This window comes from Setaria italica, chromosome I (assembly GCF_000263155.2).
Source record: "Setaria italica strain Yugu1 chromosome I, Setaria_italica_v2.0, whole genome shotgun sequence".
In the NCBI taxonomy this organism is placed as follows: Eukaryota; Viridiplantae; Streptophyta; class Magnoliopsida; order Poales; family Poaceae; genus Setaria; species Setaria italica.
This window is the reverse complement of record NC_028450.1, coordinates 19,841,973-19,914,061: the sequence shown is the minus strand read 5'-3', so window position 1 is coordinate 19,914,061 and position 72,089 is coordinate 19,841,973. Positions and strand designations below refer to the sequence as shown.

Genomic DNA, 72,089 nt, shown 5'->3' with positions numbered 1-72,089 from the left:
AGGTGACCATTTCCCAAATTTATTTTCTTTAGTATCTATTGGCAACACCGTTTTCCAAACTAACTCCCCTTCTTGAAAACTTTTAGGCACCAGCTTCATATTGTAATATTTATCAACTCGAACCCTATCTGCTTCAATTCATTCCAATGCAATCAGACGACAATGAACCAAGTCTTCCAACTCATCTTTCATCAAACCATAATATTCATTGGCCGATAGCTGTTCTTGATTAACAATCCTTCTTGATCCAGCCTTGATTTCCCAAGATGATACCGCTTCATGCCCGTAGACCAACTGATAAGGCGAAACTTTAATAGCTCCATGATAAGCCATCCGATATGCCCATAATGCGTCATTCAAAGTTGTGTGCCACTTTCTAGGAGTTTCGTCAATCTTGCGCTTTATTAACTTGATCATACTTTTATTGGAAGCTTCTGCCTGACCATTGGATTGAGCATATAAGGCAAAGAATTTAACAGGTTGGTCCCCAATACATTAGCAAATTCCCCAATTTCTCCGAACATAAACATTGATCCTTGATCAGTTGTAATAGTTTGAGGAATGCCAAACCGATGGCTAATATGCTCCTTAATAAAATCTATAACATTACTCGAACTCGCATTCTTTAAAGGAATTGGTTCCACCCATTTTGTGAAATAATCAGTAGCCACAATTATAAATTTGTGACCTTTACTTGACGATTGGTAAATCTGGCTGATCAGATCAATTCCCATCCCCTAAATGGTGAAGGTTTGATAGTTGGATTCATAGCCGACGCTGGTGCCCTCTGAACATTTCCAAATTGTTGACATTCTCGGCAACCCTTGTAATATTTGAAGCAATCTTCCAACATCATCAGTGAATACAATCCAGTTCTCAATATTATCCATCGCATTTTATGAGCTGATTGATGGGAACAACAAATTCCCCCATGTATTCATCCACTATAGACTTGGCTTCTTCTTAACTTAAGCATTTCAAAAGTACTCCATCAATCATCCGATAATACAAGGATTCATCAAGCAATACGTATTTGGTAGCCTTGTACCGTAACTTCTTGGTAACCTTTTGGGAAGGATTTTTTAAATAATCAATTATCTCTTTCCTCCAATCACCAGCTTGATCATTTGTAACATCCATAATTTGTTTTGCTAGTCGATATCCAAACGCCATCTGAGCTAGCCGATTTGCATCTCCATTCTGCTCTCGAGGGATGTGGTGTAATGATACACTCCCAAACTCTCCAATAATTGTTTACAATAATTGAAGTATTCTTGCAACAAATCATCTTTGCATTCATAAATCCCCAACAATTGATTAATAACCAACAGTGAATCGCCAAAAATCTCAACAACATTAGCTCTTGATTCTCTCAATACATGGAGTCCTTTAAGTATCGCCTTGTACTGAATCTGATTGTTGGTCATGCCCTTCTTAAACGAAAAGGCAAACTCAAATGTTGCCCCTCGAGGCGATACAATATATAAGCCGACACCACATCCTTTTGTCACATGTGTTGGGATACGAGGTAGGCTACACTAGCGCAAATCAAAATTTCTACCGCGTATAACCAGGAACAACTGTCGTATAAGGATCACGGGATTACCACTCGACGCACTACTGGTGCGGAAGATGTAGATATGCGTCGATGCAGAGAAGACGATCACTTAGTCATACGTAGTCGATCAACGTAGCCGTACGTAGTCGATCACGTCCAGCAGCTCCTCAGCAGCTCGTCCACGCGCAGCAAGATCGCCTCCGGTACCGCGGCTCGTCGTGGCTCGTCGGCGGCTCGTCGATGGCTCGTCCAAGTGCTACAGGCGCAACACCTCCAAGGTATCCACACGTGCAGGGAGGAAGCGTCGCAAGCCGGATTGCTAGATCCGCGAGTTGCAACAGGCGAGGGCGTGGGAGGCGCGGCAGGTGTGTTTCGCAAAAAGGTGTAAACCCTAGGGCGCCCCCACCCCTCTATTTATAGAGGTTCCTGATGGGCCTCTGGATCCGAGGCCCATTAGTACTTCTAAACCTAATCCAACTCGGATCAGATCCGAATTGGGCTTCCAGCCCCTTAAGTGTGTGACCCTATGGGTTCGGATACGCATAGACATGGCCCGAGTACTCCTACTTGGCCCAATAGTCGGTAGCGGCCTCTAGCAAGACGTGCCAACTCCTATACGTACACGAAGATCATATCAGACGAACCATCACAACATAATATACATGCTATTCCCTTTGCCTCACAATATTTGGTCTAGCTTCAAGCCGACCGCTCTTTCTCGATCCTGTGATTCGGAATCCCTTTGTAGGTTAACTCTTAACCGTACGTAGCATGGCCATGCATTTTCGGATCCGATCACTCGAGGGGCCCAGAGATATCACTCTCAATCAGAGAGGGGCAAATCCCATCTTGATTGACCATGTCTCATAGCATGCTTCTTGACAAACCCGAAAACTACCTTTATAACTACCCTGTTACGGCGTAGCGTTTGATAGCCCCTAAGTAGGTCGATCCACATCTAGAATACATGCGACAATCTCAGGTCTAAGGACAAAGCGTATATGTTATTTAAAGAGAGAACTACTTCTCGTGTTGGGTCAGTCCTAGCACATGTCTCCACATGTGTCCACATTATTAGTTCAACATCTCCATGTCCATGACTTGTGAAACATAGTCATCAACTAATACATGTGCTAGTCTAATATTCATGTGTGTCCTCACATGAACTCCGACTAGGGACAACTTTAGAATAACCATACAAGTAAAGAGTTTCACATACAATTCACATAATTGCAAATCAATTCAAGTAGCCTTCAATGGATATTCAATGAACACAACATACAAATCATGGATACAAATAGAATATCATCATCTCTATGATTGCCTCTACGGCATACCTCCAACAGTCTCCCACTTGCACTAGAGTCAATCTAGAAGGTACCTAATACCCATAGCTCTTACATGCGCATCATGCTTAGCCTGCGGGAGTGGTTTTGTCAACGGATCAGAAATGTTCAGATCCGTGTGTATTTTGCATATCTTGATCTCACCCCGGTTAACGAAGTCTCGAATGAGATGAAATCGCCGCATTACGTGTTTGTTCTTCTGGTGGTTCCTTGGCTCCTTTGCTTGCGCAATTGCCCCATTGTTATCACAGTAGAGATTCAATGGGCTGGACGCATTCGGGAACACACCAAGCTCAATGAGGAAATTCCTTATCCAAACACCTTCCTTCGCGGCTTCCGAAGCCGCGATGTACTCGGCTTCTGTCGTAGAATCGGCCACCGTCTCCTGCTTGGAACTCTTCCAACTAACAGCACCACCATTTAGCGTGAACACAAATCCTGATTGTGACTTTGAATCATCTCTGTCGGTTTGGAAACTAGCATCGGTGTAACCTGTTACAACGAGCTCCTCCTGACCTCCATAGACGAGGAACATATCTTTAGTCCTTCTCAAGTACTTAAGAATGTTTTTCACCGCTGTCCAGTGACTCTCACCTGGATCAGATTGGTGCCTGCTTGTCATACTTAGCGCATATGAAACATCTGGGCGAGTACTTATCATTGCATACATGATAGATCCAATAGCCGAGGCATGTGGCACTCTACTCATGCGATCCCGCTCATCAGCAGTCGAAGGACACTGAGTCTTGCTGAGATGTATGCCATGTGACATAGGCAAGAACCCTTTCTTTGCCTCTTCCATGCTGAACCGCTTCAACACTTTGTCAATGTAAGTATCTTGGCTTAAACCTATAAGCCTTCTCGATCTATCTCTATAGATCTTAATGCCCAGAATATATGCTGCTTCCCCTAAGTCCTTCATCGAAAAACTATTTTTCAGTGAAGTCTTTACGGACTCAAGCATAGGAATGTTATTTCCAATCAGTAATATGTCATCCACATATAAGATTAGAAATACTACAGAGCTCCCACTAACCTTCTTGTAAACACAAGACTCTTCTTCGTTCTTGGTGAAGTCAAACCCTTTGACCACCTCATCAAAACGAATGTTCCAACTTCTAGATGCTTGCTTTAATCCATAAATGGATCTCTGAAGCTTGCATACCTTTCCAGCATTTTTCGGATCGACAAAACCCTCGGGCTGTATCATATACACGTCCTCAGCTAGGTTTCCATTCAGGAAAGCTGTCTTGACATCCATCTGCCATATCTCATAATCGAAATATGCAGCTATAGCTAGAATAATCCGAATGGACTTAAGCATCACTACGGGCGAGAAGGTCTCATCGTAGTCAACTCCTTGAACTTGTCGAAAGCCTTTTGCGACAAGTCGTGCTTTATAGATGTGAACATTTCCATCCATGTCCTTTTTCTTCTTATAGATCCACTTGCACTCTATGGCTTTAACACCATCAGGCGGGTCAACCAAGTTCCAAACTTGATTGTCTCCCATGGACTCTATTTCGGATTGCATGGCACTCTGCCATTTTTCGGAGTCTGGGTCCATCATTGCTTCTGCATATGTCGCAGGCTCATCATTGTCCAACAATAATATTTCTCGCATTTCGCGGAGCCTTGCTGACCTTCGTGGTTGTGGCGGTGCTTCTCTTGCCATGGGTATCTCAACTTGTTCTGCTACGTTAGCATCACTCATTGATTCTTGCCCGATTGGCTCATCTTGAACTTCTTCAAGATGCACTGTCTTTCCACTCTTTTCTCCTTTGAGAAACTCTTTCTCTAGGAAAACCCCGTTCCGAGCGACAAACACTTTGCCTTCTGATCGGTTGTAGAAATAATATCCCAAAGTTTCCTTGGGATATCCCACGAAAATGCACTTATCCGACTTGGGTGTGATCTTGTCTGACTGAAGTCGCTTGACAAACACTTCACATCCCCAAATCTTTAGAAAAGACAAACTAGGAACCTTTCTAGTCCATATCTCATATGGTGTCTTAACTACGGATTTAGATGGTACCCTATTTAGTGTGAAAGCTGCTGTTTCTAGAGCGTATCCCCAAAATGACAACGGTAGGTCCGACTGGCTCATCATTGATCGAACCATGTCTAACAAAGTTCGATTACGTCGCTCGGACACACCGTTTCTCTGAGGTGTTCTAGGCGGTGTAAGTTGTGGAACAATTCCGCAACTCTTTAGATGATTGCTAAACTCGTGGCTCAAATACTCGCCTCCACGATCAGATCGTAAGGCCTTAATTTTCTTGCCACGCTGATTTTCAACTTCATTCTGAAATTCCTTGAACTTTTCAAAGGTTTCAGACTTGTGCCTCATCAAGTAGACATAGCCATATCTACTAAAATCATCAGTGAAAGTTATGAAGTATTGGAATCCTCCTCTAGCCGTCGTGCTCATTGGTCCGCATACATCACTATGTACGAGTTCCAACAAGTCTACTGCTCTCTCAGGAAATCCTGTGAAAGGCGTCTTGGTCATCTTGCCTAGCAAGCAAGCCTCGCATGTCTCGTATGATTCAAAATCAAACGAAGTTAGAAGTCCATCAGAATGGAGCTTCTTCATGCGCTTTTCACTTATATGACCCAAACGACAATGCCACAAGTAGGTAGGACTCAAATCATTAGGCCAAGGCCTTTTAGCACTTACATTATAGACAGGTAAACCATCAAGATTTAAAACAAATAATCCATTCACAATGGGTGCAAAAGCCATAAACATATTATTCTTAGAGATCACACAACCATTGTTTTCACTCGCGAATGAATAACCATCCTTCATCAAGCATGAAGGAGACAAAATGTTTCGACTTAAACTAGGAACAAAATAACAATTATTCAACTCCATAATAAATCCTGACGGGAGGTGGAGTTGCATCGTCCCGACGGTCAACGCAGCAACTCTTGCATTATTGCCCACGCGGAAATCAACTTCTCCTCTTTCCACGCTTCTACTTCTTATCATTCCCTGCATCGAATTGCAAATATGAGCAACCGATCCGGTATCAAATACCCAAGAATTAATAACTGTATCAGTGAGAAATATGTTGTCTATAACATTAACAACAAGCGTACCTGAGGTAGAAGTACTCTTACTTCCGCCATTCTTCAACGAAGCTAGGTACTGTTTGCAGTTTCTCTTCCAGTGACCAAGTTCATGACAGTAAAAGCACTCTTTATCTGGAGCAGGTCCAGCTTTTGCCTTGGGCGCTGGGTTTGGCTTGGATACTCCAGCCTTACCCTTCTTCTTCCAAGAATTGCCCTTCTTCTTGAAGGTAGGCTTGTTCTGTACAGCCATCACATGGCTGGTACTAGCGCTTTTCTTAATGTCTACCTCTGCTGTCTTGAGCATACCACACAGTTCATTCAGACCCTTCTCCGTCCCATGCATATGGTAGTTCGAGATGAAGTTCCCATAGCTAGGTGGAAGAGATGAAAGAATGAAGTCAGTGGCCAACTCTTTGCCCATTGGGAAGCCCAGCTTCTCCAATCGCTGAGTGTAACCAACCATCTTGATTACATGTGGTCCTACTGCTGCGCCTTCTGCTAACTTGCACTCCAGAAAGGCTTTGGACACATTGAACCTTTCGGTCCTAGCCTGTGTCTGGAACATGTCCTTGAGCGCCACGATCATATCGTGTGCCTCATGATTTGTCTCGAACTGCATCTGCAGCTCGGGCTCCATGCAAGCAAGCATAAGGCAGCTTACCTCAAGATTAGCATCAAATGCCTTCTTGTAAGCAGCCTTAACGGCAGCAGATGCATCATCAGCAGGTACTGGTGGTAGTGGGGTGTCTAGAACATCTTTCTTTTTCTCAGCCCTGAGAACAATTCTCAGGTTACGGATCCAATCCGAGTAGTTTGTTCCATTCAACTTGTCCTTCTCAAGGACCGAACGCAAAGCAAACGATGCGGTGGTGTTGCTAGGTGCCATTTAATCTACAACAAAAGTAATGCAAAATACACTAAGACAAACGTATCCATGATAGAGCAAATTACATTAAACTATTTTAACAGAATCTACTCCCACTAAAATCAATATCCCTCTATTGAAACTTAGTGATTCAGGATCCACAACTAACAAGTCTACTAGTGAGCTTTAGCATCACCGCTAGCAAACGAGGTAGATCGGTAAGCAACTTTTGCTAATCATATCACATATGACTCCTGTTGTTGGGTGACATCTCTATGTCTCGGCGCCCAACCTTTATACCCCAAGGTCCTTAACCGTTAAGATAACCTTGTTAAGCAAACCAACCCTTATGCGTGTAAGTGTCCGACACAAACCCGTCTAGTCAAGGAAAACTAGTGGCACCCTAATTTCATAGACCCACCACTAATTGTACAAGACATGGGACGGTGCAAGTTTTAGTTGGGAGGGCATACTAACTTAAACTTTGTGAGGGATCGTTCTACTTCTAACATCACAGCATGCAGAAAGTAAAACATAAACAGAATAGCATTCACACAGCTTGTGACACACTATGACCCGTTTTCATATGGTGATCTCCATCTCCATAGAACCTGTTCACCATGGTGATCTCCATCTCCATGTTCCATGTGAGCCATCCTCCTGGTGATGAGTCCTCCAAGAACTAGAACATGCTATTACGCCTAATAGCTAGTAAAGAATCTAGTAATGAAGATTACATAGTTGCTTGGATCATCACAGATTGGTACGCAGACCATTAAATACAATAAAGTGACAACACATATGGCTCCTGCCGTGTTGCCGTACGCGTGACACGTAGGTCACGAATGAGTTACACACATGCATCACATACACAAGGGGGCCATACTGATCACAAGATACATACATACATCCTGCAAAACAGAGTTAGGCGTCCTAACGTTCCAAACTTCGGAGGCCCGAAACTCCATCTTCCAAGCCGAATTTAGGAAATCTAATTTCGCCGAAAATGGCAAAGCCGTTGAAATTCACGTGTAACTTTTTCTGTAGATCAATTTTCGTATAAAAATCGCCCCGATCCGAGATCGTACCGAAAAGTTACGGCTGATTTACCGAAGCATACGCATACGGCAAAATCCCGACCCCGGCAGTAGATCCCATCTACTATTGCACATCTAATGCGCCTGGCGTATGACCCTGGATCTCGATTCGACCAATCATATTGATCTTCGCTCACTGCAACTGGATTTACGTGTATCACTTAACTCCGATGGCGGAAACCGACCGGTAGGAGTATGTCGTTACACTACCATTGCAGCAAGGGCACGAGACCAGGACATAGATCAAACAGAAAACTCGCATATCTCCATATGCACACATCCCGAATCCAAAACTAAGCAGCTACGGCTCTTGATACCACTGTTGGGATACGAGGTAGGCTACACTAGCGCAAATCAAAATTTCTACCGCGTATAACCACGAAGAACTGTCGTATAAGGATCACGGGATTACCACTCGACGCACTACTGGTGCGGAAGATGTAGATATGCGTCGATGTAGAGAAGACGATCACGTAGTCGTACGTAGTCGATCAACGTAGTCGTACGTAGTCGATCACGTCCAGCAGCTCCTCAGCAGCTCGTCCACGCGCAGCAAGATCGCCTCCGGTACCGCGGCTCGTCGTGGCTCGTCGGCGGCTCGTCGATGGCTCGTCCAAGTGCTGCAAACGCAACACCTCTAAGGTATCCACACGTGCAGGGAGGAAGCGTCGCAAGCCGGATTGCTAGATCCGCGAGTTGCAACAGGCGAGGGCGTGGGAGGCGCGGCAGGTGTGTTTCGCCAAAAGGTGTAAACCCTAGGGCTCCCCCACCCCTCTATTTATAGAGGTTCCTAATGGGCCTCTGGATCCGAGGCCCATTAGTACCTCTAAACCTAATCCAACTCGGATCAGATTCGAATTGGGCTTCCAGCCCCTTAAGTGTGTGACCCTATGGGTTCGGATACGTATAGACATGGCCCGAGTACTCCTACTCGGCCCAATAGTCGGTAGCGGCCTCTAGCAAGACGTGCCAACTCCTATACGCACACGAAGATCATATCAGACGAACCATCACAACATAATATACATGCTATGCCCTTTGCCTCACGATATTTGGTCTAGCTTCAAGCCGACCGCTCTTTCTCGATCCTGTGATTCGGAATCCCTTTGTAGGTTAACTCTTAACCGTACGTAGCATGGCCATGCATTTTCGGATCCGATCACTCGAGGGGCCCAGAGATATCACTCTCAATCAGAGAGGGGCAAATTCCATCTTGATTGACCATGTCTCATAGCATGCTTCTTGACAAACCCGAAAACTACCTTTATAACTACCCTGTTACGGCGTAGCGTTTGATAGCCCCTAAGTAGGTCGATCCACATCTAGAATACATGCGACAATCTCAGGTCTAAGGACAAAGCGTATATGTTGTTTAAAGAGAGAACTACTTCTCGTGTTGGGTCAGTCCTAGCACATGTCTCCACATGTGTCCACATTATTAGTTCAACATCTCCATGTCCATGACTTGTGAAACATAGTCATCAACTAATACATGTGCTAGTCTAATATTCATGTGTGTCCTCACATGAACTCCGACTAGGGACAACTTTAGAATAACCATACAAGTAAAGAGTTTCACATACAATTCACATAATTGCAAATCAATTCAAGTAGCCTTCAATGGATATTCAATGAACACAACATACAAATCATGGATACAAATGGAATATCATCATCTCTATGATTGCCTCTAGGGCATACCTCCAACAACATGATGATCCATCAAAGAACAAAACCCAAGGCACTTGTTCAATCATGTCTACTGATTCGTCCCGATGGTGTACGATAAAATCAGCCATAGACTGAGCTTTAACGGCCTTAGCTGGCTCATACCGTAAGTCAAACTCAGTCAGAGGCAAAATCCACTTGTCCATCCTTCCTTTCATAATAGGAGCTGACAGCATATACTTAACCACATAAGCTTTACATAAAATTGTGCACTCGGAGGTCAACAGATAATGGTGTAACTTTGTGCATGAAAAATACAAGCGTAGACATAATTTCTTAATAGGTGGGTACCTAGTCTCGGTATCCAAAAGTCTTCTACTTAAATAAAAGGCCACTCGTTCCTTCCCGTCAACTTCCTGAACCAACACCGATTTGATCACCTGATCATCAGCCGATAAGTATAACTTGAATGGTCGATCTGGTTCTGGCGCAATCAAAATTGGCAGCAACTTTAAATATCTCTTGATTTCAACCAGGACAGCTTGTTGCTTTTCTCTCCAAACAAACTATTGATTAGGCTTTAATTTTAACAATGGCATGAATGGTTCAATACGTGTTGATAAAATTAGATATGAACCTCCTGATAAAGTTGACTTTCCCAATTAGAGACTACAATTCCATCTTGTTCATTGGTGGAACAATAGTATTGATAGCTTTGATGCTCCTTTGGCCAACTTCAATTCCTCTTTCATGCACCATGAAACCTAAAAATTCATAGCTGATACGCTAAAAGCACACTTATTTGGATTCATCTTTAAACAATGCTTCCTTGTACATTCCAATGTTTCGCGTAAATCGGCCAGATGTTCCTCAGGGGATTTAGGCTTGACCACCACATCATCAATATAGATGTCCACAATTCTGCCAATGAGACTATGAAAAATATAATTCATAGCTCGTTGGTAGGTCGCACCAGCATTCTTTAGACCAAAGGTCATAACTACCCACACATAAAGTCCAAGTGCTCCAGCACATCGGAACAAAGTCTTTGGAATTTCTTCTTCTACCATCAGTATCTGATTGTATCCTGCGTTTCCATCCATAAAACTCAAGATCTTATGACCTGATGTTGCATCAACCATTGTATCCGCAACTAGCATAAGGTAATCATCCTTTGTAGTGGCTTTATTCAAATTGCAAACATCTACACAAGCCCTCTGTTGACGCAAAAATCAAGAGATAATCCCGTGCACTAACACACAAAACCCGAGAGAATCTGCTTCGCTCCTTTTCAGGTTGTAGCACTATCGATCCGCGGCGTGCTAGTCAATCTAACCTATTGATTGACAAGGACAAGTAAAGTGTCAAATACAAGAGCAAATCAGCTGGTGTTCCAAATCGCTCCACAGGATGTATCAGCAAGACTGCCGACACAGGCAAAAGACAATCGGCTAGATCAGCTGATGTGGACATAGTAGATGTAAAGGAAGTGTAAAATACAACCTAAACAGTACTACATGAACAACACTTAAAATAGGTCTAACCGGCTATGTGATAGTAGATTGGTACGAGAAAATAAAACAAAAGCCGATCGGAACGTGTTCTAAGCTGGATAACTGTGCTAAAAACTAAAACAACAAGATTTAACGAATAAAACTTGCAGATCTAGTAAATATCGATAACTTGTGAATAAATCTAGACGAAACGACAGCGATGCGCCCGAAGTTAAAGTCTAGAAAGTATTCGGTAAACGTGGAACTTACAGTCTAGCCGGAGATCGAAGCGATGTAGCCCAACTAGCTTGGAAGAACTCGTGAAGAAAAGAAAACGATGGTGAAGTCGCTGACTTGAAAGTAAATTGAAAAAATAGTAGATTTGTATTGATTATGATGTGTATATCTCCAGACCTTACAAGGCCCCTATTTATACCCTATACATTAATATTTCTAATCCTAGTTAGCTACGACAAATCATAAAATCTATCTCTAAAGAAAAAAACTTTCTAAACAAAAAATAAAATAAAAACAACTTGCGCAGGAGTCGGAAACGAACTTGACCTCTACCGGCCAAAACCTGCTCCCTGTCGGCCGAACCTCCAACATTTCCAATTAGCTAGAACCCTCCTGCTCACATCGGCTGACTCCATCGGCTACGCCTCCATTATCCTCCATCAGCTGCACCCTTGTGATCCCATCGGCAAGGCTCCTGTCTCCCTCTATCGGCACAGCTTTCACCATCATCGGCCGATCTCTTATAACTTCATCGGCTGAGCCCTCTGCAACCTCATCGGATGATTCCACTAGCCGTTGTCTCTCCACTATGCATCAGCATCTTTGCTTCCTTTTGACGCCATCTTTGATGTATGTCAAAAAACGGTGTCAACACATGCCCCCCCAGTTTCGGAGTGAAACTTATCTTTTGCTCCGAAATTATCTCAGCCATGATTACCTTCCCTGGGAAAACGCCGATATTTACCAATCATCGAGTAACAAAATATTTTCTATGCCAAAATCTCCTCAGTCATGATTGCCTGAAAAAGCGTTTGGCGGGAACAGCTCCTCGAGTTTCGTGCAGGCGGCGGATGAGATACCGCATTTACCCTCTCGGGTGAGTTTATAAATTTACAGCTATCATCTTCTTCTTCCCCACCGGTCCATCTTCCCACACCACCATACGTTGCTTCCTCTTTCTCTCGGGTGAAAGGCGACCCTCGACGATTTTTGGCGACCATCAGAGATCTCCAGCGACCATTGATGATTCACTTGCTAATCACTTCAAATCCCAAACCAATTCCATGGCCACTCTTACTGTCATTCCTGAGGTACACCTCTCTACCTTCATCGTTCTCCCCATACCTATATTTTCCTTTCCCTACTTAGCCATTTTTGCATTTCTCAGGCCCTTAGAGATAGAATCACCATCCCCATAGCTGATACCTCTGGATACATCACCTTAGGCCCCATGGGAGATCCTGATACATCCCTTTCAAATCTGCATCAATGGATCTGGCCGATTGGGATAGCGCCTTCAGATCTTGGACCAACCACACACCCGGATGGAAAAATTGGTATCTCAGGGTGGCCAATTCCAAAAGAGTCTTCTGGCAAGAACGCTGCATCAGTCAATGCATTACTCTTTCTTTATAAGATATGGCTAGGAACGAACCCATGCTCGTAGCCGCATCATATTTCTGGTCGGACGCTCTGAATGCCTTCCTTTTGAACCATGGGCCAATGACTCCGACCTTAGCCGACGTCCTGATGCTGACGGGCTTGGATATCACCTCTGCTAATTTGCCATTTCACTTCCCAGCTAAAGGTTCTTGCCAGCTGGAGAGAAAATCCATTGGCAGATGGAAAGGCTATATTGATCGTCAAATTGGAACTGGAACCGTCGATGAGAAGGAACATGTGGCCTTCCTGAATATGTGGCTGGACAAATTTGTATTATGCAGAAGATCAGCCAGCTCGACCAATAATTTGCAACATTTGGTCGAAACATTGGCAGCATGGTCTTCAATTCCACTGGGAAAGCATCTTCTTAGATCGGCCTATCACTTACTGCATCAGGTATCCAGCAAACTATTGGCCGGAGAACCCATCGGCAATTTGGGTGGCCCCTGGTGGTTCATCAACCTATGGCTCAATCTTTACTTCCAGCATGCCTACCAGTACGACCTCAAGAAAATGTCTTTCCCTAGCGACCAGCCAGAGGAAGAACCAGTTGTTACCAGTCGATGCATGTCTTATGGAGAAGCAGTATTGGTCATCCCTGGCAGTAAACTTACCCCTTCTGCAGCAGTCGAGGCCTTTAAATGCTATTACAACGAACGCACCAAAGGGGCTACCATCTAGTACGCTTACCACATTGAAGTTCCTATCTTTGAGCTGCCATATTGCTTCGACTTCGTCACATGCACCTTCAACGGAGAAATCCTTGAGACAATCATCAAGCCCAGAATTCTTCCAACTAACTCCTTTGCTAGTAAAGGTTAATATTCGACATATGAATTTTATCACCCGTCGGCAGCAGCTCGTCAACTTGGCTTTGGACAATTGCTGATAAGACCTTATTTCGCCGATCTTGTGAAACCCCATGAGAAACTTTCCAGCGGCCTTAAATACAACAGACTCAGCAACTTGGCCCCGGATACCAGCACCATCAACTTGGAACCATGGACAGCTGTAGTCTTCACCATTAAACAATTCAGGTTGTGGTGGAAAGAATGGAAGAATCATCTCTTCTGCGTGGCAACATGATTTATTGTAGGAAGTTTCACCTAGACTTCAATGATCCTAATGGAGGGGTAATCACCATCGATTCTACCGAATCTCCTTTCATCACTGATGTTTTCTTCCCACTAACACTTTTTCCCTATTACAGGGTGTTAACTTTACACCTCCAAGAGTTAGCCAGAGCAACAAGCCGATTGCCTACGCCCCTCCATCAGCTGATCCCCTCATTGGCTACTGTGCGCCATCCTTAATGGACATAGTCGCGGACCAAAAGCACAAAGTTTCTACTCCTGAGAAGACTACTTGCAAGAAGCACATTCAAAAGGGCTCAAAGTCGGCACAGGCATCTGCCCTGCCGACAGCAATGTCAGCCCAGGAGAATGATCCGACAATAGCGATAGCACCCTAAACGGTTGTTCTAGTGGAAGTAGTGTCAGTGGCTGCATCACTTTTGATAGAGGCTATGCAGGTAATCTCACTTATTTGAATCTCTCTAGATATTTTATCAGTGCTAACCCTTGTTTCTTTCAGCCCTCCGCACAATCGGCACCAGAAGAGCCTGTCCCAATATCGGCTATGCCTCCGCCTCCTTCATCGGCTGATTCGCAGGCTAAAGATACTCAGGAGACTGCACCGGCCATCACCCCAACACTTGAGGTAAAACACATGCTATATTCTAACCCTCTCAACCCTTATTGCTGAGAATCAGCTGGTTTTCTATACAGACTATCCCAGAAGCGTCGAATGGTACCCTTGAAACACTGGCAGCCGATGTACCTTCCGAGAACATGCCACCCTCCACGGAACCAGTTCAACAAGAGTCCCCAGTGGAATCACCAACACAAGCTAGAGAAACCCAATGGAAGATGGTGAACACTGTTTTGCATATTAGCCGATTTCCAATCAACTAGCTTCATCGGCTTATACTTTATCGATCCTTGCAGGCTCAAGACACTCTGGACAGCAGCCTCTTCTCATTCCAGGTTGGGAAAATCCATGAGGAAGAAGAAGTCCTATCACACCCGCTGGTTCCAGGATCTATTCCTGATGACGTAAAGGCCAAACTTCAAGACATACTTGACTTCCTTCAGCAAGACATCGGCCAACTAGTCAAAGACGCACAACCGATGTGCGACATCCTCCGCAACCTCAAAGGCCAGATCTCAGAAGACAAAGAAGAAGCCATCCTCCCCACAGCCTACGTAGAGAGTCATCAAGTCCCGGTGTTAAGGGCTCTACGTTGTACAACCGATCGCGCCAAACGGGAACAATTGCATAAGGACAACGAATTCCATAAGCTTCAGGCTGACGAAATCCATCGCAAGATTGGCTTTCTCAGAGATTCTCACCCGAACATTGTCGGTGAAATTGATCAGCTCAAAGCGAGGAGAGCAAAATTGATGAAAGAATTGAAAAGCATCGGTGACGCCATCACCGTCGAAGAAACTAAGCTTGCCCAACTTCCAGAAGTCCTCAAGCAGCTAGAGTAGGAAAAACAAGCACACGCTCGTCAAGCTATTCGGCTAGATCAGAGCATAACTAACATACCCGGCTCAGCCAATGACAACCGTAGGGAAATAGAGGCTGATGATCAGATTCGCCTGCGTGCAATAAACGCCATTCAAACTCTTCTGGCATAATTGTAATGAACGTTATTGGCTTTTACGTATTCTGGTACTTTATACATTCCTCTCGTGATGTCAAGAGTCAATGTCCGTCTTGAATGTAGTTTGACCATTCCTTCACAGCTTTTTCTGACTCACCAATGGCTAGTCCAATTTAAAGCCCTTTTGACAAACCGTTGTTAACATTTCACACATCTATTCATCTTATAAATACGGACCCCTACGCCTTCCTTGAGGTCACCTTCAAGACCGCACACACTACAAGTTCTCGAACCAAATCGAATTCACGTGACCAAGATGGCTTCCTCTTCTTTACTCAACCAGGTATTGCTATGTTTTCTCTATTCCGAATTGGTTATCCTGAACCAAACCTTGACTCTTTGTTCTCTTTCCTAGCCAAATCAAGTGGACGAACAGCTTGAACCGGTCATCTAGATCCTCCATTCCAATGAGCTGCTCACCTAGGCGGACAAAGCTTTGATCCAAGCTCATCGTGATCAAATCAGAGACTATTTGCCTGCGGACGTCAAATCGATCTTGTCCTCAATTGAAGATGCAGGCTCAAACAAACAGGCGTAGTAGCCAATCCTTCGAAGCCATCAACCTCCTCCCCGCGTATTGCTTGAAGACAAGTTGGCCAGTTTGGAGGCTAGGAAAATTCAACTTCTACTGGAATTGGGCCGAGTCAACAGGGAAATCGGCACTACTGAGGCCCAACTAGGGCACCTCCCAAGCACATCTCGCCAAAGGGAGTAAGTATTTGCCAATATCAATATGGAGCCGTCCATATTTGCCTGCGATGAAATGTCTCGGCCATGATACGATGATGACTTCGATGTAATAACCTCTTGTATTCCAAATGTTGCATGTATTATTTGTTCTAAGGGCGACTTGTATAGTGTCAGCCATATCATAGCCGATTTCACTAGCTATCCATATATCTGCCTTTTTTTCCTTCTCTCTTTTTAGACTAAAGGCGATACCCTCGAAATCGGCTATATCAGTCTGAGGCATCACACCATCAGCTATGCATCTACCCATATACTCGGGTAGTACTTCTTTAAGTATTTTTCATTTAGAGCCCTCGTGAACTCCTCTCCCTCAAGTGTCTCCAAAACATACGCATTGCCAGAAGCACACCGGTTTATCCGATACGGTCCCTCCCACGTAGGTGACCATTTTCCAAATCTGGGATCTTTAGACCCAATCAGCAATACCAGCTTCCAAATTAAATCTCCTTGGGAAAACTCTTTAACCTTGACCTTTTTGTCATACCATCTAGCCACCCTCTTCTTATTCTCTTCGATGCTGATCAAGGCTCTTAGCCAATGACCCGCTAGGTCTTCCAACTCCCCTTTCATCAAAGTAGAGTATTCTTTGGCTGTTAACTGCTCTTGCAACGATGCACGCCTAGACCCAGTCTTTAACTCCCAAGGTAGAACTGCTTCATGTCCATAAACCAACTGATAAGGGGATACTTTTGTGGCTCCATGACAAGCCATCCGATATGCCCATAAGGATTCATTCAATGTAGTGTGCCAGCGCATTGGCTGCTCTTCGATCTTCCTCTTTATTAATTTAATGATCCCCTTGTTAGACGATTCAGCTTGGCCATTTGCCTGGGCATAATACGAAGAAGAATTCAACAACTTAATTCCCATACCAGTAGCAAATTCCTCGAACTCTCCTGAAGTGAACATCGTTCCTTGATCGGTCGTGATAGCTTGAGAGATACCAAATCGATAGATGATGTGTTCTTTGATGAAATCAACCATGCTTGCCGATGTCGCATTCTTCAGGGGAATTGCTTCAACCCACTTAGTGAAATAATCTATTACTACCATATGAACTTATGACCCTTTCTTGAAGGTGGATAAATCTGGCCGATCAAGTCGATACCCCAGCCCCTGAATGGCCATGGCTTTATTATAGGATTCATAGCCGATGCTGGGGCTCTTTACACATTGCCAAACTTCTGACAATCTTGACAACCCTTATAGTATTTAAAGCAATCTTCAAGTATAGTTGGCCAATAATACCCATTGTTTCTAATCATCCACTTCATCTTGAAAGCTGATTGATGAGCTCCGCAAACCCCTTCATGAATTTCGCCCATCAGATTCATGGCTTCTTCAACCCCGAGGCATTTAAGCAGGACCCCATCAACCGTCCGATAATAAAGGTCATCTTCACGCAACACATATTTAAAGCCTGAAAATCGAACTCGCCTATCAACTTTCTTGGAGGGATCTTTTAAGTAATCTGCTATTTCTCTCCTCCAATCATCAGCCATTAACTCTAAGGTCATAGCACCATAGATCGGGCGATAACTAGTAGCATGTTGAGCGAGCTTGTTAGCATTCTCATTGTAATCTCTGGGAATATGCTCAATAACCACACTCTTGAATTCTTTAAGTAATTGAATGCACTGCTCATAGTAAATTCTCAAAATATCATCTCTGCATTCACATCCTCCAGTCAGCTGGTTGACAATAAGCATAGAATCTCCAAAAATTTCAACGGCACCAGCTTTGATTTCTCTCAGCAATTGGATCCCCTTCAAAATGGCTCGATACTTAGCCTGGTTGTTGGTAGCAGAAGCCTCAATCGACAGCGAGAACTCGTAGTTTGCCCCCCGAGGCGATATAAGGATTATGCAGATTCCTGATCCAGTTCCACATGAAGATCCATCAAAGAATAAAGTCCATGTGGGTTCAACAATAGCAACCTCTAGCCCACAATGCTGAGTAACAAAATTAGCCATGACTTGCCCTTTGACAACTTTAGTTAATTCGTACTTTAGATCAAACCCTGACAGAGCCAGAATCCACTTCCCAATCCTTCCATTTAGAATCGGCAATGACAACATGTATTTGACCACATCATCCTTGCATACCACCTGAAGCGTCCCCACATAAGTAGAGACTAAATGTGATACAAATATCAGTCCCAGGAGGCTGATAACACATTTATTCGAAAGATAATTCAGTAACCGTACAACTCCCGAGGGAGTGGGCGTGAAAGCCACGCAACGATAAGAAGTAAATAAACAACAGCGGCTAACCAAGCGACTGCCAAAAGACAGCACTCGGGACTACACGGCAGCAGCAGCATCTTGGAAAGGCCAACACCACAGGCAGCGTTGGGTGCGGACACAACCTCTGCTCAAGGTCTTCGGCGATGAAGTCCGGGTCTTCCTCTGTAGTAATGAAGCAAGGGTGAGTACGAACGTACTCAACAAGTCCAACCCCATCCATGGAGGGGGATACAATCAAGTATATGCACAGGGTATATCAAGGATAGGCTAGGGTTTATTTGCAATAAAGCTAGATTTTTCAACACATGCATAGGCTCGTTTTCAAACAAGTTTTCATAAAGCTTTTCCTTTGGTAACCGAAACATTGAGTGGGGTTGATCCTACACAAAGGATCCAAGTTTTATCGCTATCGGACTCCCCGTCCGCCATAGCGCACGGCACAACTGCCGGACTCTTCCAAAATTCAACTCACAGACACACACACACACCATCAATGCCCAAGTGCTAGTTATGTGACCAAGCCGTAACTCGTCCAATGCCGTGGACACGGCTACCCGGATAGGTTTTAACTCTGAAGAGGTTGTACACTTTTCTCACAAGTAGGGTACCGCATCATGATCACCTTAGTGCCGGTGCGGATCCTAACAAAGCCATTACCCACCTTAGCTAAGACTGGCTAGCCCTCACGGAAGCACCCAAGGGGTTCACGGCTCATCCACGAGACCGTAACCGGGACCTAAGTCACCAAGATCTTACTCCTTTTCCATGGGCTCCCGCTGCTCACCAGCACCCCTGAAGACCAACAGTTTAGCTAGTGGGATTTATGCTAAGCCGTTGCCCATACAACGGTCGAGTGGTTGCACGATGGTGGAATTAGGCAAGATGACACATCAACTCGGTCCTTAACCATGACAAGATGGATATCTCCCGACACTGCTCAACCACTAAGGTACGAGCACAACATCCTGCCATCCCACACAAGGAATACCCATCCATCCTGTCTACACATTCCTTTCCTTTGAACCCGGAAAAACATTTTCCCAGTTGAACACACACACGCTTATTTTTCGAAAACATAGTTGTAGTGGTGATTGTACTTGAGTAGTAATTTCCTAAGCATTCTAGCGGTGGCTATCGACCAAATAGAGCGAATCATATTTAGAGACAACCATAGGATAACGAGGAATGTTCATAACAATCAAGGGGTGGCTATCCAACCATGTCTTGCGATGAAATAATATGAATTTTGTAAAACAGGCCAATGGGTTGTGTTTGAAAAACTAGGTATTAAATATGCATCAAAGGGTGAGATTGGACTTGCCGTCTTCAAAGCCTTCCGGGAGTTCCGGCTCGTGCTGCTGGTCCTCGGGCTCGGGCTCGCGGTCAAACTCCTCCTCGGGGTCCTCCTCGGGCAATCCGCGATCTACGGCACACACAAACGGACACACAAATAAATAAAAGAAAGATCGGTTTTTAACCGTGAGCTCCGAACAGAAAATGCGAACGGAAAATAGGTAGAAAGATTATTTTTGGGAAATTTGGATATGGATCGGCGAAAGTATTCTGGAGGATGAAGTGGTGAAATTTGGGATTAATTGGAGGAAGTTTGGCGCATGAAATGACGGTTAAACATGAATTAGGGGCTTAAACGGAGGTTTAGGACTGATTTATAATAAACCAGGGACCTATTTGTAAATAAGTTTTGAGGTGGAGGGGCTTATCCGCAAATAGGTTTATGAGAGTGGTGGAAGGACTGTTTCACGAATAATAGATTCCTTTGGGTTAGATCGGAAAGGAGGGGTTTCTTCTTCCCTTCTCTCTGTACCGGAACAGAGGAGATGGAAGGGAGGGGCGGCCGGCTTGGGGCGGCGGCCCAGGCTCGCCGACAGCGAGGGGAGGCGGCGGGAGAGGCTAGAGGAGGCCATGGGGGCTCCAATTTGCCCGATACCTTGGAGCTTCGGATAGGGAAGGGGCGGCCGGCCGTGGTTCGGTGGAGGCAGCGGCGGAGGTACTGGTGGCGGCGGCGCTTGGCGAGTGGTGTAGGTTGGGGTGGCGAGCTGGGCGGAGGTGGAGTGGTAAGGGAGGCTGGGCGAGCGGCCCTTTTTATAGGCCGGCGAGGGGCGGCCGGCGGTGTGCGGCGTGGGGGTCGGGGCCGGGCAGGTCGGGCCGGCGGTAGGGGCTCGGGCGCCGGAGGTGGGTGTCGCGGGGAGGGCGGCACGGCAACGGTGGCGTGTGGCGGGCGGCACCGGAGGAGAGGTAGGGGCCAGCCGGGTCGGGCGGTGCGGAGCGGGGCCGGAGGCGGGGTCGGCGGGGTCGGCCGGCGCGGAGCGGGGCCGGCGGGGTCGGCCGGCGCGGAGCGGGGCCGGAAGCGAGGTCGGCCGAGCGGCGGGGCGCGGCCCAAGGCGGCCGGGCGGCGTGGAGGCAAGAAGATGTGGGCGCCGGGAGAAGTAAATGCGCCGGTGGGGGGGCGTCCAAAGGAAATGGCGCCAGGAACCGGGAGGAGTGGCGCTAGGAAGAAGAAGAGAGGAGGAGAGAGAAGGAGGAGGAGGAAGAAGAAAAAGAAAGGAGAAGGAAGAGGAAAAAGAAAGAAAGAGGGAGGAAACAGAGAAAGAAAAAGGGGGAACCGGCGGCCATTGCGGCACGCGGTCGGAGCATGCGCGCGGCAGTCTGACGACGGCACACGGTGAGATTTACGGGCACGGGTAAAGATGATGGCTGTCGGCTTAGGTGCCGGGACGGCGAAATCGCCGGGAAAGTTTTCGATATCCGGGAGCTCAGCGGTAAAAAGATTTTGAAAGCGATTTTTAACGAATGATTTTAGTTGGTGATTTCTGCCCCACTTAAATTGAATCTCGTCCTCGAGATTCGACTGAGTCCTGAAGAGATGGGGGAATTCCTTCTTTAACGCGTCCTCGCGTTCCCACGTGGCCTCTTCTTCGCCATGTCTACTCCATTGTACTCTGCAGATCCGGACTGCTGTATTCCTTGTCCTTCTGGTGACAGTGTCCAAAATCTTGATGGGCACTTCTTGATACCGAAGGTCCTTTTGTAGGTCTATTGTCTCCACCGGTACTTGCTCCTCCGGTACTCTCAAACATTTTCTCAGCTGGGAGACATGAAATACCGGGTGTATATCCGACATTTCCTCAGGAAGTTGGATACGGTATGCTACGGCTCCAACTCTCTTTAACACCTGGTATGGTCCAATATACCGAGGGGCTAGTTTCCCTTGCACTTGAAACCTTTGAGTACCCCGAATTGGAGAGACCTTGAGGTAGACAAAATCTCCCTCATTGAAGCACAATTCCCGTCTTCTTTTGTCCGAGTAGCTCTTTTGTCTGGACTGTGCAGCCTTCAGCTTCTCTCGGATTTCTGCCACACGGTCTTCTGCTTCCTTGATGAAAGCTGGTCCGACTAGGGAGCGTTCTCCCACTTCTGACCACATCAAAGGGGTCCGACACTTTCTACCATAAAGGGCCTCAAATGGTGACATGCCTAGGCTGGCTTGATAACTATTGTTGTATGAGAACTCTGCATAGGGTAAACTTTGTTCCCAATCCTTGCCATAGGTGAGGACACACGCTCTCAACATATCCTCCATGATTTGATTTACCCGCTCTGTTTGGCCATCGGTCTGGGGGTGATAGGCTGAACTAAAGTCCAATTTAGTGCCCATGGCTTTATGCAAACTTCTCCAAAACCTGGAGGTGAATTGGGTCCCTCTATCTGAGACGATCCTGCTGGGCACACCATGCAGCTTTACTATGTTGTCGACGTAGAGTCGAGCTAGTCTTTCTCCATCGTATGTGGTCCGTACGGGTAGGTAGTGAGCGACCTTGGTGAGTCGGTCCACTATTACCCATATGGAGTCATTTCCCTTCTGAGTTCTGGGCAAGCCTACCACAAAATCCATGCCAATCTCATCCCACTTCCAAACCGGAATAGGCAATGGTTGCAGCAAGCCGGATGGCTTCTAGTGCTCGGCCTTGACCCTTTGGCAAGTATCACAATGGGCGACAAAATGAGCTATGTCCACCTTCATTCCATTCCACCAGTATCTCTGTTTTAAGTCCATATACATTTTGGTGGATCCGGGGTGAATGGAGTATGCCGAGTTATGGGCTCCATCCATTTTGGTCTGCCTGAACTCTCCGTCCTTGGGGACACAAATTCTATCCTTGTACCACAGGATCCCTTTGTTGTCCACCCTGAAATCCAGGGCTTTATTCTCTCCAGTCTGCTTGCGGATCTTTACTAAGTCTTGGTCTGAACCCTGGGCTTCTCGGATTTTATCCTCCAAGGTGGGCTGAATACTTAGCTGGCGGCTAGTATTCTAGGGAACTATGTGCACATTTAACCGGACAACTTCTTCCTGTAAGCGGGCATTCTCTGGTCCGGGCGGTCCATAGGATTTCCAGCTTAAGGCGTCAGCCACAACATTAGCTTTGCCAGGGTGGTAATGGATTTCTAGGTTGTAGTCCTTTACCAGTTCTAACCACCGCCTTTGCCTTAAATTCAGATCGGGCTGGGTGAAAATGTATTTTAGGCTCTTATGGTCGGTGTAGATTTCATACTTATTCCCAATCAGATAATGTCTCCAGATCTTGAGGGCATGCACTACGGCTGCAAACTCTAAGTCATGGGTTGGGTAGTTCTGCTCATGGGGCTTAAGTTGTCGGGAAGCATATGCCACAACCTTCCCATCCTGCATGAGGACACATCCTAATCCTTGTCGGGATGCATCACAGTAGATGACGAAGTCTCGCTGGATATCCGGTAAGGTTAATACTGGGGCTGTCGTCAATCTCTTCTTCAGCTCTTGGAAGCTCCGCTCACATGACTCGGTCCAGGTGAACTTCTTGTCCTTCTTGAGCAACTCTGTCATGGGCTGGGCTGTCTTGGAAAATCCTTCAATAAATCTGCGGTAATACCCAGCTAAACCCAGAAAACTCCTGATCTCACTAACATTGGTGGGTTGCTGCCAGTTGGAGACGGCTTCAACTTTCTCAGGATCAACTGCGACTCCTTCTGCGGTCAAGATATGACCAAGGAATGCCACTTTCTCAAGCCAAAATTTGCACTTGCTGAATTTAGCATAGAGTTGGTGGGCTCTTAATTTTTTCCAACACCACCCGTAGGTGTTGTTCATGCTCCTGAACACTCTTGGAGTAAATAAGTATGTCATCAATAAAGACTACGACAAACTTATCTAACTCGTCCATAAACACCTTGTTCATGAGGTTCATGAAATAAGTAGGTGCATTGGTCAATCCAAAGGACATCACTGTAAACTCAAATTGACCATAACGGGTGACAAAGGCCGTCTTCGGGATGTCGCTCTCCTTGATCTTGAGCTGATGGTACCCTGACCTCAGATCTATCTTGGAGAAATATTTGGCTCCTTTCAGTTGGTTGAATAGGTCATCTATCCTGGGGAGGGGGTACTTGTTCTTAATGGTAACTTCGTTTAGTGCGCGATAGTCTACGCACATCCTCATACTTCCGTCTTTCTTCTTGACAAAGAGTACGGGGGCTCCCCATGGGGATGAGCTAGGCCTGATGAAGCCACTCTCCTGCAATTCTCCCAACTGTTTCTTCAGTTCGGCTAACTCTGAGGCTGCCATCCTATAGGGTCTCTTGGCTATAGGAGAGGTTCCAGGGACAAGGTCAATTACGAACTCTATATCCCTATCAGGGGGCATTCCAGGTAGTTCCTCGGGAAAGACGTCCGGGTATTCACTCACTACCAGGACTTCTTCTATGGTCTGGGTCTCCATGCTAAACACCATGGGGTCTGGGCCACTTCCTCGAGTGTGACAGGTCACTTGCACACCATCCCGATTGGTCAGGTGCACTACCTTATCAGCACACCCTATATGACCATCATGCAGGCTCAACCAGTCCATTCCAAGAATCACATCTATCCCCTTAGACTTAAGTACTACTAGATCCGCTAGAAATTCTACCCCACTTAAATTGATCCTTACCCGGGAACAACCTAGTCGACACTGAATGTCGGCTCCAGGAGTCCGGGTTAATAGGGGTAACTTTAGTAGTACTGTAGGTATATGGTGTTCTTCCACAAAACTTGAGGATATGAAGGAATGTGATGCTCCAGAATCAAAAAGTACTGTTGCCAAGACTGAGCTGACTAGAAACTCACCAAGTACCACGCCCTGAGCTTCGCGAGCCCCCATGGGGTTAACGCGGGCTCATCCGAATGATTGCTAGGGCGGCCTCACCTGCTGACTGTTGTTGTTGCTGGGGTTGTTGTTGCTGCGGACTGGCACACGGTTGGCTCCTGACAATGCGGCCCTGGGCCCAGCTACTGAGTTGGAGAAGGCTGATGCTGCTGGCTTGTTGGCATAGGGGCAGTTGGCGATCAAATGACCTGGCTCCCTGCAGTTGAAGCATGCCCTACTGTTGCCAGTGACTTGGCTGGCGCTGCTCTGTGGGGTCTTGGTAGGGTTCTAGCTCCTGAATGGGGCAGCGGTCTGGTGCGAACCGGGTGCTTGGGACTGGGTCCGATAATGCATGGGAGCTTGGGATCTGGGCAAGGGGTGACCGAAGCTCCTTGGCTTCTGGAATCGGTCCTGCTGGTGTGCCTTGCTCTCCAGGAACCGACGCTTGTTGTCCCTCCGCTCTTCTGCCTTGGCCCTCTCAGTCAAGATGGCCATGTTCATCAAGGTGTTGAAGTTAGGGTAGATCTGGGGAGTGAGAAGGGTCCTCAGTTCCACGTTCAAGCCTTTCTTGAACATGTCCTGCTTCTTCTCATCCTTGTCCACCTCCTCTGGAGCATAACGGGCCAGCTCCATGAACTGGAAGGTGTACTCTTCCACGGATCTGTTGCCTTGGCGGAGCTCACGGAACACGTCTGCCTTGCGCTTCATGGTGGCTGCGGGGATATGGTAGCGACGGAATTCCGTCACGAACTCATCCCAGGTGATAGTGGCAGCATCCTGGGTGGCAGAGCAGTAGTTCTCCCACCAGGTTAGGGCAGTTCCAGTGAGCTGGTGGGCAGCCAAGAGAACCTTGTCCCTGCCCTCACAGCCAAATGGTTTAAGCTTCCTCTGGATGATGCGCAGCCAGTCATCTGCGTCCAGAGGGTTGACGGACCCACCAAAAGTGGGTGGCTTGGTCCGGAGGAAGTCCGTCAACTTCTCATTCATGTTCTGCCCGCAGGGCCTCTGGCGGGTAACGGCGTTGGCCAGAGCTTCCAGCAGAAGGGTCTGGTTGTTCAGCACTTGAACCAAATCAATACCGGCGGGGGTGGTGGCTGTTGTGCTCCCACTTGGCTTTCTCCCCTTCCTTCTAGCTGGCTCACTTCCTGCTCCTCAGGAAGCACTGCCGGAGGCGGTCCTTGCCTTTCTGGCTGCCTCTCCGCACTAGGGGTGGCATGGGTTTGACTTGGGGAAGTCCTGGTGGCACTCTTGGGCGGCATCTGCGGATTGAGTGGGACTTTATGAGAGTGGGATTTGGATTTTAGTGATCTTTAAAGTGGTTATTTCGTATTTTCGAAGAGACAGAATCCACCTCCTGTCGACAAACACACAGACTAACAAGCAACAAACACAAGCGATTTTATTTATTTTGGGGGGGTGTACAACACTTCTGGGGTAAGGCCAAAACATGTACTACACGACCGGTTACAGCAACACAACTGGAGGGGGTACAACTCTAAACCGCGGGCCATGTCGACTTCATTCCTTGGGCAACTCTGGGCTGGGCATAATACTCGCGGGGTGAGTCTTCTCCCTGGGCTGAGTGGTCTTCTAACGGAATGAGGAGGGCCAGCACCTCATCCTTCAGAGTCCCGCCCGTTGGAGGGGTCTCAGGCGCCTCTCCATCTGACACCTCGGAGTTCCTTTCCGAGGGCGGTGGCGCTGGGGTGGCATCTGGGCTCTTCCGCTTACTCGACCCTGGGGCAATGGGAATTCCTTCAAGGATCGGGGCCTCTTCGTCCTCGATGGCCACCATCCTCCTTCTGGCACGAATGGTGAGGTGGGCATCCTTCAGTTCCTTGGAGTGCCGATCCTCAGCCTCCTTGAGAGCCTCAACGGCAATGGCCTCGTTGCTTTGGGCGGCTGCGGCTCGAGCTTCGGCGGTGGCTAACTTCACCTGAAGCCTCCTCACCATAACCTCTGCGTCCTCGGCCCTACGAGTCTGCTGCTTCAACTTAGCAGCCTGCTCGTCGTAGAGCTCGTCCAAGGTGAGAAGGTAGGCAGCCATGTGCAGCACGGTGGGGTCATCCTCGCGCTGTCCACGTCCTTCCAAAGTCCTTACCCTGGCCAGCCAAACCGGGCGGTTCTTCTTGACAGGCGGGTAGAACCTCATCGGAGTGCGGCCGATGTGCCTCTCATAGATCTGGCACAGGAAACGGAGGGCTTTCCGGGCTGCCACTTGATAAGTATCCTTGTGCCGGAAGCTAGTGGCAGTCACATTCCAAGGCTGGATGTCGGGGTAGCGGCTACTCCGCCCGATGTAGATAATCATCTCACACCGAGGGGTCCCGCGGTCCTCGTACTCCCTGCTGGTGTACTCCGGACGCTCATAAATTCCAAGGCGGTCCATGCAGGCGAACAACAATCTGGGAAAGCCAGGCTCCTTCAGGCAGTGGCTGTTGACCCATCCTTCCTCAGCCATCTGGAAAAGATCCGGGGCATAAATTAGTTTCGCAATAGAGCAGAGGTAGGCAGAAATTTTGTAATTCTTTTATTTTGGTCAAAAAGGGCTAATCCGGTCCTAAGGTCACGTCCTACAGCTAACGACGGCTCTGATACCACCTGAAGCGTCCCCACATAAGTAGAGACTAAATGTGATACAAATATCAGTCCCAGGAGGCTGATAACACATTTATTCGACAGATAATTCAGTTACCGTACAACTCCCGAGGGAGTGGGCGTGAAAGCCACGCAGCGATAAGAAGTAAATAAACAACAGCGGCTAACCAAGCGACTGCCAAAAGACAGCACTCGGGACTACACAGCAGCAGCAGCATCTTGGAAAGGCCAACACCACAGCAGCGTTGGGTGCGGACACAACCTCTACTCAAGGTCTTCGGCGATGAAGTCCGGGTCTTCCTTTGTAGTAACGAAGCAAGGGTGAGTACGAACGTACTCAACAAGTCCAACCCCATCCATGGAGGGGGATACAATCAAGTATATGCACAGGGTATATCAAGGATAGGCTAGGGTTTATTTGCAATAAAGCTAGATTTTTCAACACATGCATAGGCTCGTTTTCAAACAAGTTTTCATAAAGCTTTTCCTTTGGTAACCGAAACATTGAGTGGGGTTGATCCTACACAAAGGATCCAAGTTTTATCGCTATCGGACTCCCCGTCCGCCATAGCGCACGGCACAACTGCCGGACTCTTCCAAAATTCAACTCACACACACACACACACCATCCATGCCCAAGTGCTAGTTATGTGACCAAGCCGTAACTCGTCCAATGCCGTGGACACGGCTACCCGGATAGGTTTTAACTCTGCAGAGGTTGTACACTTTTCCCACAAGTAGGGTACCGCATCATGATCACCTTAGTGCCGGTGCGGATCCTAACAAAGCCATTACCCACCTTAGCTAAGACTGGCTCATCCACGAGACCGTAACCGGGACCTAAGTCACCAAGATCTTACTCCTTTTCCATGGGCTCCCGCTGCTCACCAGCACCCCTGAAGACCAACAGTTCAGCTAGTGGGATTTATGCTAAGCCGTTGCCCATACAACGGTCGAGTGGTTGCACGATGGTGGAATTAGGCAAGATGACACATCAACTCGGTCCTTAACCATGACAAGATGGATATCTCCCGACACTGCTCAACCACTAAGGTACGAGCACAACATCCTGGCATCCCACACAAGGAATACCCATCCATCCTGTCTACACATTCCTTTCCTTTGAACCCGGAAAAACATTTTCCCAATTGAACACACACACGCTTATTTTTCGAAAACATAGTTGTAGTGGTGATTGTACTTGAGTAGTAATTTCCTAAGCATTCTAGCGGTGGCTATCGACCAAATAGAGCGAATCATATTTAGAGACAACCATAGGATAACGAGGAATGTTCATAACAATCAAGGGGTGGCTATCCAACCATGTCTTGCGATGAAATAATATGAATTTTGTAAAACAGGCCAATGGGTTGTGTTTGAAAAACTAGGTATTAAATATGCATCAAAGGGTGAGATTGGACTTGCCGTCTTCAAAGCCTTCCGGGAGTTCCGGCTCGTGCTGCTGGTCCTCGGGCTTGGGCTCGTGGTCAAACACCTCCTCGGGGTCCTCCTCGGGCAATCCGCGATCTACGGCACACACAAACGGACACACAAATAAATAAAAGAAAGATCGGTTTTTAACCGTGAGCTCCGAACAGAAAATGCGAACGGAAAATAGGTAGAAAGATTATTTTTGGGAAATTTGGATATGGATCGGCGAAAGTATTCTGGAGGATGAAGTGGTGAAATTTGGGATTAATTGGAGGAAGTTTGGCGCATGAAATGACGGTTAAACATGAATTAGGGGCTTAAACGGAGGTTTAGGACTGATTTATAATAAACCAGGGACCTATTTGTAAATAATTTTGGAGGTGGAGGGGCTTATCCGCGAATAGGTTTATGAGAGTGGTGGAAGGACTGTTTCGCGAATAATAGATTCCTTGGGGTTAGATCGAAAAGGAGGGGTTTCTTCTTCCCTTCTCTCTGTACCGGAACAGAGGAGATGGAAGGGAGGGGCGGCCGGCCTGGGGCGGCGGCCCAGGCTCGCCAGCGGCAAGGGGAGGCAGCGGGAGAGGCTAGAGGAGGCTGTGGGGGCTTCATTTTGCCCGATACCTTGGAGCTTCGGATAGGGAAGGGGCGGCCGGCGGTGGTTCGGTGGAGGCAGCGGCGGAGGTACTTGTGGCGGCGGCGCTTGGCGAGTGGTGTAGGTTGGGGTGGCAAGCTAGGCGGAGGTGCAGTGGCAAGGGAGGCCAGGCGAGCGGCCCTTTTTATAGGCCGGCGAGGGGCGGCCAGCGGTGGGGGACCGGGCGGCTGGCGGTGTGTGGCGTGGGGGTGGGGGCCGGGCAGGCCGGGCCGGCGGTAGGGGCTCGGGCGCCGGAGGTGGGTGTCGCGGGGAGGGCGGCACGGCAACAGTGGCGTGCGGCGGGCGGCACCGGAGGAGAGGTAGGGGCCGGCAGGGTCGGGCGGTGCGGAGCGGGGCCGGAGGCGGGGTCAGCGGGGTCGGCCGGCGCGGAGCGGGGCCGGCGGGGTCGGCCGGCGCGGAGCGGGGCCGGAAGCGAGGTCGGCGGGGTCGGCCGAGCGGCGGGGCGCGGCCCGAGGCGGCCGGGCGGCGTGGAGCCAGGAAGACGTGGGCGCCGGGAGAAGTAAATGCGCCAGTGGGGGGCGTCCAAAGGAAATGGCGCCAGGAACCGGGAGGAGTGGCACCAGGAAGAAGAAGAGAGGAGGAGAGAGAAGGAGGAGGAAGAAGAAGAAAAAGAAAGGAGAAGGAAGAGGAAAAAGAAAGAAAGAGGGAGGAAACAGAGAAAGAAAAAGGGGGAACCGGTGGCCATTGCGGCACGCGGTCGGAGCACGCGCGCGGCGGTCTGACGACGGCACACGGCGAGATTTACGGGCACGGGTAAAGATGATGGCTGTCGGCTTAGGTGCCGGGACGGCGAAATCGCCGGGAAAGTTTTCGATATCCGGGAGCTCAGCGGTAAAAAGATTTTGAAAGCGATTTTTAACGAATGATTTTAGTTGGTGATTTTTGCGGATGTTACACCACCACACACTCGGCAGATAATAAATAGTGTCTAAGCTTAGTGCAGGAGAAATATAGGCACAGACACAATCTCTCAACTGGAAAATACCTGGTCTCTGCGTCCAAGAGTCTTCTGCTCACATAATAAATAACCCATTCTTTTCCTTCAAATTCTTGGACAAGAGCCGACCCGATAGCACACTCATTAGCTTATAGGTACAACCTGAACAGCTTGTTAGCTTGTGGAGGAACCAATATAGGAGGTGACACCAGGTATTGTTTGATATCATCCAATGCCTTGTGCTGCTCCGTCCCCCAAACAAACTCCTGATCGGCTTTTAGTTTTAGCAACGGGCTAAAAGATTGAATCCTTCCAGACAAGTTTGATATGAATCCTCGGATGAAATTGATCTTACCGATCAACGACTACAACTTAGTTTTATTTTGCAGAGCCACGACCTTGTTAATAGCACCAATGATCTTCTGATTAATTCCGATGCCTCACTGATGAACCATGAACCCCAAGAACTGCCCAGCCGACACGCCAAAAGCACATTTATTTGGGTTCATTTTCAACCCATGTTTCCTTGTGCATTCCAGGACTTCACGCAAATCGGCTAAGTGCTCCCTGTACCCTTTCGATTTGACTACAACATTATCGATATAAATCTCCACTAAGATGTTGATAAGTTTATGGAAGATGTAATTCATAGCTCGTTGATATGTAGCCCCAGCATTTTTCAATCCAAAGGTCATGACTACCCATTCGAATAAGTCAATATGTCTAGGACACCTGAAGGCCATCTTGGAAATATCTTCTTTGGCCATCAATACTTGGTTATATCTAGCGTTGCCATCCATGAAACTAATGACCTTGTGTCATGAAGTAGCATCTATCAATACATCAGCTGTCAGCATTGGATAACCATCCATCAGCGTGGCTTCATTGAGATTCCTGAAATTAATACAAACATGGAGTTTTCCATTCTTCTTGTACACAGGAACGACATTAGAAATCCACTCAGCATACCGACATTGCCGAATAAACCCCGCTTCAAATAATCTTGTAATCTCAGCCTTAATATCAGGTAATATCTTTGGATTACAACATTGCGCAGGTTGCTGATACGATCGATATCCTAGCTTATTGGCAACCGATGTTCAACAATAGATCGATCTAAACTAGGCATTTCATGATACTCCCAAGCAAAACAATCTTTGAATTTTTTTAACAACTTAATTAGTTCATGCTTATACTCAGGATCTAACTTAGCACTAATATACGTTGACCTTGGCTTTCTCCCATATCCAAGATCTACCATCTCTAACTCGTCGGCTGACGTAAACTCGTGCGCCAGCTTCCCGTCTTCTTAGGTGAACTCATCCATCAGGACGATTCTTCAGAGCCGACTGCTTGGATCACCTATAGTCCAAAATCAGACATCTTCAGGAAGTCTGTGTCCCAGACTTTGCCAGATATGCAGCTGACTTGTTCATAATTCCACTATTGTGCATTGGCTACAGCGACGCTGAAAGAAGAATCGGCGGTGACCACCTCAACTAAGTCGTCGATCCATTGGATGAGACATTGATGCATCGTAGATGGGATGCAGCAGTTGGTGTGAATCCAATCTTGACCCAGAAGCATGTTGTAGGACCCTTTACCATTAAAGACAAAGAAAGTATTAGGTAGGGTCTTATGGCCGATGGTGAGGTCAATGCAGAGTGCCCCCCGGGCTGGGGAGACGTTTCCTTCGAAGTCCTTCATCATCATGTCTGTCTTGATCAATTCTTCCTCACCTTTGCCGAGCTTGTGGAACATGGCATACGGCATGATGTTCACGGCTGCGCCGCCGTCCACCAGAAGCCTAGTAATCGGCCTCCCGTCGACTTGTCCCTTTCTTGCAACTGACTCTTTCCTTTGACGTCGTTGGCCGACACCTGTACTCTAGGGTCCACAACTCCACTTCTCCTGGCCGATTCTGATGTCAGCACCTTTGTGGAAGGTGTGCTTTTGCCCCCAACTTCCACCATATTGGTTGGGAACGGATGTTCATCGATCTTCATCGGCTTTGCCAATTTTGAAGGAGCATCAAACTTGAGCCTCCCTTGCTCGATAGCCGATTGAATCTGCTGGCGGAAGACTTTGCACTCATTGGTGTCATGAGATGTGGCATTGTGCCACTTGCAGTACTTGATCTTCTTCAGTTCTTCGGCCGACGGGATTGTATGGTATGGTGAGAGCTTGATCTATCCTTCTTGCAGCTGCAAATCGAAGATCTTATCAAACTTGGAGATGTCGAACCCGAATTTCTCAGGCTCCTTCTTGCCGTATGGGCATGAGATCAGCTTTTTGGTCTTAACCCATTCTACCAAACCAACCTTTGCTTCTCCTTCTAAGTCCGTACACTCTACGTACGCCACTTTCTTCTGGAAGTTCTTTCTCTGATCAAACGGGTGCACGTCTTGGTTCAACAGCCGGTGAACAATCTGGCTCAAATTCTCAAACTCCTGTGAAGTATATTTTTCTTTGATGTGTGGTAGGAGCCCTTGAAAGGCCGCGTCGGCTAGTTGGTTGTCGCTCAAAATCAAACTGTAGCACTTGTTCCTGACTTCTCTGAACCGTTGGATGAAACTAGCCACCAATTCATCACTCCTCTGCCAGAGACTGGTTAGATCTGTCAGCTTCATCTTGTGAACCCCAGCAAAGAAGTACTTGTGGAACTATTTCTCCAAATTGGCCCAGGTGATAATGGAGTTAGGTGGAAGCATCGTGAACCACTGGAAGGTCGACCCAAATAGGGATAACGAGAATAGCCAAACCCTCAAAGCATCTTGCGCAACTGCCTCTCCACACTGAATGATGAACCTATTGACGTGCTCCACCGTAGATATCTCATCTTGTTCGGAGAACTTGGTGAAATTGGGTACCTTGTATCGGTGAGCGAACGGCAACATATCATAGGCCGGCGGGTATGACGTTCTGTACATGTAGGTCTACATTTTAGGTTTTAGCCCGAACTAATCTTGCATCACCTCGGCTATCTTTGCAGCCCAATCAACCTGTTGCTGCTGCTGGACCGTAGGTTGGAGCATTGGCTGGGCTGCCGGCACCTGCTGTTGAATTTGTGGCACCACGATTGGCTATTGGATAGCCGATGTATGTTGCAGGGGCTACGGCTGGGTCATCTGCCAGGAAGGATCAACGTGCTGCAACACGCCGGTTGTCTCGTCGTACACAACTATTGGTGACCCATCCCTGTGAGGCTCCGGAACACCATCCTCCCTGCTGACTTCTGGTGGATTCTGCTAATAACGCTGGACCATTGGCTGCGAAGCCCATGGTGACCAAGGTTGTACTGGAGATCTCGTGGTCGGAACAAATGACCCTGGAGGCATCCCATATCCAGTGGTCGGATTCCAGACGGGTCCAAATGGCATCCCTATTGCCCCCCATGATGCTGATGCTGGGAACGGCGACGGCACGGTGTATGCTGGAGCAGGTTGGTTCGCCGTCAGATTGAACAAGGGTGCCGTAGCGTTGGTGTTCTGGAGTAACACAGCACCACAACCTCCACTTGACATCTGGATCGACTGAGAAGCTGACTGTCCTACCATAGATGGATTCATCCCGCTTCCGACTGGAATGCTCCTAGGTGGCCCGTACGCTGGACCGTGAAACCCCTGAGAGCTTCCACCATAGAGAGTGCTGAGAACGGCGTTGTGCACGGTGTTGGTCATCACTGCCGCTTGGGTGATCAACACGTGATTGAGAGCCTGGTCAATCATCTCCTGCATCTTCCCTGTATCTTCAGCAATGGTGATTTGATGAGGAGTTGAAAGGGCGTGCTTCTTGATAGGTTCCCCTTTCCTGGTACGGCTGAAGGATTTCAGGCATAGCAATCTGAACTCTTCTACAGCTCTTGCCACCTCGCTCCTCTGATCTTCCTGGAGCTCACTCTCCACGATCTTGATGATGTTTTCATCCGAAACTTCGGCAGTCTTAGGCGCAAATATGTTGAGGCTTTGTAGGGTCCCACCGGGCGTGCCAAAAGTGTGTTGACACAAAAATCGAGAGACGACTCCCGCGCACTAACACACGAAACCCGGTAGAATCTGCTTCGCTCCTTTTCAGGTTGTAGCCTTATCGATCCACGGCGTGCCAGTCAATCTGACCTTTTGATTGATAAGGACATGTAAAGTGTCAAATATAAGAGCAAATCGGCTAGCGTTCCAAATCGCTCCACAGGATGTATTGGCAAGACTGCCGACACAGGCAAAAGACAATCGGCTAGATCAGCCCGATGTGGACGTAGTATATGTAAAGTGTAAAATACAACCTAAACAGTACTACGTGAACAACACTTAAAATAGGTATAACCAGCTATGTGACAGTAGATTGGTACGAGAAAATAAAACAAAAGCCAATCGGAACGTGTTCTAAGCTGGATAATTATGATAAAAACTACAACAAGATTTAATGAATAAAACTTGCAGATCTAGGAAATATCGATAACTTGTGAATAAATCTAGACGAAATGACAGCGATGTGCCCTAAGTTAAAGCCTAGAAAGTATTCGGTAAACGTAGAATTTATAGTCTAGCGATCGAAGCGATGCAGCCCAACTAGCTTGGAAGAACTCGTGAAGAAAAGAAAATGATGGCGAAGTCGCCAACTTGAAAGTAAATTGCAAAAATAGTAGATTTGTCTTGATTATGATGTGTATATCTCCAAACCTTACAAGGCTCCTATTTGTACCCTATACATCAAGATTTCTAATCCTAGTCAGTTATGACAAATCATAAAATCTATCTCTAAAGAAACAAACTTTCAAAATAAAAAATAAAATAAAAATAACTTGCGTAGGAGTCGGAAACAAACTTGACCTCTATCGGCCAAAACCTTCTTCCTGTCGGCCGAACCTCCAACATTTCCAATCGGCTAGAACCCTCCTGCTCGCATCGACTGACTCCATCGGCTACGCCTCCATTATCCTCCATCGACTGCACCCTTGTGATCCCATCGGCAAGGCTCCTGTCTCCCTCTATCGGTACAGCTTTCACCATCATCGGCCAATCTCTTATAACTTCATTGGCTGAGCCCTCTGCAACCTCATCGACCGATTCCACTAGCCATTATCTCTCCACTATGCATTAGCATCTCCTGCTTCCTTTTGGCGCAATCTTTGATGTATGTCAAAAAATAGTGTCAACACTCTCAATTTTCCATTCTTCTTGATGACTGGAACAATCTTTGAAACCCACTCCGCATACCGGCAGGGTCTGATGAACTTAGCTTCGTATAGCCGGTTAATTTTAGCCTTAATATCTTCCAATAGCTTTGCTTTGAACCTTATAGCCAGTCGTTTGACTAGCCGATAGACCGGCTTAACAGGTAACTGATGTTCTATGATATACCAGCTTAAACCTAGCATTCCATAATATTCCCAAGCAAAAAAATCTCGATATTCCTTCACTAATGCCATCAACTTTTTCTTGAATTCAGGATGTAACTTGGAACTTATAAACGTTGGCCTTGGCCTATCACCTGGTCCTATATCAATTTCTTCCAAAAGGTCAGCTGATGTAAAACCTTGTCCCAACTTTCCTTCAATGTCATCAGTTGCAGCATCCATTAGGGCTTCCTCTGATGAGCCGACCGTAGATCGGCTTAATGTTTGACAATTTGTCCCACCGAGCATGCCAAGAGCGTGTTGACGTAGAATTCTGACTTTAGACTTCTACATTGAACAAAATGGAGGACCTGGGAGATCTGCTTAACTCCAGTGTAGGTTCCAAATGGGCTCACGAAGGTGCAAGGCGTGCCAGTCAATTTGACATGTAATTGACAAGGAAAATGTTAAATTCCTAAACTGATAGGCGGCTAAGCCTTCTCATAAACAAGCGTTACTTTGAATAAACACCATTAAAATATGTTCAATGTAATCATGCGGTGTAAATAAACAGGAGCATTAATGGCATGTGCCATCGGCTATATGAGCCAACGGGCTAAGTGTTGGGATATGAGGTAGGCTATACTAGCGCAAAATAAAATTTTCTACCGCGTAAACCAGGAAAACTGCCATATAAAGATCACGGGATTACCACTCAACGCAATGATGCGGAAGATGTAGATTCGCGTCGATGCAGCGAAGTCGATCAGCGTAGTCGTACATAGTCGATCACATCGACGTCCAGCAGCTCCTCAGTAGCTCGTCCACGTGCAGCAAGATCCCCCTCGTGCCGCGGCTCGTCGGCGGCTCGTCCAAGTGCTGCAGGCGCAACACTTCCAAGGTATCCACACGTGCAGGGAGGAAGCGTCGCAAGCCGGACTGCTAGGTCTGCGAGTTGCAACACGCGAGGGCGTGGGAGGCGCGGCAGATGTGTTTCGCCAAAAAGGTGTGAACCCTAGGGCACCCCCACCCCTCTATTTATAGAGGTTCCTAACGGGCCTCTGGGTCCGAGGCCCATTAGTACTTCTAAACCTAATCCAACTCGGATCACATCCGAATTGGGCTTCCAGCCCCTTAAGTGTGTGACCCTATGGGTTCGGATACGTATAGACATGGCCCGAGTACTCCTACTCGGCCCAATAGTCGGTAGCGGCCTCTAGCAAGACGTGCCAACTCCTATATGCACACGAAGATCATATCAGACAAACCATCACAACATTATATACATGCTATTCCCTTTGCCTCACGATATTTGGTCTAGCTTCAAGCCGACCGCTCTTTCTCTATCCTGTGATTCGGAATCCCTTTGTAGGTTAACTCTTAACCGTACGTAGCATGGCCATGCATTTTCAGATCTGATCACTCGAGGGGCCCAGAGATATCACTCTTAATCAGAGAGGGGCAAATCCCATCTTGATTGACCATGTCTCATAGCATGCTTCTTGACAAACCCGAAAGCTACCTTTATAACTACCCTGTTATGGCGTAGCATTTGATAGCCCCTAAGTAGGTCGATCCACATCTTGAATACATGCGACAATCTCAGGTCTAAGGACAAAGCGTATATGTTGTTTAAAGAGAGAACTACTTCTCGTGTTGGATCAGTCCTAGCACATGTCTCCACATGTGCCCACATTATTAGTTCAACATCTCCATGTCTATGACTTATGATACATAGTCATCAACTAATACATGTGCTAGTCTAATATTCATGTGTGTCCTCACATGAACTCCGACTAGGGATAACTTTAGAATAACCATACAAGTAAAGAGTTTCACACACAATTCACATAATTGCAAATCAATTCGAGTAGCCTTTAATGGATATTCAAGGAACACAATATAAATCATGGATATAGATGGAATATCATCATCTCTATGATTGCCTCTAGGGCATACCTCCAACACTAAGATAGATACAAGTCATAAAAGGAGCCTCTGCTAACCATGCGCTTATCAAATAAATTAATAGATCTTAATTAATGTCATGAGACGTGTATTGACTTTAATCTGTTAATTTAAAAGATTAGAACACAGCAGCAAAGACCTCTTGCCCACCACATGTGAGCCGATTAAGTTAACAGATCTAATTAATATCATGAGATGTGTATTGAACTTAGATAAGGTAACACAACTTAGAGGATATTAACTTCGACCTAATAACTTAACAGACTAATCCGCAGCAGCAAGGCCTCGCACACTCCACCATCGCTTAATGACATCATCCCGCTACCAAGTGATATGGATAAGACCCAGCTGATGCATCGGCTCTCATAAGTAGTGTTTTAACGATAAGGATCTGACGGCTAGCAATGCGAAGGGTAGGAACAAAAATCTATTGGACCTAGCATATATAAATCAAGTAAAGCATGTGAGATCTAACCAGCCGATACGATCAGATAATTTGTGAACGCTTAAACAAGATCAAGAAGCCGATAAAGACAACCTAATCAGATCTAAGCCGTTCGATAAATGTTAGCGCTTGATAAAACTAAGAGAGCGCTTGGTAAAACTAAGAGATCGATACGATACAACTTAATAAAACCAAACAACTCAATAGTTGTGAGCAACGTTGAAGACAAATAGAATATTGGACAAAGTCTAGAAAGTTCTACTTGTAATCTAAGTTAACTCAATAAGTAGCCACACGACAAGGGATCATAATATTGGACAATGCCTACAAAGTTCTGATACAGATAATGTAATGACTCGATGACGGTATCTACAAACTCACCTGAGATCGAAGCTGATGCAGCCCTTCGCGCAAGAAGAAACTTGTTAGTTTCTACTCTACTCCTACTCATAGAATTTGGCGGTGTAGCGCGGAAAGGTTATATTGATTGATTGATAATTATTCATTACAAGGCTCATGGGTTTATATTTATACCCCGGAGCAAACAAAAATCCTAGTTGGTTACGACATGAACCGGTACAAATGAATCTAAAACTAAGATAAATCTCCACACTTTTCCTTATTTGATGGAGTCAACTCTATTTCGGATCGGATTCGCCATGTCTTCTAGCGGCTTTTGGAATCTGGTCGCCCGTGGCTGTATTTGGTCAACGCAGGGTCATCAACAGTCTCTTCTTCTGCAAGTCCATCGGCTGTCAAAACCTTATCCTCATCAGTTAAATCTGACCAAAAACCGGTGTCAACAGTGACAAAGTGACGAAAATGTCAAATAAGGAATAAAAGATAGAACTCGGTGTCATATAAGAGTTAGAGTTATCTTCTAGTGTCAAAATTCTCAATATAATTGGAGAGGGTAACGACTTCAAGCCTTCAACTCGTTTGACTGTGGCATCTGTTTACAACATTTTGATAAAGCTACCGATTGCTCTCCGCGTTAGGCTTGCCCTTAAACCTCCGCGCGGCCCTTGCGAATGCTAGACTAATGGTACCGGGTATCTTCCAGAAAGTAAACTAGCCAATGGCATATCACTTTAATCAGCAATCTGGGATCCGAGATCTCTGAAGAGACAGTATTTAATTTAATTGAGGAAAGTTAGCAATCCCAGCTCACCAAAGCAACAGTATCAATCAGCACATCCTTAAGTACGGATCCACCAACCACACCATGGCATCCATTGGATCTAAATCGTGAGGCGAACATAACACAGCCATCATCACAGCCAACTTGCAATTTGATTTGGTCAATCGGTCAAATGGTCGAGGAGACGAGATCCGTGGCGCCGGCGAGCCGCCGGCCGGCCTGCTCCATGAGCGCCACCATGCCCTGGCATTCCTGCAGCACCATCTCGTCAAGGCCGCCCTTGACCATGGCCGGGAAGAACAGCCAGAACCCCGTCCCGGCCACGAACGCCAGCGTTAGCGGCACCGCGGCCGCCCGCGGGGGCCGCCACCACCCTGGGTGCGACGCCCACCAGCCCTCCGCGGCAGCGCATGCGCCGTGCAGGAGGAAGAACGCGGTCACCTCGCCGCTGGGCGGGCTCCACATGATGTAGTAGAAGATCAGTTCGTGCATGAGGCCGGACACGAGGAACGTCGCCATGACGCCGGCCGCGTTGCCGAGGCGCGCGCGGACGGGGCGGAACACCGACGGCCGGAGAATGGAGGGCACCATGAGGTTCCACCGCCGGCCCCAGAAGTCGCGCAGCGACGACGCCAGGTACGGGTGGTCCACCTGCGGCTCCATCTCCATGCCGAGCAGGTCGTGGATCACGGTGTGGACGGTGGCGAGTAGGAGATCCAGCGAGAAGTAGATGTGCAGGGTGTACAGAGCGAGGAGTTGGTACCGGTTCATGGAGTCCTTGAATTGGTACGCGTAGATGATGGCCGGGATGACGGCGCCGCAGAGGAGCATCCTGGCGGGGCCCCGGACGGGAGCTTTGCTCTTTTCTTCGGCGGCGGTGGACTTCCGGAGCTTCACCGGAAGCGAGGCCGAGCAGACGAACTGGTGGAGACGGAGGGAGGGGTCGAGGGGTCCGCTGCCGGTGGCGAGGAGGAGGAGCTTGAAGGAGCCGAGCCAGGTGAGGAAGAAGCCCGAGGTGCCGCGGAATGTGGTGGTCCAGAAGGCGAAAGGGATCGCGTAGAGGAGCGCGACAACGGGCAGAAGCGCGGCGAGGCGAGGCGCGCCTGGCCGGAGACGCGCCGCGGCGAGGCGGGCGTAGGACATCGCCGCCCACACAGCCGCCGAGACCTTCACGATAGCGTCGAGCTCGCCGTCCATTAGCGCCGTCGCCATGTTGATGGACAAAACGGAAATCGATGGGTTCTCTGCTGCTGTTGCCGAGGTTCTTGCATTGCTTTTGTTATTTGTACCACTTCCTCCTCCCGTGACTTCCGCGGCAGTGTCCCGTGACTTCCTCCTCCCCGCACGCGGATCCCGTGGGCACCAGCTCCTACTGATGACGCGTGTCCAGTAGGATGTCCGCTCGGCTCCGTTCCCAGCGCGTGGCTCGCACGTCTTCGGCTCGCAGCGGACGAGTCCACGACGACGTAGCGCTGGGCTCGCAAGTTGGTTTCAGTTTTGCACCGCCCGGCTCATCACCACGTAGTCAGCGCCGTAATCATAGGATAGCTTCGTGAGTTGGTTCCATCCACAGAGAAAGATCGTAGAAACAGGTCACGCCGCCGCCGCCGCCGCCGACGATACACGTACTGCGGCCGGCTGTGCGAGTTGCCGCCGGTTGCCTGATGTCTTGTAGCCATGCAAGCCAAAGGGACTCCACCTTCGGAGATCATTCAGATGGTGAGGAGAATTTTTCCCCATCAAATCCTCTCGTAGACACCATGGAAACGACGAACTCTGCCCTAATCAATGGTGCTGTTGATGCAAGACAGGTATGTGCGGAAGCCATGTACCCTTATAACATTGTAGATCTATTTGTGCTAGCTAGATTTGTGGGCGGGAACATCTCAAACAACTGTTTTTACATACGTAGGGGAACATCACTGCTGTCATCGAGTCCGCGTCTACATCAGTTTCTGAGTTACCAGAATCTATGGCACAACAATCAGATACGGTATGAGATGTCAGTTTGACTACTATAAGCATTAAAAAATCATACTATCTATTCCTAGTTATTAAACAGCTTTAAATTTTCTCTCATCGTACAACAGGTATTAGATAAAAATGGACAGCCTTTGATTGCTCCTGAAGTTGGAATGGCTTTCGATTCAGAGGATAAAGCTTACGAGATGTATAATAACTATGCTGGTAAGGTCGGATTCAGTATTAGAAAGAGCCATACGAAGCGCCGAGTTGATAAAACTATATGCCAGAAGTATATAGTTTGCAGTAACAAAGGACACTGTGCTAATGCGTCGTCACAGAAGGATGTTACAAGGACGGGTTGTGATGCCCGTGTTCAGTTTAGTGTCAGCAGAGAGGGGATTTGGAAAGTGCAAAAGGTTGTACTTGATCACAATCATTATCTTGCTAGTCCTAATAAAAAGCACAAGCTGAAGTCCCAGCGTCGTGTTACAGATGCAGACAGGCAGCTGATTGGTCAGATAAGAGAAGCCGGGATGAAGCCAGCCTAGGTGTATGAGTTCATGAAAGAATTTTATGGAGGATCTGACAAAGTTCCATTTGCAAAGATGGATAGCAACAATGAGATCGGTCGCGAGCGGAAGAAGTACTTAGAGTGCAATGATGCGCAGTCATTGTTGGATTACTTGAAGAATAAGCAGAGAGATGATCCTGGATTTTTTTATGCTGCTCAAATAGACGAGGAAGATGGTCGGATAGCTAATTTCTTCTGGGCAGATGGTCAGTCTATTATGGACTATGCATGCTTTGGTGACGCCGTATCATTTGACACCACCTTTCAGACTAATAAGTTTGAAATGCCTTTTGCTCCACTCCTGGGAACGAACCATCACAAGCAAACAATAATTTTTGGGGCAGCATTGATATTTAATGAGAGTATTGAATCATTTGTTTGGCTCTTTGAGACCTTCCTAACAGCTATGTCTGGCAAACATCCCAAAATAATTTTCACTGATCAAGACGCGGCCATGGCAGGAGCAATTGCCTATGTATTCAGAAATACAAGTCATCGTCTTTGTTTGTGGCACATATGTCTTAATGCAGCTAAACATCTAGGACCCTTAATTAAAAAATTTTCTGAGACATTTTTACCTGAATTTAAGAGATGCGTGTATGAAGAGAGATCAGAGCTGCTGTTCATTCAGATGTGGCAGAAATTGTTGAGTAAGTATAAACTAGAGAACAACCAATGGATGGCAAACCTATATGCTTTGAGGAAAAAGTGGGCTACTATATACCGTGACTCTTTTACAACTGATATGAATTCAACTCAAAGAAGTGAAGGTATGAATAACGTGTTCAAGAAAAGATTTCGTAGAAAACTTGGACTTACTGAACTTCTTGTAGAATGCGAGAAGGTTTCAGCTAGCCTTCGTGAAAATGAGTTAGAAGCAGATTTTAACTCACGCCGAAAGAACCCAGTTACTTACAGTCCAGATTTACCTCTATTGAAATCTGCGGCTGAATCATATACAAAGAGGATGTATTTGGAGTTTGAGGAAGAATTTAAAGAACATTTTTCATTCTCTTGTAAATTGTTGCAAGCTGATGAGTCAATCCTCACATATATGGTTACACATATGCATGCTAATCATGGAGCAACGACTGTTTTCAACAGTGCGAATATGTCCGTTACATGTTCTTGCAGAAAGTATGAATCCATAGGTATGTGCACACATTTTGAATTATAATATAGTTTCTAATTTGAACCAATGGAAACTTATGTTTTTATTATGTAGGTATACTGTGCAAGCATGCCTTCAAAGTTTTCAGTGTGAATGATGTTTTTAAATTGCCGCCGCAATATATAATGGGAAGATGGACCAAATATGCAAAAAGAGGATTTTATATCGAGAAACCAGAAACCGAGGAAGAAAGTTTGAAAGCACGTGCTGCACGTATGTCACGAAAGGCTACATCCATTACATTGAAATGTTCAGTGTCAAAAGAACTTCTTGAGAATTTGGAGAAAGGCCTAGATAAGTTGGACTTAGAAGCAGATATTGCTATGAGCAAGTTGCAAGAAAAATTCGATGACGTTGTTGTAGTTTCTACTGAATGCGCTACAGACACATTAAAAGGTACAATATCATTTAGAGTTCCACATGTCATAAAGGGCCCAAAGAATAAGCGACTCCAAAGTGCAGTTGAAAAGAATACAACAAAGAAGAAAAAGAAAAGTACTAAGAAGAAAGGTATTCACCCTACCTTGCTGATTTTGTTCCCAGGAAAGGTCCAACTTGTATATTAATTATTTTTGTTCACAGGAGATGGTCCAATTAATGCCGCAGAGAATACATATGAAACTGTTGATCCAAACCAATTGATCGTAAATGACTTAGACTCATTATTCTAGTTTTATATTTTTTTACTAACAACAAATTGTAACAAACAATTTGTTATACATGACACAGGACCTTCATGGTGGCGGTAGCATTGGCGGTTATACTAGTACAATGCAATTTGCAAATGATTCAGCCATGGCTGCGCCACTCATCCATGGAGGAGATACTAATGCTACAGTGCCAAACTTCACAGACTGTGTGTATGGGCAATCTTCTACCATGTCTGCTCCTTTCATGCAAGGCGGATATACAGACCTTTTACATGGTGTTCATCAAGATGCCGCAATGTCCTTATCCGCTAGGAAGTTAAATTTTGATGAGAAGATGTAACTGTGTTGATAGACAACACGCCACTTTGCAGTATTTATTTGTTTCAAGTATGACACATTTGAGATGGATTTTGCTAGTTACATATGATATTTCCTATTTCAGCTGGTTATCAATTTGAAATTAATACATATCCTATTCACTACAGTCATAGAAACATTAACAAAATACTGTGATCATTTTCGGCAAAAATAACCTCGTATATACAAGTTTAAGAAAGGCCAAAATATCATATGTACCTCCAAAAGGTTTGGCACCATCTGAAAAAATCATGGAGAATAATCCTGATCCTGAAGACTTGGTCGGAGAAGCAACACGTGAAAGCCAGGAGCAGAATATTTTATTTATTGTATTACGAGCCGGGCAGTGGAAAACTGAAACCAACTTGCCAGCCGAGCGCTACGTCGTCGTGGACTCGTCCGCTGTGAGCCGAAGACGTGCGAGCCACGTGCTGGGAACGGAGCTGAGCGGACATCTTGCTGGACACGCGTCATCAGTAGGAGGCTGGTGCCCACGGGATCCGCGTGCGGGGAGGATGCACTGAATTTTTTTCCCGTCTGACACCGCCGATTCTTTTGCCCGTTATATTGGCTCGTAAAACGATGAACTTGAACAAAACAGTGGGATTCTTTCATGATTTTACCATTTGCAACTCGTCGGACTTTTATAGGTAGGATTTTTCTATTTCTACTAGTACTATGCTTTGATCCCTATAATCTTTCCGGGCTGTCCCAAAGGCAAACCTGAGATGGCATGACACACATGTTTAGGGAGGGGTACTAATCCAAGTTCACTTAGAGCAGTCCCAACCCAAGACACTAACCATAATTTTTATAAGCTCCACATCATCAACAAACTAGAGTAGATACTACTCTTCCAATGCAAACACCATTATTCTATACTTGAATTTAATACTATTCATCTCTCATTATGTTTTCGATGGTGTGTAGAAACTAGGTCTCATGCAAGATATGATTTCCTTCTCTTTCCTCATTTACTCTCTTGCCACATCATCTTTTATCCTAGGTGGCAGCTTATTTAATTCTATAAACACCACCTTAATCATTGGATTGGGACTGCTCTTATTAGAGCAAATCCAGTAGTTCTCAAACCAAAGCCCTAAAGCCAAATGGGGGTTCTCTATTTTTTTTTAAGGCCCATAAGATGTCCCCAACTCTACCAATAGTTCTCATGGATAGAGGGCTCCCAGGAGGCCTCAGGAATAGAGAGCGAATGTGTGGGTGTGTGTGTGGGCGGGGGGGGGGGGTTGATTTGGATGCCTCCCTAGAACGGGAAGTCTAGTAAAGGGCATGCTGAAGTGCGTTTTTTCCACTTGACCCTCTAAACTTTGGGTAGTAGATTGTTTAGATAGTCTGTTGAAGTTTCTCTTACGACAATATAATGAACAAATCATATTATTTTCTTAAAATTAGCCACTTACCGTTTATGGTTATTCTTCTTCTCCTACCTACCCTTCTCTCCTGGGTTGGTGCAACATTTGTTTCGTCACCAAAGAAGCATGGGAGCATGGTGATGTACTCCCTCCATCTATGTTTATAAAGTATTGGTATGATTTGACACGGTATTCCAAACAACACTTTGACCATTCATTTATATTATATTATATTGTTTAGGTCATAAACTTATAATCTTTGTAGAGTATATTTACTTACGAATCCAACTTAACCATATAAAGTTTACATTATAAAAATAAAAAATTAATAGTCAAATTATTTTCAAAATTTATAAAATTTGAATGTGTGTGTCTTGTAAATAAAAATGGAGGGAGTATATCTAGAATAGCTGCCATCACAGCTAACTTGGATCACTTGCTGGAGAGGTTGCAGAAGGACTTCAGAACCCTGAGTCAGCGTCGAGCTATGTGCCCAAGATAAGCTAACTGGCGAGTGGAGGTGCACGACTTAATAACGGAATGGAGTCGGCCCCAACCACTTGCAGCGCAGCCAGAGCACCACAAGCCACTGTTGCTGTCTTACATGGGCAATGATAGCAGCAGCACCACGACATAGCCCATCGGCACATAATCGTGTGATGGGTGTGGAACAAGATTTGTTTGACGAAGTGCCCACTCCTACTTCATTAATCCAGCACGCATCAAGGGCATTAATTAGCCAAGCAATCCAAGAAGATGCTTCATCAGAGGTGACCAAGGAGGCTTGGTTCATTCGTGATCAAGTATTTGGTCCTTACTTTGTGCTAGAAAATTGGTCCTTACACAGCCATGTTGCTCTTCCCACGAGGTCACGACAGTTGTTTCAGTCCTTTGTTGCAGCCCTCAAATATAAAGATTATTCTCACCGGAAGTTCATGCAGTCCTAACCCATAATATCCATGGATAGTGTCTATGCTGCCACATGAGCAAAACACTACTTTAGAAACTACACTCTTCAACCTATAATTTCTTGATGTGGGTTCTTAATAAATTCATCATCTTTCTTTTCAATCAATTATATTTGTTCTTTATCAATCATGTATCATCTTCCAATGCAAAATTTAATAGTGTCCAGTGCAAAATTTAATAGTGTCCAGTGCATAGGTTCTCGTGTAGAATCAGTTCTTGCATGAGACTCAGTTTCATCCTCTCTTCACTCTCTCTCATTTAATATAATATCACATAATTAAGCTAAAAGTTTTATGTGGCAATGTAATTAGATTGGGACTGCCCTAACCTGAAATGTGTGGATTGGTGCCCTTAGGGTCTCCACTCTCCACCAAACACTTTTTAGTTTAATTTCTAGTCTAAAATAGAATAAAATTCAATATAATTAATTCAGTAGGTGAAATGATCTGAAATAGCGTAGCAACGTAATTAATCAGCCGTGCAGAAAATATCTTCGCGTACCCATTTGTATCCTATGATGTGCACAATATATAACATTTGTTGCTTTGAGATGCATGTGGGGGCTTTTTTATTAAAAAAAAAAAGGAATGCTTAGATGACAGTTGAGTTATTTTGCAGGGGCAGAACACTCGCCTTTTCTTATAGTTGATTTTGACCTTACGGTTTTAACGTTTCTTTTTCTTTCTTCATGCTCGTTGGTTTTCTCTTTCACTTCATTCCTTCTTGCTCGCTGGCGTGCTTGCTCTTGCTCATCAGTTGGTAGGTACTAGGGGTTAGGTCATTAGTATGAATTTGCTTAGGTCACTAGTATGAGGTGGCGAGTCCTGAGACCTCGGCCATTCAGTTGTAAGAAAATAAGAGAATGGTCTGACAGCTCAAAAACCGTTTGAGATGAGGTTTTCCAAACCATCAATGCGTGCTAGTGATGAATAATGGACAAAATTTTGAAACATGATAACGCAACTATAGGCATAAAGACAAACAACTAGCCAATGGCCACGGCCACGGTGCACAGTACCAAAAGTCCGGAAAAGTGCTCGGTCCAATGGTAAATGAAGGTTGTTTCAGAATTTGTCTTAGTCGAACTTTTAAGTTTTCACCACCGATATATAAAATATTACATGGACAGATAATATAAGATATTTGTTACTATAACCATTCCTAAGTATGCCTATTAGAATAGACAATATTTCTTAATCGAAATCCTAAAGTATCATCTTGTTGATCATCGTACGAAGTGTTCTGGATGACCATTACTACTACAGAAAAGTCTATCACCAACGCGCTATCATCGCCAGTTTTATGTAAACCGGCGGCGATATCCTTTTACCGCCGGTTTAGAAGCAAGTATGCAGTGATGATGAAAGCTGACGGTGATGCTTCTTTTCACCGCCGGTTGGTGGCTAAAACTATCACCGCCGGATTTTAACACTAGCCGATAATAATATATGGCACAGAACCGAAAAAAGACTTCAATCTGCTTATGTCCGTCTTGAGTCCGTTGACCCACTCCCTCGGTCCCTCCCTCTCCCAGTCACCCTAGCCCCACCACTTCTCCCTCTCCCTCAGACCCTCGTGACCCCCCTCTCTCTCTCTCTCTCTCTCTCTCTCTCTCTCTCTCTCTCTCTCTCTCGGCCGGCTGGCCAGCACGTAGATCCACTCACCCCTCACTCCCCTCCCTATGCCCCCCTCCGTTCGCCCCTCACTCACGTGCCCGTCGCTCATGGCAGCGGTGGGGCTATGGGGAGTAGCGGCAGGTGAGGGGTGGCGGGGCAAGATTCGCTGCGGTGGTGGCAGGCTGGGCACGCTCGGACGAGTTGGAGCTCCGGTGGCACGACGAGGTGGGGGTCCGGAGGGGGGAGGGGCGGCGATGCGGGGCTCCAGCGGCGAGGTACAGATCCGGCAGCGCGCGTGGCGAGGTTGGGCTCCGGCGGCAGGGAACAGTGAGGTGGGTCTCCAATGGTGCGACGCAGCGAGGTAGGGCTCTGGTGGTGTGTGGTGCGCGTGGCCCAGTAGGGCTCCGACAGCATAGGCCATGCCACGGTGCGGCGACATGTCGCCACGACACGGGAAGCGGCAGCGATGGGGCTGAGGCGACAGCGACGGGGGCGGTACGAGGAGCGGTAACGATGGGGCCGAGGTGGTGGCGGCGGATGGGTCAAGACGCACAGGTGGTGGGGGTCAGTTTTTTTTTTTTTTTTGTTTTTGGCCATGGGCATCACAGCCGATTCTTGATCTGTTTGTGATGGTCTCTATCACTACCGACCTAAATCCAACAGGAGGCTAAACCAGCTGTGGTGTTGGGTTTAGAGCCAGCGTTGATAAGGGTTCTGGAGTAGTGAATATTTTTTGTTAGATGAAGTAGAACGCAGCTGAGGAATGTTTTATGCCTACTAAAAAATTAAACACTAGTCAGTTTTTAGGACTCAGCCAAACTCTGTATGCGTGTCTACGAAATTTTACATCCGTAGTTACAATGCTTTTAAAGCAGTGGTATTTGTGGTACTTTCCTTTCTTATCCTTCTTACCAAAAAATAATTAAATAGATTTACACATAATTAAAAGGACATCTTAGTAATTTCTCACTATTTTTGGTACTTGGTCCCACCAAATTGGTACTTTTTGGTATTTCTCTTTTGGTACTTCCTTTCTTTCCACCGTTCGATTTCGCCGGATGAACTACTCTCATTTTTGTCAAGCACTCTAAACTTTCTCTTCAATAAAAAGAAAGATTGGAAAGTAATGCACATCACTACTCTCTCCATTTCAAATTATAGGTCATTTAAATTTTTTCTAGATCCATAGATAGAATTATACATCTAGACATGCATTATATCTATGTGCATCGAAAAAATATGCACCTAAAAAAGTTAAAATGACCTATAATTTAGGACGTAGGGTGTAGAATGTAATTCAAACCACTGCCATCGCTGTCATGGAGAAGGAATTGCAGAAACAATCAAGCAAAGTACCCCCGTGATCCAGAAATCAGCAACCTAATCAAGCTTCATCAGGCATCCCTTGTTACCCGATGCAACATAATGAAATCCGCCGGAAGGTAGCGTTCATGTTCAGAACCAGTGTAAATGAAATCCGCTGGAAGGTAGCAAATTTGCAATTATTCACTTTGGCTTCGGCAATCACCTACTCAAGCTTAATCAGGCATCCCTTATTACCCGATGCAACTTAATCAAATTATAAGTTATTTTACTTTGCACCTAGATATAGATTATGTCTAAATGCATATATGAATCTGACCTATAATTTTTTTTTAGGGGGGGGGGGGGGGGGGCGAGCATTTGTGTTCAGAATCAGTGTATGATTGTTTGACATAAAAACATCTTTGCAAATTTGCAATTATTTACTTTGGCTTCGGCAATCACCCATCGTCTAAGAGTTAAGAACTATGTATGATAACAGCGTCAATAGGAATTCACTTTAACTTGGATACCTGATACATCCATTACTTGTACATCTAGCACAAAACCCCCCAAGCTTCTTTCAGATACATGGAACAATTGTACAACAGATTCCATGCAGACAAGTACAGGAGTCCCGCGAATTCTTCAACTACGACTAGGAATCAGAAATGAATTCACATGCCTCTGTATATATACCTCTACATTCATCGCACCGTGTAGGTCAGCCATACTGATGTCAATTGTCAAGGGATGCTGTACAAGTAGATACTGACCATCATGAGACATTGTCCTGGTAATGAAGGCATGGCTGTAACATCAAACATGTTATACAGAGGGCAGCTGGGCACATTCAACTCATCTAATTACAGCCCTTGCCCATCAAAATCTGATCTTACAGGATAATCTAGGCCCTGTAGAGCTGGTATTATTCTTAAGTCCTCCTCTGAGTATGACGGAATAAACCAATACCACTTGTTGTTTCCAAAAACCTGGTAACAGAACATGTTAGAAAAACATTTCATAACAACAAAAGAATGTGTCCTACAGGCATCCAACGATGGCAGCAAAGTTGAATTAAGTCATAGTGCACAGAATATCAGAAAACAATCTCGCTAAAAAAAAAACTTGACCTGCGGGGGGTAAGACCACCCCTGGACATTTTGCTAAGAAGACCTTCTCACGCAGGTCGAACCCAGGACCTGAGGAGTGCTACTAGAGCCACCTAACCAACTCAGCTAGAGGCCCGTTAGCAAACAACCTCGCTAAGAGGTATCAATGCATCCGAAATGGCTAGGAAAAAGTTAAAGCTATGAAAGCTGAGATGAATAATTGTTGTCAGGAACTCACATTATTAGGAATTGTACATGTCAATCCTAACTCCTACAGAATTGTAGTCTTTCCTTTAGGAGATTAAATTGTAGATCTTTTACCTACATGTACACATACAGTACATTGAATTGCATACACTTCTTAATTCTGGTCAATCAGCATCGAAAATCCAACACCACTTGCTACACATGTATTATCTTAACCCTCTAGATTGCTTTGATTGTGCCAAGGAATCACAGTGATTAGAAAATGGAATGGTGATACACATTTTGGAGATTTCAATTTTGGAAGTATGAATGAGAAATAAGAACATCAGCTGTAGCTGGCCATACCAGTACGGAAGGTTATAATTTAAACTTTTGATTTTAAATTTAAAGCCACTGGTTAACAGTTCATACTTCCTTTAGCTCAAGCTACTGAAACTGTACGAAACTAGAGGAGATTTGTTTACTCAGAGAAGGTAATGACTTGATGATGCTGTTCATTTAGATGACACAGCAAAGTTCAATATTTGTATGGCCATTGATTGCCGATAAAGTTGATGGTTGCTTGAGCTGTCAGTATTTGTTCGCTAAACAACATCTACACTCTAGTGGGCTTGCTTGTCAGTCACTGGTAACTACTAAATTTTGGCCGGTTAACAGCCAATTTTGAATTTAGCTGGTATACCATCAGTAACTGATTGGTTTCTCTACCAGTCCAGGTCTTGTATTTTTCACACTTCAGGTCTTCCCATCCTCTGTTTTCATCAACTGGTATGCACATGTGATGGTGGTGAAACTACATACTACATGGACAAGTGGTAGAGCCACATTGCAATTGGCACTCATAATTTCAACAGATGTCATATCAATAAAATTGCCCCAGGAACAAGATGCAATTGATTTAAGCTGCCAAACCGCCCATGTGATAAAACAATTATACAAACACAGCATGTATTAATTTAAGTAGTAAATTGTATAGTGCAAGTGCAACGCAATTTTCTCTTTCATTCATATGTGCAATACAAAAAAAACAATCACATAGCTTTATTGAGTAACTTAATTAATCTGATCTATGCCCAGAATGTATTAGAAACATTTTTGGTGGATTGTCAAATTAGTTGATAAGATCTGATTGGTTGATCAAATCATCACAGATTTAGAGTGAAGAGACCAGAAAAAAGCCTGACCTGAGCAAAATTCCTCTTCCGGCCAAGATCATACTTCCAGAATGGAGTAGTTTTTTTCTCATATGCCTGCACTTGTAGCACAACAGATCAGATTTATCCTGTAGCATATTTTCCAGGGAAAAATATTGGAATGTTAGGTACTTGCCTCAATTGTTGTTGTGTTACCAGAAACAAGTGATACATGCATGATCATAAAACCAAGGACACTCAAAGTAAAGGCCAGATTCAGTACTGCCAGGGAAAGGGAAAGTTTCAACAATGTGTCTTAAAAAAATTTTCCAAGCAAAAGAGTTAAATGGAAAGAAAGAGCTTCACAGAATGTATTTACCGAAGGTCAGGAATGTGGTTGCAAGTGCTCCAGGAGTTCCTGGAATCTCAACATCACTGAAGAAAGCAATAAAGTGGGGCAATAAGGACAGGGTAACAAGTGCCGTCTCAAGAAAAGTGTAGAGCTGCATTGTACAAAAGACAACAAAATAACTTGAGCACCCCTATGATCCAAAATGAAATATACTTCTAACAAAGAGAACTGATTTAAATAATCCTTTCATTGTTCAATAAAGTTTTCCCAGATCCTAATAATGGCAAGCAAACATCTCATTGACTTGTGATGCGAACACATCACACCAGCCTCAGAGTAAGGTATTTCAAATGAACCAATGATACATACTCCCTCCGATTCAAAATATTTATTGTTTTAGCCTACTTTACAATATTCAAAATACTTGTTCTACAACTTTTAGGAAATCTTGACCTGCTTTTTCCAGTCTTACCACTCCTTAATTGCACCTTTAAAATACTTCTTTTTTCCGTGCATACACTTCAGAGAATATTAATATGGGTAAGAGGTCCATTTTGTCCACATCCTTAATTTTTGTGCCCAGCTCTAAAACAAGAAGTATTGTGAATCGGAGGTAGTACTGACTTTCCCCATGAATACATCAGTTTGATAGAAATATGCAAAAGTAGGTTGCACCAGCACTGCTGATAATATTAAGATCAGAAGCAGTGCACTATTAAAGTATATTGTACTTAACTATGAAGTACATCACTCATTCCTGACTCAAGACACCCGGTTGTTGGTGAAGTCTACAATCAACAGAAACCTAGAATGATGTTGGCATTTGCGGAGCGGATATGAGATACCTTACACAAGCTCCTAAGTTCTCCTCAAATTTACTTTTGAAAGGTTCTCACGGACCATCAGAGCTTATAAAAATTAATATAAAATATTCACATTTGCAAAGGATAGCTGGTATAGTCAAATAGTGAAATGAAAATGCAAGGGCATATCATGTTTTTTTCCCTCTTAAACACACATAGCATAAAGTCTAACATGAATTTTATCAGTTTGTATATGCAGTCACATTTCGAGTAATCTGGCATTCTGGCCAACAAACCAAGGACAGCTGATTTCACAAGTTCAACCATTCACATAATGTTTTAAATTCATATAGCTCTTTCGCTTTTGTATGATTTATATTATGGAATTGAAATCAGTATTCTCATTCATGCACTAAATGATTAAAAAGTTAACCACAACTAGACCAAAGAAAACTTTTGAACATTAATACATTGGTCTCTAATGGAATAGCTCAAAGATTTATTGCATAAATAAATAAGCTAAATAATGTATACTTCAAACACATGCAGAAAATGTGTTAAGCATCCTACCAGGAAGAGAAGGAAGAACTTGTAGTTCAGTGCCCCAACACAATTCACAACCCATACACAATGATGATCCATCTTAAGCACGCATCTTCCACCTGAAATCAGTTAAAGGCATAGGTATACCACAAAAAAGAGGAATGTGCAATTCAAGCATGTTTGGGTGATGGCCAAACTTTGCCGTGTTCGCCATAGTTCGCCATACCTCTGGCATAGTTTGGCAAAGGATTGGGTCCACAGTTTTGGTAGAGGACCAAACAGCAGCCTAAGAAACTGCACCTAAACTGTGGCGTGACAATGTTTGGCCATGAACCAAATACACCCAAAATCTATAACCAAATTTAAAGTTCTGGGGAAAAAACTTACAAACAGAACAGTGATGGCACCGAGGTGGCTTTAGCTGGTTACATTTCCTGCAGTACCTGATTCTTGGACTCCCTGTATCACTGAGAGCCATAGATTGCTGTGAATTCATGAGATCACTGAACTCTGCGGTGGACAATGGTGCAGTTTCGCCGCTCTCTTCATCAACATCGGGCCTCCAATTTGGTGGAACACCACCAGGGTCAGTAAACACAACAGAGAAATAGCTCCAGAGAAGCATGGCAAGCTGCATCACCAAAAGACAAAATTGTTGCTGTTAGGTTCTAGCATATCAGGGCATCAGGCAACGGGAAAAAGATCACAGTATGAAAAGAATTAAGTAGAGCTGAAGCAAAGCACATGCGTGAAATGCAAGGAGAATCTCTAAGCAAAGCACATCAAGTTGCATCTAGAAATAAAAGTGAAAGATCCAACCCCTCCACCCAAAGATCCGGCAATGGAGTGCCAAAGCCACTGAATCACGCCAAGAATCACCAAAAACAGAGGAAAGGGCAGCGCAAGGGGCCGAGGGTGCACCAGGAAGTGGAAGAGGACGAGGACGACAAGCGCGACGAGGGCGTCGAGCGCCCCTGTGGCGGCGAGCAGCACCGGCCCGTAGTTGCAGAGGACGAGCGCGTAGTAGGTGACACCAACGATGCCGAGGACGAGGAGGATCATGACGGAGCCCAGCCCCCGCAGCGCCGTGCAGAACTTGAACACGTTCCACGCCATCGCCGTCCCCGATCTGTGCATCTCCGGCTCTCCGCCTCCCAAGGCTCGGCGGCACGGCGCCCACCAACCACTGCCGAAGCGGCGTCGAGAAGAAGAAAAGCGGGGACAACCGCGCCCCGTAAGCAGCCGCGTTACTTCGTTTGCGGGATACTACCTGCCGCGGCAGAGAATTCGCCCGGTTTCTTTCCTTCGTCTAGATTGGATTGGGATTGGGGAGGGTCAGGAGACTGGCTGCAAGCTCGAAATGGAGAGCGGTCAGGAGCGCATGACCGACCCGCTCCACCACGGCTGGATTGCTCCGCCTCCGCGCTAGTCCGCGGATCAACGGGCGTTTGGCTATCCTGCGCGTCGCGTCGCACCCTCGGCTCGTTCTCCCTAACGGTTCAAGCACGGCAGTCACCAACTGCGCCTGCGACTTGTTAAGGCAACTATGTCAATTTGCGTTTAAGAACTAGACTGGCATACGAATGTGAATAGGTGATGGTTAAAAAGATTGTTTCCTCATATCAGCCATCCAAAGCTGAACGGGCAACGGAACTTTTTTCCCAATAGTTTTGGAGGAAATCCAAATTTTATTTAGTACGAGAGGTATAGAAGACAGCAAGTAGTACCTATACCATAGCAAATTGAGTGGCAGCTAATAACTATGGAGCAGGAATAATATGTTGGAGGATGAATTGGAGCCTAGCAAAGTTTAAGAAAACAACCCACAAGCTCAGTGTTTGTGCACCATTGATTTGTTACTTGAATTAATGGTTGAGATTGCTCCTTGAGAGGGAGTAGCAAGCAAGAAAACCCTAGCTCCCATTTTCTCCCAAGTCTGGACGTCACTTTAGGAGTGAGGGAGAGCTTAACACACATAGCACAGAAGAGAGTAGAGGAAGAGGAAGGAGAAGCAAATATGTCCAGATTTGGTGGCTCTACGCAGATTTGCCTCAAGCTTGAGATTGGAGGATCAAACGTGCTTGGATTTGTGCTAAATTTGGTGAGCTTGTTCTACACTTAGAGTACTTCGATTTGGTCAGTTGGTTTGAGGTTTGGTTCAGGAGAGTATCAGATTTGAGAGGTGTTCTGTTAGGGTGACTGCAGGTTCGGAAAATGAATAGATGATCAGTTTGGGTGATGAAATAGTATCCAATTGAGATAAAACTTTGTCAGTGATTTGGAGACTTGTGGAATTACAATCCTACCAAATTTTGTGCACGGTGAACCTGTAGTTTGTGAGATATGAATTGATTGTCGAAGGGAACGGAATATGTGTATTCTCTGTTTGACAATTATCATACCTCTTCGTTTGTGGTTGTTATTTCAAATATCAAGTTGCATTATAGTGAATGTGTTGATGCTAGTGTAATCATCTAGAGGTCATAGAGAAGACCCTTTGTAGTTATTTGTTGATTATAGTGGAAGCTTGGAGTGGACCGATTGATCCCATGGGTTTTTACTCCTCACATTGACAAGGTTTTCCCACATAAATCGTTATGGTTATTATTATTATTCCGTTACATATCTGTTGGTAGATGTTCTCCTCGTTATTAATTACAAGATGAGGGATTAATCGGTATATTGCTGCTATCTGTTGGTAGATTTTTTTCGTCGCTATTCATTACAAGATGAGGTATGATTTGCTGCCATTTATCCCAACATAATACGCCACCGTAAACTATGTACCTGCAACTCGCACCTACGTTCACGGACTAGTGCCACTGGGCAGGCATCGAGCATCAGGAAAGTCTTAAACTCTCCTTAATCATTCTTAGAGCTTAGTGATTTGGAAGCACTGGATCGATTACGTACTTAATGGAGCTACTCCTAGCGTCGAGGCTATGCTTTTGTGAGATCCCTGACTAGTTCACCACGGCCGCAGCTTATGGGGCAAAGCTTCTTCGTAAGGTTTGAGCGCGTCGCGCTTGCTGGACCTCCTAATGCCTAATTTATGTTCGAGGAAAAAACAAATATACAGCCACTGGGAGAAACGGGCTGCCAGCGAAAACAAACATAGGCCACGAGTTAAAAGGATTAGTTTCCATGTAACATTATAAGAGAAACATATTAAACACCTTCATAAAACGGATGTGATTAAACAAACTACCTAGGTCATCTCTGCCAGACTAATCGATATAGGATTTTTTGGATTACAGAATTACTGTCAATCGGTTACAGACGATCAAAACGAGCGCCGCACATTCGGCAAGTTTCGGCGTACAAAATCACTACACGGATGCGGCACGCCACAAGTCTGGAAGCTAAACAAACACTGACCTCATGTTCGGCACGCCTGACCTTGGGCGTGAGTTGGAAGCCAACCAAACACAACCCTAAGCTACAATTCAACATGATGTACAACATCATCTTCACTCACTCTGTTTCTTTCATTCACTCAAATCATTCGTGCCCGGGCTAGCTTGTGCTGCTGGTCTCTGGACTGGCTCGTCATCTTCAGATTCTGACCAAGCTCGTCTCTTCCGTTCTATTGCAGATTGAGGATGTCCCTGCAGGAGAAAACAGTACGTGGCAATAGGTAGCTTATTGTGAACCTAAACAGTAAAAGCTAGATCGAACAGGTAATTTGATTTTCTGTAAATATAAGCAGAAGTGGGCATCTAAATTTTTCCAATGGAATGCTTATCAATATTAGATGTATCACCCGAAAAAAAACACATGAACAGGGAAAAGGTAAATAGAAAAATAATGAACATAAATTGAGTACGAAAAAGACCACAACCCTACCATGTCATCTTCAGCATCAGAATCCTCAAGACCAGCAGCAGCAAGAAGGTGATCAGGAGCTCTCTCTGAATTGTCACCGTCGTTATCCCTCAACAAGTTTGCATAGTCATCTTCTCCTTCTGGTTCATCTCTGTATTCATCTTCTCCCTCCTCCCCGTACTGCATCTTTGTCTTGTGATCCTTCCTCCTCTTATTACCCCTCCTCCTCCTCTTTTCACTTACCCCCTCTTCATCTTCGTTCTTGGATCTATCTTTTCTCTTGCCAGGGGTGTGGCTGGATGTTTTCCATTGTTCCTAACAAAAAATATATAATATCGGAACATACCTTTTGCAATATACAAAAAGGTGACCAGAAGAACATAATTCATACTTCCAAGTTCCAAATAATGATTGTTTTTCATATATGCGTGCCACTATGAAGTAGCTTATTTCATACATGGTTTTCAGTGGCATATTTAAAATAGCATTATAAATGAATGATAATGTGCAAGAATTAATGAGATGGAGTATCCTCTTTTGACATCATCATTTTTTAACAGTTTCCTCTAATTTATGCATAATAACATGTAAAATACCTTCACACGCTCGAAGTGTTCCTCCTGTTGCTTTATTTGCTTTAGCTCGTCCTCTTCCCTCCTCCTTTCTAACTGTTAAATAAAAATACTATATTAACAAGATTACTTCAACAACAAATAATGTCATTGAAGTAAATGCAGCTAATATTCAAGAAAGAGATAGACCTGGAATTTCCTCTGCTCTTCTGCCCTTCGGCGAGCTTCCTCTGCCAAAGCAATCTGGCGGGCAACTTCCATTTTTTGCTTGTTTTGCTGCTCAGCTTGCTCAGCTGCATCACGGTGAACCTTAGCAGCATCAAGCAAATGTTTGCAGTACTCAACATGAGTTTCTATTTTCCTCTCGTCAAAACCATGGGAATGGTACGTAGATGCAACAGACAACAGACTGAACACTCTAATAGCATTCTGAAGTTCACTGACTGTGGCACGAACCTAAAAATAGAAAATGTAAAAGGAGAATCATTGAATACTTCTGATGAATGAACTAATATATAATATGAAGTTGTCAAAATCAATGTCAAGAGCTGTCATCAAAAGAAATGACAAATTTGATGAAGGAAAAAAAATTATGAGGGCTTTTTATTTCATATGTTAGAGCAGTATATATATTACCCATTTCTATGCAAATCCAATCTAGGTCCACATACAAATAAGGCTGAAAGCATTACTACCAATTTCAGAGCATTGGAAATTTGCAGCAACTAATGCATGGAAAGGTAGCTTCATCACAGTAAGCCTGTTTCACTGTTTTGATGCAAGGTTTTGTTGGAATTCTGAAAACAATACTAAGGTTTTATAAAAATGCTTTGCTTTGGAAAACTGTGATGTTTGGAAGCAACAATGCAACAATTCTTATACTCTGAAAACTATGGCATTGCTAAACTGCAGTCTGTTCAGATTTAGAAACTCAGATCTGGACCTCTTTTTCTAAACCATGGTTTTAGTCGTCTTTGGTTTCTAAAACTACTGTTTGCCAATACCTTGGTTTCTAAAAAACAACAAGATCCAAACAGGTTACTTTGTAGGTTTTATTGCCAGTATATATATATAATAATTAGAGACAAGGTAAAAAAAGAAACAGTACATACCTCATCAACTGTTCGTTTTGTCTTTTGCAGAGTAGAAGCTGAGAATTTCTGCATTGACACACCTACATTAAACCTTAGCAAATAATTTGATGGAGCCAAATGTATAGCTCTCAGCAAAGTTTTCCTGCAGTCTTGCCATTGCTCAGCCTCATAGTGTGTTCGGGCAAGGTATAAAAGGATAGTTGCATCTGTGTTGTTGAAGAACTTCCGCAGGCAATTTTGGTACTACAAGAAAGAATTAGCAACATCACCTCAGAATTTTTATGTGTATGCATGAATTAGTAACTTTGCCACAGCTGACGCATGTGCCACAGACGAGGGAGGGAGCTTACCATTTTAACTGCTTGTTGAAAATGACCTTGAGCAAAATATACATGAGCCAGATTGATCCATACATCAGGCATGTGTACAAATATACTTCCAGATGCAGCTTCATGTACCTAATTCATTTCAAATTGCTGACTTAATTATTTAAAGTTCATATACAGCACCAACATGGAACAATGAACTTTACATCCCTCCTGACCTGTGTAAACAACTCCTTAGCAACGTCCCATTTGGCTTTTTCAGCATATAAGATTCCAATACCATTTGCAGCAAACATATTACTACGATGCTGCTTTAGTACTTGCTGGCAAATGTACAACTTCATTAGAATGAACCATTAAGGGACTTGATAAACAAGAGGAACTTTGCACATAGCACCCTATTCAAAGTATGAAATAAGATGTACAGTACACTACAGCTGTAAACACCTAGAAGATATATTTAAATCCCCAAAGTGAGCAACATTAGCACTTAAGTGACCTCCGGTACTATAAAATATTATGGTTTAGTTCTGAGCAATCAGCATAAAGACAGCGAAATACTGAACAAATTCAGGTCATTCTTATTACTTAAGTGGTGCAGTAGACATAAGCTTTGTAAGGGACTAGTGTTGTACAGTTTTCTGTCTTCTACTTTAATGAAATGATCGCAGCTTTCCGGCTTATTCGAGATAAAAAAAAATAAAGACAGCCAAATTGTACCATTCTATTCGATATAACAGGCTCTTTTTTATACTTCTCCAAAAAACTAAATGCGCCAACATAATGTCGTGTCCAGCATCAGTCTGGCACCTAAACTAAACTTCCAGTCTTTCACCATGATAAAGTTCCAATAGGAAATTAAACAGTGATCCAAAGTGATATTATGCAATGTAGGTGGTGTCTCATTCCAAGTCGGATAGTTATCTCTCATAACAAAATTACAACAAAACAATGAAGGGGGCTATTGATGCAACTATACTATAAATAAGGATAAAAAAGCGCAAAAATGCTAGTACCTATTTGCTACTTCGACCAGTTGAAGAGTCAGGTGCTTACAGAAGTTTAATTTCGATTAATCCAACAGTTCCCCAAAAGAAATATGTAAATTCCCAGCAAGCAACAACGTATGAGGCCATTTTCCACTATTTGAGATAAAAATTCCTTTTCTCAATTGAAATCCAGTTGCAGGCTAGAAATATCAGATACCATATGTGGTGACTGGAGTTGCAAATGGATATACTAGCATAAGAAAGCTAAGTAGACGTTCAAGCTGTATTGGCAGCAAGCCCCAGATAATTCAATAGAATATAAATGGTTATAAAAGCAGATTGACTTCTGAGGGGGGTTATATTACTCCCTCCGTTCTGCAATGTTACCATGCGCAGTAGTAGTTCCATGTAAAAGTCGATGTGAAATGACCACCCATACCCCTATTAAATAATATGAACAACCAACTTCTCATTTCTCAAAGCATTTAATTAGAGGTAGTGAGTGGAAATACTGCAACAACTACACTCTATACCCTCAATGGATAAACAATTGAAACATTTTCTCCTGAGGCCATGGACAAACATATGGAACGGAGGGAGTCCTAGCAGTTTCAACAAAGAAAAGTTTTATTCATCCAAAAAAACATAGGAAAGTTTTTGCAATCTTATCTCATTAGGGAAAACTAATATACGCAGGAACAAAAAAGATATGCCACATGAATTGAGCATTTAAATGAAAGAAGAATCTGATAGGGTGTAATGTAAATTTCATAATAGTGAGCCATCCATTTTAACTGGTACAAATAACACATTGGAAATGAAAGCGTAAAGCAGCATACACTCTGATAGAGTTCCATGGCTTTCTCCCTATGAGTAGCCTCAAATTTCGGGGCCTTTTTCTCAGGGCGATTGGCTGCAAAGTAATTCCAGTTCCCCTTCAATAAAATTAAAAGGCATTCATCAAAAGAAGAATAAATACATATAACTGATAAGTTGAAACAAAAGTATGCATGGCAAACAACATAGATGTGAAACTTTTAAGTAGAAACATGCAAATGCTACATGAAATTGTCTGTTGCTGTAAATGCAACTACTGATTCATGAGTCACTAAATGAGTTCACATTTTCAGTTCCACTTTAACTGGGCAGAAGCACCACTGAAATGACATGAGGATTTGCGCCAGCTGATTTGTTTTGGCCAAAGGGGCAAAATAGCCTTTAGCTATTGTCTGTACAGCTCAGTTCAAATTACAGCCACTAGAACTTAGACCAAATTCTGATTCACCAGTTTTATTTACATATAGTTTGAGAAACCTGATGAAAATGAACAATCTTAGCAAGGTTAAAAGCCCATTATTGTTGTAAACTGTTTCATAGTGTCAACAAATTTCCTTAAGTGAAATCAGCTTACATACCAATTGAAGCAAAGAGTAGGCATCTCCCTTGGTGGCCTCCTTAGCATTACGGAAATGCTCCTTTGCGGTAAGCCAGGTTTCATCACTCTGGAGCTCAAGACTTCCAAGCATAGACAACGCATTCGAGTTCTTCTCATCTATCTTTAAAGCATCACCTACCTAAAAACAAAAACATTAATAGTTTTCTCAATTAAACCAAAAGAAATGAAACAGAAGCATTGATCATACCAGTTCAATGCTCAGTTGGGCATTGTTTCTTTGTTTCGCAATAGCCGCTAGCCTCAGGTAGGCATCTATGTAGTCAGGGTACTGTTATTGAAAAACAAGGGAATTATAGCACAACACAAAAGATGCAGGAGATAATTTTCATTGCTGCACAGGAAATCCAACTTAAACAAACACAATGCTATAGAAATATATTTTAGTATTTCATTAGGAAGCCAGTGCAATTACTACCCCCATTCACAAGTAGACAGCACCTTTGGAAGAAAAACACTCAAAAATATAGTTATTTTAACATTTGAGAGGTACACTTATTTCCAATACTACTTTTATTACTTATGCAACTTGATGTCTCAAACTTCAATGCCTCACCATTTATTCTTCTGGTATTCATAAATCGTGTCCAAAGCATGATGCATTACTTTGCATAATTTGGTCAGAAGCGTCAAGCTTTTGTGAATGGGAGAAGTGCAAATATTTGAAAACACAAAACATCTGGCTTTGACATGAAACTATTCTTTTATCTTTCATATGAAAGATGATCAGTGCATGTGTGCCATCATGAGCTTTCAGAAGGGACAGGAGCAGGAGTACCTTGAAAATAATGAAACGGTAAAAGAGGCTTGCTCTGACAGAATCATGACGTTCTTCCAGTAATCTTGCATAATTAAACAGTGTGGTGACCTTATTTGAATGTAACTCAAGAGGCACACCTTCCTCTTCAAGTTGGTGAAAGAAACTCTGATCCTTATACTGACCACTCCAGTTGACCATAGAGCTACCTACTTTCCCATCCATAATTGAAACCCAAAGACCATCACCTAGTGCTTCCTTAAAACTTTGTTCAGCCATCTGAAAGTACAATTAATAAGGGTAGTGCCATGTATCAATGATAGATCATAATATTCGAGTGTGCAGTAAGCAAACCTCAAACTCTCCCTTCTCAAAATGAAGAAGTCCAATTCCATTGAGCAACTCAACAGGAACATCCTCCCCTGCCTTCTTGAGGAGATTACGGGCCTGTGAAGCACTAAGTAAGATTTCATATTCTAAGAATGAAGCAGAACGGGGTGTGCAGTGTACCCAAAAACAGAGGCAAGCAGTCAGCACTAACAAGATAAAGTGAAAAGGATGCAACAACTTATTAGCTTTGACAAGAAGCAGAGCATAAACTGGTAGACCAACTTAGAGAAACACCAGCCCATGTAACTACTATGTCCATGGTTCATCATGCTGATGCACCTAAAACTTCGTGAATAATCATGCCAAGGATATGATGTAGCACAATCTAAAACTCAGATTCTGAGAGAGCAAAGCTGTTTTACTCCACAGTTGAGAAAAAAAAACACATAAAGGAAGAAGACAGTAAAAATACATGCAGAAGGAATACAGAACTAAATAAATCTCAAGCACTAGCAGTTCTTTATGTCTTCAGTCATACAGTTAAGGGAAACAGAGCTCATGAAGCTAATTTTTCATGATCAATTATGTCAAAAACATGTGCATGTTTTGATTGGAAAGAATGGGAGGGGGGTCATAGTAATTTATACAGAACTACACTAGAATATGATATCAGTCAAATGAATAAAACTCAAACCCAACACTAAACAGCCAATTGAAAAGCTTACCGTCTTCAAGTATTCCATAGCAGCAGCCCAGTCAGATTCTACCAACAATTCACCAAGTTCCACAAATGCCTGCAAAGTGATTTCATCGACTTGGGTTATTGCAACTAGGACTGAACAAGAACACAAAGTAACAGAATAAACACCAAACTCATAAAATCTGAGATTGAAATAAAAAATTATCACAGCTTCCATCTACTTAGCTTTATTAAACTTTTGGTTTATCACTCTGACACACTCATCATCCAGTGATGCTTCATACCAGATACATCACTTTAGTCAGTCCTAAAAGTATAGCTCAGTGGCGCACAAAAATAGTCAAGAGGAAAAATCATCTAAACAACAAAATAATGCCCATTTTACATATTTCAAGCCTGGTATGAATGTCTATCCTTTCCTACAACAAATATAGCATGTAACTGGAGTTGACGCAACTACAAGGGTAAAAAAAAATGGATAAATCACTATCACAAGTAAAATAAGTTTGTCATTATATATACTAATAATTAATAGCGATAGAACATGTTTAGAGAAATTAAAATTACACATTAGGGCCAATGTGGTGTGTGTCTTTTGGGGACCAGATCAAACGGACTGCAACAAACTAACTGTAAGACGCTAGCATTCCAATTCTCTAATCATCAGCATTTCAAGATCCATGGAAGGACATGGATTCATCATTTGAAAGAAGCCTCTCACACAAACTACGCCTCGTTCCTGAAGCTCTATATGATAAGACATTTCAAAATGATCATACACAATATTCCTTCCAGTCACAGTAAAGTGATATTTTGGGTTGTGCGCAGCCAAACTATCTTGGCCACAATATTTTCTTTTATAGCCAGATTGGAGATTTGAAAATTACATCAGTATCATCTTGGAAAGCACTTACAAGATTATGATTTTGCAATGCTAAAAAATATATTACAGCAGAAATTAGTACCTGATGATCTTTGGGGTCAATCCGGGTAACTTTCTTGAAGGTTTCTATAGCTTTTTCAGTTTCACCAGATTTTGCATGTATGTGCCCAATAGCCTAGAAGAGTAAACATAAATTTATTTCATAAATAAAACAATATGTTACAAATAGATGAACACAGTGTCCAATTAAATGAATATGCATTACCTTCAAACTTTCACAATTTTCAGGGTGTACCTCCAGCACTTTCTCAAAGCTAGTTAGTGAACTTTTGAAGTCTCCAAATTTTAATTGTATTTGACCAAGTCCTGGTTCAGATCATATTGTGTTACAAACAGAAACTAAATAAAGTGCTCCAAAATGACATTGGTGGACCTAGGGAATAAGATTGAAAATTAGAAATCATAGTTGTGTATGTCATGTAGGCCCTGTTTGGCATGACTCCAGCTCTGAGTGAAGCTGCTCCACTCCAGAACTTCAGGTGGAGTTGACTCCACTCTAGAACTCCAGAACTAAAATGGGGTGTTTGGCTAGATGGGTACTCTCAGCTCCAAAAAAAAACCAATTTCAGTGTGGATTGCCATTGTTGCCCCCAATTCAGGTCCCACTTGTCATCCTCTCTATCCCATCTTCTTCTTCCCCAGACTCCATCTCTTTTTTTTCCGTTCCATTCCTCTGCTCCGCGTTTCCCACCCTCTCTTTTTCTAGCGAACCGAGTTCGCAGCAACCATTCCATTCCTCTGCTCCGTCTTTCCCTCCCTCTCTTTTTCCGGCGAACTGAGTTCATAGCAACCTAGAAGAAAGAAACGATGGGGAGGGAGGGACCACAGTGTACGCGAACCACACGAGGCCGGCGCTGTTGCAGTCCTGCGCGAGGACACCGTCACCGCAAGCTGCCTCAACGGCGAGTGCGGACACGAACCACACCATCGCCAGCCACTCGTTAATCCGCCCCAGCACCGGCCAGCTGAACGCCAGCACGGCCTAGAGCCTCGGGCCCCAACGACGAGAGGCGCACGCCGGCGCGGCGCGAAGCAGGCCGCAAGAAGCCAGGCGGGGAAGCGGCCAGCGTGCGCACAGGTGGTGGTGGGGGCGAGGGAGCTCACGGCAGAGGCCATCACCGTGGTGGGAGGTGGAGCTAGGCGCGATCTTCTGCGGCGCGACGGCAGAGCTCTTCAGCGACAGCCTCTTCGCCGCCGACGGCCGCCTCTCGTCCCGCTCGCTCCGCCGACGGCATCCTCGCAGCCCACCTGCGGCGCGGGCTCCTGCCGCTCCCGGATGACGCCGCCGCAGAGGGGCGGGTCGTTGAGTCAAAGGAGGCGCGTCAGAAGAACGGCCTCGACGACGATGGGGATGCCGCCGATCTACTGTCACGGTTCATGGCGGCCATGGACGAGGAGGACGGCAGCGAGCTCGACGCAATGTTCCCCACTCCGAGAAGGGCAGCGGGGCTAGGCGGCCGGTCGATGGGGCTCGGGCCGCCGGCGTCAGGGGTAGGGCGGCGGCGGGGGTTGGCCGGCCGCCGATCTACTGTCACGGTTCATGGCGGCCATGGACGAGGAGGACGGCAGCGAGCTCGACGCAATGTTCCCCACTCCGAGAAGGACAGCGGGGCTAGGCGGCCGGTCAATGGGGCTCGGGCCACCGGCGTCAGGGGTAGGGCGGCGGCGGGGGTTGGCCGGCCGAAACCCTAGCGCGGCGACGGGAGAATGGTGCAGGCGGCGGCGGAAAAAAACATTGGCGCCGGGTCCCGAGAAAAACAGGCGCGGGGGCTATCAGAGGAAAAGAACGAAACGTTATTTTTGTGTAACGAGTGGCATGGGTGGGTAATTACCCACCAACTCAATGAGGAGGTTTAAAAGAGAGTGTTTTGGAGCAGCAAAAGAGGTGCTCTAAAACTCCACCCCCATTTGCACTACAGCTCCATGGAGTTGGCAACTCCATGGAGTTTTGGAGCTGGGGTGTTTGGCTGAATTTTTTGCTGGAGTTGCTGGAGTTGTGGAGTGGAGCCATCCCAAACAGACCCGTAGTTAGTCTATTGTCAGGCTGGAGTTGGAACTGTTCAATTTCTATTACACAAAAGCGCTCAAATTAACTAGTCTAAGGATATTATATTGTGCTTAATGGTTCATTGGCTCGGTGCTAAGGAACAGCAAAATAGACACAACATGCGCGTGCGTGCTGGCTCATGGCGTGCTACTGTTCAGTGCTGATTATGGACTTCTAATACAAACATGAACCAACCTGACTTGCACCTTGAGGGAATACCTGATTCTACAGATAATTATTTAACATATGCTTTTTTAATGGAAAAGCTTCATCTTTTATCCTTCTACATCCAGAACTATTTGTAGAAACAGCATATTATGTTTCATTGGGCTGTAGTTTGAAAATAAAGGCATCAAATTTAGAGTTCAAAGCATAAATATAATTCTGCACAAAATATAAGTGTTGCTCAGATCTACTAGCAGATATTGGTCCACTAATGATGATCATAGGGTCAAAACAAAGAAGAATCAAGGTAACATGTAACAGATGTTAGGGAACAATTTAATCAAAAAGGATCCTAAAAAATTGAACAATCTAATCAAGTTAGTTAGCACATAGAACATCTCATTATAAGTCCACTAAAAATTCAATGCATCTAAATCATCAGAATATCACAACTCACAAGTAGGAATCAGAGCAATTTAGATAATAAATATATCTTCATATCTGATGAAAGCATGGGCATGTATGCTGAGAAGTTATGAAGAAAAAAAACCGTAAAAATGTAAAAGATAAAAACAAGTGCACGAGAAACTGACCAACATATGGTAACACAAAGTCTTGTGGTTTACTGATTTCTTTAACAGATGCCATGTAATATCGTCCAGCAGTCTCAATGTCCCCCTGAATTTTATTAAATATCAAATATATGCATGACTAGGTGTGGGGAATTATTCTTAATATCCAAAATTTGAACAAAGAAGCAAGTAAAAGAACATCATATTAGTTTGGTAGATATGTTACCTTACTGTGGTATGATCTGGCTAAGTTATAGTAAGCATGTGATTTCAGTAGTCCATGATTGCTTGAAGAGAGAGCAGTCTCAGTCAATTGTTCAACCACAAAATGTTGGCCAGTAAAGAAATAATGGTTCGCAAGGTGGTTGAGTGCCAATGTACAATAAGGATAAATTTCAAATGCTATTTTCATTTTCTCCATTCCTCTGCGAATCCCACCAGCTATAAGGAAGTTGCAACAGTTGAATTAGAAACAAGGGAGGAAAGGCAACATTCAGATTGTAACCTCTTACTTGTGCAGAGCATGTACCTTCATTTGTTTGCAAGTCCATGATTGCTACTGCCACTAAAGCATCAACATTTTGAGGGTCCAGCTGTAACGTTAAGTTCAATTGGTGAAGGCATTGTACTTACCTTAGATTCAAAATTTCTGCCCAACGCAAGAAATAGGGCTTACCTGTAAAACTCTCTGAAAAGCTTGCCGAGCTTTTTCTACTTGTCCAAGTTTATATCGGCAAAAGGCTATGCCAAGCCTTACAGCAGCAGGACAATCAGAATATGCTCGCAGAGCTCGCTAAGTGTACAAAATTCAACAGGGAATGTCAGTGTGTCATAAACATGCAGCACTATCAACGGTCAACAAAGTAATTTGCTCAACCTTGTAGAGGTCTAGTGCGTTCCTATAATGCTCCAGGGATTTTTTGTGCTGCTGCTCTGCTTCACCCATCAAAAAGTAAACAGAGGCCTGTTGCAACAAGTTTGAACATTAAAATAGGATATGAATAAATATCAAATATATCAATAAATAATTATATACTTATATGGCGCCCAGAAAACAAAGAACGTCAAAGCTTGGCACCCAGAACCAGAGCACAAGTTGGCTTGTCACTGTAGCAGCAGCACACAGCATATGGTAGAAATAACAGACTTGGTTATCACGTCTGATGTTTGGTTAGTTAGGAAACATTGTTTAATTAAGAAGATATCCTTATGAATCCAAACTTCTGTTAATCGGTTCCAAAATTTAGACTACTATGGCCTTGCCTCGATTAAACCCTGGCCTTGAACTCATCCAAGCAAGTCATGTCATCATTTATCACATGCTAAAGAGTAGGACAAGGAATAGCTAGTTTGAATGAAACAGCAAGCATTTAACAAACAATGAGAAGGCATGGAATTAAATTGTCAACAATTCTTAAATTTTAAGATAAGATATGATTAAACTTTTGTAGAAACACATATCATGATGACACTTCCATTGGCTCAAATTATAACAAACCGCTCAAATTATAACAAACCAAGTCCAAAATATAAGCATCAGCATTTACCTCCACACAAGAAACAATTTCAAAGTACCAACAATTTGAAAGTACCATATTTCACTATGATTTGACCACTTCAACAACCTAAAGGAAATCACCTGACCAAGTAGAGCCGGAAAATTGTTTCCATCTTCATCCAACACAATCTTGAATGAGTCAGACGCCATTTGCAACTCACCCTTGGCCACACAGAGTTGACCTGCAGAGGAACATCAATAAATCAGCATACTGAAAGCTCCAATCTGGTAAGAACATCAACAAAAACTAAGGAGTAATCTGTAATCATCCAAAATGAAGTAGTATGCTGGAAAAAGGCATTGAAGGTACTACTAATCATGCAGCTGGGCATACATGCTCAAAGGCAAATGCAGTTATCGAAAATAATTACACCCTCTGATTCAAATACATGACATTTTAGAGTTGCGCACAAGCAATAAGAAAGTGAATAAAATGGCCCTATTACCTCATTTACACTACATTGGAAAGTGATGCATCGTTTATTTGTTTTCCTCAAACAATGTACCATTTATTTGTGATAGTGATAGAATTTCTAGATGGCGTGTCTTTTGAGAGAATGGCATCTATTTTGAATCAGAGGAAGTAACACATATAGTTATATCCCAAAATCAATAACAATATCAGGCAACAGTATCGAAATAATAACAGCTGCTCAATCATATTAAGAATGAACTATGATGTGGCAAATACTTGTAGTAGTGAATTTTGTAACTACAAAAGGGCCCTTTCCTATTTCCCCCCATGTGCATCCAATGTTTAATCATTCATTATACAACCACGTGACAGTGTACAGAAAGCTACAAAAGAACAAAACATATGTAATAGATTTAAAATGTTCAAAAAAGTGGAACCTTTTCCAATCCACGTAGAAGGTTCTGTTTCATCTATCCTTGATGCTCTATTGTAATATTGAGTGGCATCTTTAAAATGTGCTTCCTTCTGTGGTGCTCTCTCAACCTTTCCCAAGAAAGTATGGAAAGCACCCAAAGCATTAAGGATTGCTATTCGTTCATACTTCACATCGGCATAATACTCATCGATTTCTGCAAAGATAAAGGGGTGATTCAACAAGATACAGATAAATAGGTCAGGGGCTTTCAAGGAATAGTCAAGAATAGAACTAGCAAGGCAGAATCAAATATTATTCGGTTCAATAATAAAAACTACAGACAGCATTAAAGAAACTAACCAGGACCAGATCCTTCCTCTAGAATCTGACGGAACTGTTCTATCTTTCCTTGCTTGAAGTATTCTCTCTGTGTTAAAAGAAGATTAACAAGATTCAACTCATGAACAGCCATGCAATCTTTAGAGGCAGGCTATATATGAATAAACAACCAAAAGATGCCACAAAAATACTACAGGGTACAGCATTACTTGTAATTGCTTTTCATGTCGTTATTTTGGGAGCTTTTGTTTCTTTTTAATGTTTTGCCCAAAGAGGTGAAGCTGGAATGCATGTTAGAGCTAGGCGAATGAAACACTAGCACAAGTTATTTGTCCAAAGATGACAATGGTGCTATCGGGTTGCAATTTCTGGGACATCACCGGTTACCTTCTCCCTCACTGAGAATGTTCACCTTGCAGAACCAGACCAAAGCTAATATGACTAACAACTTAAATGTACTTTAACAAGTTAACAGCAATCATCAAGATCAGCTGCATCCTCCCAAAGCCATATGGAAGCACAAAATTAAACGGGACCCTAGCCCTAGAAATTCCAGCGCAAATCGTGGGAACAAACAGGAAGCAAGGGTGGGCAACCACGACACCGCCCCATAGAATCAGTCCCCACATCAAGAAGGCCTAGAAATTCGAAGAAGAATCCCAAGGAGAGTTGGGGAATTCTTGGGACTCCGAGCATTAGAGAGATGGGAAGGGGAGACGTACCGCGATTATGAGCCAGAGGTGAAGCGGGGCCTGCTCGGCCTTGAGAATGTCGAGGATGTCGGAGGCGTCGTGGGGGAGCTGGTCCAGCGCCACCCGGACCTCCTCCTCTGTCCCCTGCACCGGGATGTACACGCTCGCCATCCTCCCGGTGCTTCTCACTCCCCCTTCGCCTCCGGAGGGGGAGAAACCCTTGGCAGCTGGGTGGTCCGCCTTCGCGTGCTCACAGGCGGCGACAGATGGCCGGCGGCCGACAGGGCTGGTGGGGATGCAGACCACCGGAGCACGGGGAAGAGGACGGCGTCGATTGTCGAAGGGGAGAGAGAGCCCGACTGGATTACTGGAACTCTGGAAGGCTGGAAGCAGGAATTGAATCGATGTAGGTTGTCCTCTTGTTTGCGGGCGTTCAGGTCCTTAAAAAAAACTAATTTTTTTTCTAAAGATGTATTTGACTTTTTTAAATACATAGATTTTACATGTATCTACATATAATATATATATAAGTGTATAACAAAAATTATGTATCTAGAAAAGTCAAAACGACTACAATTTGAAATGGAGGGAGGTTTTTGAATTAATTTGAACTAATAAAACTATAACTGCGCATCTGCAATGTTTATTTAATTTATATGACCTCTATTCGTAATACGATAATAACTTTCTTGGTTCGCTTGATTTTTCAAACATGTATGTTCACATAAATGCACACACACCCTCTTCCTATAATTACATTCACACAAATCCTACTACTATAAGCACATCTAATAGATTGATCTAGCAAATCAATGGAGTCACCACTAGTGCCTCGCTCGATGAAAAATAAATTTAAAAGTCAAATCTTAAAAAAATATTTAATATAAATCTAGTGATACTTATTTTACTTTACTTAACTAATTGTGTAAATAAATATTGTTGTAAATTTGAGCAAAACGTTAATGGTCCCATATATTTATTTTTAAAAACGAATGGAGTATGTGCTTTCAACTTTTAAGGCTTTTTATATGTCATATACGATTTTATAATCCTATTTCATAAAACTTTATAGTTGTAAGTACCAATAATAAAATCATGGACAGATAACTATCATTTGAAAAAAAAATTGACCGAAGTCAGCAAGGAAAGTCCAACCTTTTTTATAATATTTTATCCCAAATCTGTTTAATTTGCTTCTACGGGGAGTTGAAGCTAGACATGTTAAATGATATTCATATGCTCTAACCACTAGACTAGAGATCTCTTCGTATCATTTGAAACCACCAGGCTACAGATCTCTTCGTATCATTTGAAAAATTGTGAGAAGAAATCCACGTGGAGATTGCATATGTAGCATCTCGTTTCCTCCTTTCCTTCATCTGATGGACTCTTATAATTTTAACGAAAACATAAAGGTTGTGAGTAACCTATGCTTTAAGCTAGCTCGAGCAAAATAACTATGGTGGTGAGAGAAAAAGAAGGCGATCCGAAGACGACCCGGGGGGAGGGAGCGTTGAGGACACACGAGGCCTTCTGCTATACTAATATTCTAGTTGTGGAAAACCAGGCAAGGCTCAC

General features: G+C 44.5%; 3 protein-coding genes across 3 annotated transcripts; all 3 read right to left on the bottom strand.

Moving 5' to 3' along the window:
* Positions 1-38,519: 38,519 nt before the first annotated feature.
* On the bottom strand, positions 38,520-40,470 carry LOC101784353 (probable long-chain-alcohol O-fatty-acyltransferase 4). Its single transcript, XM_022824919.1, has 2 exons — positions 39,226-40,470; positions 38,520-38,806 (listed from the first exon to the last, which is right to left on the bottom strand). Exon 1 carries the CDS (start codon positions 40,405-40,407, stop codon positions 39,364-39,366), a length of 1,044 nt encoding a protein of 347 aa, XP_022680654.1. The 5' UTR covers positions 40,408-40,470; the 3' UTR covers positions 38,520-38,806; positions 39,226-39,363.
* Positions 40,471-49,642: 9,172 nt separating this feature from the next.
* On the bottom strand, positions 49,643-54,809 carry LOC101783667 (probable protein S-acyltransferase 14). Its single transcript, XM_004952355.4, has 7 exons — positions 54,241-54,809; positions 53,707-53,950; positions 53,347-53,438; positions 52,001-52,124; positions 51,818-51,903; positions 51,673-51,738; positions 49,643-50,161 (listed from the first exon to the last, which is right to left on the bottom strand). The coding sequence occupies exons 1-7, from the start codon at positions 54,454-54,456 to the stop codon at positions 50,036-50,038; spliced, it is 954 nt and encodes a 317-aa protein (XP_004952412.1). The 5' UTR covers positions 54,457-54,809; the 3' UTR covers positions 49,643-50,035.
* A 1,670-nt stretch (positions 54,810-56,479) lies between these two features.
* LOC101783261 (protein CTR9 homolog) lies at positions 56,480-70,922 on the bottom strand. The gene is made up of 24 exons (XM_004952354.4): positions 70,542-70,922; positions 69,841-69,907; positions 69,503-69,694; positions 68,732-68,832; positions 67,970-68,056; positions 67,769-67,885; positions 67,622-67,685; positions 67,319-67,533; positions 67,114-67,198; positions 64,514-64,614; positions 64,331-64,423; positions 63,391-63,459; positions 62,690-62,782; positions 62,357-62,614; positions 61,769-61,849; positions 61,541-61,699; positions 60,965-61,060; positions 59,355-59,459; positions 59,161-59,268; positions 58,829-59,053; positions 57,906-58,172; positions 57,741-57,812; positions 57,166-57,459; positions 56,480-56,927 (listed from the first exon to the last, which is right to left on the bottom strand). Exons 1-24 carry the CDS (start codon positions 70,680-70,682, stop codon positions 56,808-56,810), a joined length of 3,210 nt encoding a protein of 1,069 aa, XP_004952411.1. The 5' UTR covers positions 70,683-70,922; the 3' UTR covers positions 56,480-56,807.
* Between the last annotated feature and the right edge of the window lie 1,167 nt (positions 70,923-72,089).

Coding starts and splice junctions, on each gene's coding strand:
- LOC101784353 (XM_022824919.1), bottom strand. CDS start 40,407: ATGGCGACGGCGCTAATGGACGGCGAGCTCGACGCTATCGTGAAGGTC.
- LOC101783667 (XM_004952355.4), bottom strand. CDS start 54,456: ATGCACAGATCGGGGACGGCGATGGCGTGGAACGTGTTCAAGTTCTGC. Junction 53,951..54,240: donor TCGTCCTCTTCCACTTCCTG/GTGCACCCTCGG, acceptor TTGGTGATGCAG/CTTGCCATGCTTCTCTGGAG. Junction 51,739..51,817: donor GTAACACAACAACAATTGAG/GCAAGTACCTAA, acceptor CTACAAGTGCAG/GCATATGAGAAAAAAACTAC.
- LOC101783261 (XM_004952354.4), bottom strand. CDS start 70,682: ATGGCGAGCGTGTACATCCCGGTGCAGGGGACAGAGGAGGAGGTCCGG. Junction 67,534..67,621: donor GGACTTGCAAACAAATGAAG/GTACATGCTCTG, acceptor ACTTCCTTATAG/CTGGTGGGATTCGCAGAGGA. Junction 67,199..67,318: donor CCAGATCATACCACAGTAAG/GTAACATATCTA, acceptor AATAAAATTCAG/GGGGACATTGAGACTGCTGG.